The following is a 71,409-nucleotide window of genomic DNA, read 5'->3' on the forward strand; positions in this document are numbered from 1 at the left end:
ACCCACATATAAAGAAATTATAACACCTTTTTCATTTTGAAATTTACTATAAACACACATGTCAGATTCATTTAATTTGTATCAAGTGGCAAGCACAACTTTGTCAAATTTTTTGTGTCATTGTTTGGGTGCTTGTTTTAACCCAAATAAAGACTTATTCAATTTACACACTTTGTGTTGTTGTTCTTTGACAACAAACCCTTCAGGTTGTTTCATGTACACCTCTTCATCTAATTCTCCATTGAGAAAAACAATTTTAACATTCATTTGATGAATTACTAACTTATAGATGGAAGCTAATGCTAAAAGCACTCTAATGGATGCAATTCATGCAACAGGTGCGTAGGTATCAAAGTAGGCAATACCTTCTTTTTGTGTAAATCCTCTTGCAACAAGTCTAGCCTTAAATTTATCAATGGTACAATGAACTTTCATTTTCTTCTTAAAGATCCATTTACAACCTATTGGTTCGGATCCTAGTGGAAGATCAACTAGTTCCAAGTTTTATTTCTCATAATTGAGTCTATTTCATATTGGATAGCTTCTTTCCAAAAGGCATAATCTTGAGACTTTATTGCCTCATCATATGTTTATGGATCACTTTCTAAATTATAGCAAATTGGTTCATAACTATTGATGGAATTGTTTGTTCCTTCAACGAGGAACATAAAGAAGTCTGATCCATAATTTTTCTCTTTTCAGATCCTTTTACTTCTTCTAGTTGTTGAACTTTCCAAATTATCTTTATTGGATACATTTTTTTCTAGACTTTTCATATTATAATGAATAATGTTTTTGGGATTTTGAATTGAGGTAAATCTATTTTCTTGAAAAATTGCATCTCTTGACTCAATCATTGTGTTAATAGGATATGAGTCATTCGATTCAATAACCATGAATCTATATGCTTTGCTATTTTCAGCGTAGCTCAGAAATATACATTCAATTCCTCTTTCACCCAATTTCTTTCTTTTTGGTTCAAAAACTTTTACAATTGCTCTACAACCCCAAACTTTTAAATAGTTTAGATTGGGATTTCTTTTCATCTAGAGTTCATATGGGATTACCTTGTTCCTTTTATTATGAACTCTATTTAATATATAACATGCAGTTAACATGGTTTCACCCCAATAACCTTTTGACAAACTAGAATAGGATAACATGGCATTTACCATTTCTTCTAATACTATATTTTTCCTTTCTGCTATTCCATTCTATTGTGTGGATTATGGTGCAGATGTTTGATACACAATACTAGTAGACTCAAAATAATTAGGATAATAAAACTCTCCACCCCTATCACTTCTAAAACATTTAATGAAAGTTTCATGTTGAAGTTCTACTTGTGCTTTAAATTTTTTAAATTTATCTAAAACTTCATCCTTAGAGTGCATTAGATAAATATAACATAATCTAGTACAATCATCAATGAATGTAACAAAATATTTTTTGCCACCAATGGTGGGCCAACCATGTAAATCACATACATCAGAATGAATTAAATCTCGCACCTTAGAACTTCTTTCTATTCTTTTAAAAGGTTGTCTTGTGATTTTAGTTAACATGTAAGTTGTGCATGAATTTAAATTTTTGTCTAGAGTAGGGATTAATTTTGATTTCATCATATCATCCAATTTTCTAAAATTAACATGTCCTAGTCGCATATGCCATAAATCAGAAGACTCAACAATATAAGCAGATATCATATCATCATTTTATTAACAACATTACACTTGAATTTATTCTCACAAAAATTACTCTTCCTTTTCTTTCTTTTGTTGTCATTATCATTGAGATTATCATGAGACTTATTAAAATCTCGTTTTCTTTTCCTGGAAATTTTACTTGAGCTTCCTTCCTCCATCACATGGACCTTTTCATGAACATTTTGAATTTTAGTATTATCTTGTTTTTGATACTCTTCTTCTAAACGAAGGTGATTACCCAATTGCTCAAGAGATATGTCTTCTTTCTTATGCTTCATGGCTCTTTTGAAATCATTCCAAGAATAAGGGAGTTTGTCTATTATGGAGGATACAATAAAGATTTCATCCATATGCATGTTATGTTGTTTATAGTTATTAAGAATACGTTCAATTTCATACATTTGTTCCATAACAGATCTATTGTCTACCATTTTATAACTATTGAAATGAGAAATAAGAAACTTCTTACTTGTTGTGTCATCTTGCATGTATCTTGATTCTAATTTCTCCCATAGATCTTTTGCAGAATGACAACTTTGATAAATATCGAACAAGGAGTCTGACATACCGTTGAGGATGTGGCCCATGCATATATAGTCATCATTGTCCCATTTTTGTCTCTCTCTTGTTTCTACAATTGTTTCATCTTCCTTCTCTAATGGTCTGGTGGTGTTAAGAACATATACCACTTTTAAAGTAGTAAGAATGAATTTCATCTTCTTTTGCCAGCGGATAAAATTGTCTCCATCATATTTTTCCAATTTCACAAAATCAGAAGTCATTTCTTTGAGTGATACAACCATTAATAAAAAATGAACCTAAAGATTGTGAGAAAAACTTGATTGATGGGAAGATGTTGCATCACTTGAACAAAGAAATGGTTGATGGATATGCACGTAAAATATCCAAAGCGTGTGTTACTATACTAACCTTTAGGTTCGATTCGCCCCCACCAATTTATGTATATTGTATGCAAATGGGATGAACAGCAAATCTCCTTCCGTATACTTTGGAAAAGCTTGATATGTTTTGCACAAACACAACAAGCGTATCTTTCAATAATAGTTTACAAACTTATGTTTCCTACACTTCTCTCATGCATTAGAGAAATGAAAGATTATTTCTTAGGTATGAAAAATCGGATGATCGATTATGCATTCAAGTGTCTCTCTATTTATAGAGAATTTCATATCACTTGGTGGAAAGACACTTTTTGGGATTCTGCAGTAATGTACGAATAACTATATACTAAAATGTTTCATATTTAATTTGAAGATGTGCTGAAAGCCTAGCGGTAGGCACACTCTGGCAAGTGGCTATTCCTCGGTTTGAGTCCCAACAAATGCATTCCTTCATTTTTATTTCTACGCATTAAATAAAAACGTGAACTAAAAATGTCCACACGTGGGATCAACCCCACAACCAGGAATTTAAAGCCCAGACATGACCATTATGCCAAACATCTTTAATAAATCATCTACGATATGTATATACCTATTGGTGATTTCAAATATTTTGGAAATATCTTTCACACTAAATAGATATTTTAATTTTTTTGTCCCTAAATACTTCTCCTTTTTACTTAATATGATGGCACTTTATTGTAAATAAAAAGATTTTAAGTAATGAAGAAGTTGACTTATTAGTGTAAGACTCATTCGATTCACATATACTATACCAGGTTAAATGTTTATATTATATTTAGAGTAATACTTGTTAAGAATGTTATAATGATAAACATACATTTTAAAATGGTGTAAATTTTTATTGCAAAATGATGTTTTATTGGAGTAAAAAACTTGGTGGAAAGTGGAAAAATGTGATTCATATAAATTTTTTAGCATAAACTTACTTTTTTTTATAGCAAAACTGAAAAAAATTGGTTACTACTTATGAATGGGCATATGATAAGATAGTGCAATTTCCCCTCATACCCTCACCTCAAATCATCATTATTGCCACCAAACACTATCATTATGTTTTATGTCTTATTATGTTCTTATCATATCATGACTTCTAATTAAACACTCCTTAATTGACTAAAATGCCAAGCTTATGTAGCTAAATATCACTACTAGTATGTATACTACATTTCTTTTACCGTGGACTTGAAACTTCTGTAAACAAAATATTAACTTGGTTTTTTTAAAAATGTCATTACAAGTTTATATTGATAAATCCCATTTTGAAAGTTCACATTCCTACATCTCATTTGCATGTTCACATATTTGTTTCTCATTAATGAATAAATGGAAAATAAGAGAAAAAACAACGGTGGTTAAATATAAAAAGTAGAGTATCAAATAAAAAAACACCACCAAAATATTTAAATAATGTCGTATAGTGTGGACCATGGAATAAATTCGATTTTTGACATGAGATGCGATCTGATCATTTTTTTTCTCTCAATTGGGTCAATAACGTACATTTGTGGATTATAATCACCGTGACTTAAGCTCATAATCATGATTCTTTCTTCATAAAGATAGGCATGTCATTAGAACAACCATTAAAAATCTTGAAGTTAGTTATTCTAAGTGAAATTAGTTATTTTTTTGTTGAAGTTAGTTATCTTGAAAAAACCAAGAAAACTATGGGGAAATGAGATGATAAAGAAATAACAACTCAATGTTTTGTCAATGCTTATGATAGAGCATTATGACATTGTTCGATCTATGTAATCAACCTTAACTAACGAGATAAATGTTTGATTATTATTGTTAGTTGTTTCAAATTTTGAAAATAATATTTTCTATTTTCCAAATAGTGAAATGATTTTTTTTACTGAATCAGCTAAACTTAGAAGGTAGTTATTGACTTTAAGATGAAACTTTAATAATTGTGCATGGAGTGAAATCTGAATAAATCACTAGTGATAATAATTTGCACGTGAAGTCATTCAAATTCATGCTTAAGAAAGGCAACAAAAAAGTTAGACAATATCTATGTTCACGATATGAAGATCCTTCAAAATAGAGAAACCCAAAGATCACTAATGTGGAACTCCAAGGATCTTAACTTTGATGTCAATACTTCTAACCCCATCAATAACCAAAGAGAATCTTAAATAGTAGAAACTCAAATGTTCAATCTTGATATTGAAGTTTAGTGTAAAAGTTGAGTGATTATTGTAATTTAATAACCAAATGGTGTTAGGTAATCTCAAAGACAACCATAATAAGTGAGAAGTGATACGACTCAACTCGGATATAGCCGGAGAATGCAATGAAAACCAAGTCTTTAGTTCTAATGTTTTCCAGTACTAAAGGGAAGACGAAAAATGAAATGAAAAAATGAAAAGGACTACATTTATTAACTTTGCCAATGTTCATGACTTATTTGGAAAAAAAGAAGTTACAAGACTTACTTGAAAGTCAAAAACAGCTTAAAGGATCAATCTAGTTTTGCGTGTAATACAAGTAAGAAATATAAATTAGCTTTTCCCTATTATCTACAATGTTGAATAGGATCAGAAAATACTAAAGAAGTAACAGAAAAATAATCAATCTATGTAATGTAATTAACTATCAACATAGCTATGATCCTTATCCAAATCTGCACCAGAATGTTCCATGGAATCGTACTGTGATGTTTCAGTTAAGGGCTTAGTTGGTATTGATTCATCATCTCCACATTCAGAAGTAGAACTAGCAGCATCCATCTTTTCAGGACATTCAATTTGAACACATTCAGCAACTTCATTGTTGTAATTTTCCAAATCATGACTCCTATGTGAAGTTGTTAAATCTTCTCTTTTCACAACATTAAAGACAATCCCATTATGGATCCTTTCGGGTTGCAAAAGATCACCTTCAGTTATCAGTATGCTAGATCCATTCACAACGTTGTTGCCCATTTGATCCGATTCTGTTTCTGAGTTCCTATCTTGTGCTGTGAGCCTGGGACTGTGATACTGAAAATCATAAGCCACTATACTTCTATTTAGTTCAGTATCGCCGTCTAGATTTTGGAGAAAGTCGATGAACATGTTAGCTGAAGCAGTTCTCATCAATGGTCCACCAGATCTGGTCCAAGTATTCAAATCAACACTTTCGGATTCACTGTCACTTCCATCGTGTATGCTGCGGTGGCTTTTCCAACTTTTACCGTTGGCTGCAATGGAACCAGTAACAACTTGGTGCAACGAGGAATTGACATCGTTAAGGTCTTCAAGGGATCCTGTCGAATTCTCTCGCGCTATGCAATTCCACGAAGGAATTCTTCTTGAAGCATTGAATCTGACAGCAGTGGACAAACCGTGAGAAGCAGAAGCAGCTCTCTCAGCACTTCTTCTGAGTCTTCTCATATGATTGAGAATTGCAACACACTCATCAAGTGCAAGCTCAATGCCGCAATTTGCTTTTATGGCTGAAAGCTTCTCCCAGGTGCATCTTCTCCCTTGGTTTGCTGCCTTTTGAAGCTCCCCATAAGAAGGGTTCTGTATAATTTTTGAGTACTGGAGGATGACATGGACAATACAAATGAGTTAATCACTAATCCTCGTATCATCCCTCGTAAAAGGTAAAAGGCAGCACAGTGCACCAGGCTCCCACTTAGTGGGGTCCGGGAAGGATGGATATACGCAACCTTATCCCACAAGCAGAGAGGTTGTTTCAAAAAAACGGTATATAAATAAATTCCTCACCCTTTTGAAGAAATGAAAGAATATGGAACATTCATCACAATGTTCTATTATGTTCACACATTGAAATTTCAACAAGTTTTGTAATCAAAAGCTTAATGTTTACCACTAGAACTTTTTCATTGAGTTAATATCTAATTGAAGTTATTCTTCCCCCTCAAAATAAATACTGAGCTATATTAAAACGTTCTCCGGACATACCTGAGCAAGGGTTGCAGGCATAACAACGGTTACATCACCTTCCCAGTCTTGAGCAAACAGCTTGGCAAGTCCACCTAATGGAAACCCAAGTTCCAGTATTTGATTACACCTATGTTTCACCTCCATCTCCACAAGATGAGCAAGCTACAAAATCAAACACCACGTTAGATGCAATTATTTGTACGAAAAGAGCATGCTGCAGTTTCAATAGTTTATTTGAAAAATGATCAATAGCCACAGTCAAAGGATACACTTGATAATAAGCAAATTAAGGCTGAATTGTGTGACTAAGCAGTTCACAAATGGTTTCTACATATTGGTGCCAGCATTGATTACAACGATAGAATACTAATTACAATGATATATCGTAAAACAACTCTTGAGATTGCTCCTAACTGAAACTACCATATAGTAAGGGGTAATATTCTGGTATGATAACAGGGTGCATGATAGTTCAGAGACACGGGCAGATAGAGAAAACACACTCAATTGCATTCATCAGTGAAGCACTAAAAAGCTAAAAGCATAGATACAACATATAAGAACATGTATATATGAAGGTACGTAAGACTATGAACTAAATTAGTTAGTCAAACGGTGAGGAACAATTTTACACATCGACTTACAATTCGGGAATGAAAAGGAGCACTATATGAGGTAAGATAAATTGTGTAAGCAAAAATTCATTTAAGAAAAAATTATATGCAATGACAATAAACAGAAACCTGCATATGAATGCATTGTGCATGAATTGAACAAAGGCCAAAGTCCATGAATGCATACCTTGGCAGCAAAATTGCCTCCATAGGTTCGTACAAATTCTTTCAATCTCAATAATGGTGCAATATGAGGGTTGGCCTGACTCACTATAAAATGATTGACATTGAACAGCTCTTTCAATTGCATCATAGGTAAATCAATCTCCAAGCTGCCATCCCTCCAACGGCGAACCGGTGTGGAGCCCTCCTCGGGACCCAAATTAAAAGGGGGATGGTAAGGAACAATCTCTCCACTTCTATCCTTTGCCATCAATTCCTGAGCCTCAAAAAGTCCGGGAAAGGCACAAGAGGCGGTGACTGCACTCCATATAACAACATGTGGCGAAGTCAGGTAGTTAAGACATCTAGGGGGTTCATGCTTCCTTGGGGAGCAAACTGTGATACCAAGAACCCTACCTGTCATGTCATAAGCTTCTTGAAATGTCAGGTTGCTTGTTAAATGCCTCAGCATCATTTGCAAATGTCCGATCTCATGAACAGCACCAAGTGTCGTGACCCTCTTCACAACTGTAAAAATCCCACCCATTTGATCGAAAAATTGTAACGAATGCCAAGAATCCTCGAAAAAACTTTGAAGCTCGGGCCAAGATCTAGTGGCAACAACAGCACACATAATCGACCCCACACTTGAACCAGCAATTATCCTAGGCAAGAGTTTATGTTCTACCAGTGTTTTAACTACACCGACATGAGAAGCTCCAAGAGAAGCACCCCCACTTAACAGTAACGCTGTCCTCCCGAAAGCGTGTCTAGTTTCATGCATAAAAGCAAGCTTTTCTTCCAATGATAGCTCCTCCGAAACAGAGTCACAGACCATTCTCAACTGGGTGGATACCTCATCGATATACTCCTTGATTAATTTAGGCACCTGGAGCCTACCTTTGTGAAGTTCAGGGTTACACATATTACCTAGATTTCTAACAAGATCGGCACGCATCCAAAATATTATATCTCTAAGAGACCCCTCTTGCCGACGGTGGCGAAGCTCTTGAAGCTTGTTCCTCACCAATTCCACATCATAAAAGTCCGATTCATTCAATCTCGGCGACTCTTTATCAAGCATCTTAGCTGCATGAGCCCACTCCTCATAGGTCAATGCAGTTCTCATCATGTTCCTCCAAAATTTCCTCCTATAAGCCATTTCGGCCCTAACCTTCACACTCGAGTATCGCTTTAACATGAATGCAACTATTGTCATCATTACCAATATCCCCTGAGGGTTTTTTGGGTGCAATGATGATATAATGGACCCCAAAATACCCTTAAACCTAAAGATGAGATTTAACAACAAATGAAACATTTGGTGCCTAAAATGTGACATAGATTTGCAGAAAAGAACCCTAAAAGCAACTACCCTACCAATAATACCAGAAGGGCCAATTGGAAAACGGTCCACACTAGCCTCATTGCTAATATGATCCATTCTACTTAGATAATAAAAAATTCAAACCTAAACCTAATACCCTCTCAAAATAAGAGATTAAATTAACCTATAAGATAATTGGTAATAGCAAGAACTATATACAATTTTCAATTGTTGTAATCAAAGTGTATACACAATATATGCTAAGCAAATGAGAGCAAAGAAAATGATTTACAATGAAATCTCATAAAATGAATACACTAGTGTGTGTAATTCAAAAGCTTATAATATAATTTCCCAACTAAAACTAAATTAAAACAACTAAACTTAAAAAAGATTATTATGGATCAGAAACAGTACAAGGGTTCATATGGAGAACTATGAACTCAACTCCAAATCAAATGCACATGAACTCTAAAAAAAGTAACAAAAGGAAAGATTTTTAACCAACCCCAGAAATCAAATCGTTAGAAAAAATCAAACTTTTTTGGAAAAGATGAAAGGAAATTTTTTTTGGTGTGAGTGAGAATGAAAATGGTAATGGGTTATTGGGATCTGGGAAGAGAAGATAATGTAACCGAGATGGTGACGCGGATTCTAATCACAACAATGATGACTTGGATTCATTGTAGATAAATGCGTCTATTTCATCATTAGTTGAATATAATGATTAACATTAATTAAAGTTTATCCGACAAAAAATAAACAATTATTTCGTTACTAGATTGAAGTTCAAAATATTAAATTTGTTATTTTTCTATACTAATTTGCTATTTTAGTTTATTCACACAATAAAGTTAATAATATTTATTAGCATTCTCATTTTTATATAACCAATCAGACGTTGGTCTAGTGGTGTAAGGCTGTACTGAATCTCCAAGTCAAATGTTCGATTTTTGTAAGCGACACTTATTGAGAGAGATAATCACGGACCTCAAAATGGATTAGTCCTTACCCAAAAAAGTGAGGGGATACATTTAATAGTACCAAAAAAATCTTATATTTATATATTAACAAAGCGTTAGTCTAGTGGTATAAGGCACTACAATCCACAGGATGACTAAGTTAATGATTCAATTCTTGAAGAGATATTTGTTGGGAATGACAACCATGCATCCTAAAAGAGATTAATAGGAGATACATTTGTTAGTATAAAAAATATTCTCCTATTTATATACAAATTTTACTTTCTTTTTGTTTGCTTAAATAACAATTATTTTTTATGGAAATGATTATTGGAGACTTAAATTCAAAATTCTTAATTAAACTAAGATAACCCTCACCCAAATCAATTTACATATTTGGTGGTACAAAATTGTTTTTTACTCCTTATAAAACGAAAATATATTAAAATTAAACTCCATTATTCCACTAGAATTCTCCTCATACTGAAATAACATTACATTTAGAGAAACGAAAAATTCTCTTATCCACATACAAAAATGTCATATAAATTGATTATTTTTTATTAACAATTTGCTTATAAGTGATACCATAAAAATAGGTATCCACATACTAATTTGTTGGGACTATCATTATTGACTTAGTGTTATTCTTATCCTTAGATAGCATTATAGTGAGTTAGATGAATGTGTCAAATGAAAATAAGAAGAAGAAGGTGAGAGGCACAAACTACCATAGAAATGCTATTTTGATTTGTTGTTGCAACTTGCAAGTCTAAATTGGAACTTTCAAATAAAGATAAGAATGGTTTTGAAGGCATGACAAAGATTGAAGATAAGGATAAAAAACGTGAGGGAAATGATTTTAGTTTTCATCTAAGCAATGTGTGGAAAAGGAACACACAACTCAGAACAAGTCTAATGGGCCTAAAGTCCATATTTCTAACCATTTGATTGTTAATCGGCCTAAACTTTATGGGCCCATGAATATTAGCTATTATTGGCTCATCATTTCATGAAGAGTATAATATCTATATAATGTTAGTGTAAAGATTTATACTCAATCAGTATATTATATTCATTGTATTACATTTTTGAAGAGTCAATAATGATTAAAAATAATCTTGGAATGATAAACTTTGTTTGGTACTACCAATGATATCATATTATCTTTTGGATAAAGAACCAATGATATCACATTTTCCCTTTTTGCTCTCAGGAATTGAACTTTTAACCTTTTGGTCATCCTAAAAAACTAGCGAGGCCTTACACCTTGTCGAACACCTTTTTGGTAGTAATGATAAATTAATTATAGATAAAACTTTTATATTGCCAATACATATATTTTTTTCTTGGACAAAAATAATGTAGAAATGAGAGAAACAATACTTTAATAAACTCAACTCCCAACTTCCAAGGCTCATAAATATCAAAAAAAAATTGGTACATCAGTGTGAAATTTATTTTCTGTGGATTCATTGCTTATCAATTGAGTGAAACTGATATTGATATTTTCCTTTTAATTCAGTGTGTAAGTACATTTGTCTTCTTTAGTCTAAATATTGTCATTGACATTTATACTTGTCCATTGTTCTATTATTTTTAATTTTATTAGCTTAGCATTTAACTTCTTCCATCAAAACATTCTTGCAAAGGCATGAAAACAATATTACAAATCTATTTCAATTTTGTAATTAAAAGATAATGACTGAACATTAAATATCAAGCTGAAACTTTTGTTGTTGATGGCATCTAAACTCAATTTTGAATCTACCCTTAGTCAAGTTTAATAGTAGTAGTAAATTAAATTTAGTTAAGTGTGTAAAGATTTATTTATACGGTGAATATATTACTACTATTCATTTTTATTAGTTATATTTAACAATAATAATTAAATATAAATGACAAATTATACATACAAAATATAAATCTCTTATATGGTAAGTATCTATATTTTTTCTTTTATTATTATGTGTATAATATTTATGCACTGTTAGTATTAAAATTTATATATAATAAATATATTATTTATTATTCATTTATATTTTTTTTAAAGTCAATAATAACTTATTTATGGTGATGTAGAAGTATATAAAACTATACATTTTTCATCTATTATTATGTGGAAACAATGTAGGATGGTTCCAAATTCCCATTGATTCCATGACGGTGGTTTTTACTTTAGCTAAGCCCAATTATTGAAGAAGATCTAGAACTCAATTATGAGATGCAAAGTGTTTAGTAATTGAGAAAAAATGTATGCACCTATAGTATATGAGTTTTATACATTATTATGTATCATCTATCATTGATACTTAATTATTGTTGACTTTTCAAAAAAAGGTTTAAAATTTGTGCTCTGACAATGTAAAGTTTTTTAGTGAGTGAGAATGAAAATGGTAATGGGTTATTGGGATCTGGGAAGAGAAGATAATGTAACCGAGATGGTGACGCGGATTCTAATCACAACAATGATGACTTGGATTCATTGTAGATAAATGCGTCTATTTCATCATTAGTTGAATATAATGATTAACATTAATTAAAGTTTATCCGACAAAAAATAAACAATTATTTCGTTACTAGATTGAAGTTCAAAATATTAAATTTGTTATTTTTCTATACTAATTTGCTATTTTAGTTTATTCACACAATAAAGTTAATAATATTTATTAGCATTCTCATTTTTATATAACCAATCAGACGTTGGTCTAGTGGTGTAAGGCTGTACTGAATCTCCAAGTCAAATGTTCGATTTTTGTAAGCGACACTTATTGAGAGAGATAATCACGGACCTCAAAATGGATTAGTCCTTACCCAAAAAAGTGAGGGGATACATTTAATAGTACCAAAAAAATCTTATATTTATATATTAACAAAGCGTTAGTCTAGTGGTATAAGGCACTACAATCCACAGGATGACTAAGTTAATGATTCAATTCTTGAAGAGATATTTGTTGGGAATGACAACCATGCATCCTAAAAGAGATTAATAGGAGATACATTTGTTAGTATAAAAAATATTCTCCTATTTATATACAAATTTTACTTTCTTTTTGTTTGCTTAAATAACAATTATTTTTTATGGAAATGATTATTGGAGACTTAAATTCAAAATTCTTAATTAAACTAAGATAACCCTCACCCAAATCAATTTACATATTTGGTGGTACAAAATTGTTTTTTACTCCTTATAAAACGAAAATATATTAAAATTAAACTCCATTATTCCACTAGAATTCTCCTCATACTGAAATAACATTACATTTAGAGAAACGAAAAATTCTCTTATCCACATACAAAAATGTCATATAAATTGATTATTTTTTATTAACAATTTGCTTATAAGTGATACCATAAAAATAGGTATCCACATACTAATTTGTTGGGACTATCATTATTGACTTAGTGTTATTCTTATCCTTAGATAGCATTATAGTGAGTTAGATGAATGTGTCAAATGAAAATAAGAAGAAGAAGGTGAGAGGCACAAACTACCATAGAAATGCTATTTTGATTTGTTGTTGCAACTTGCAAGTCTAAATTGGAACTTTCAAATAAAGATAAGAATGGTTTTGAAGGCATGACAAAGATTGAAGATAAGGATAAAAAACGTGAGGGAAATGATTTTAGTTTTCATCTAAGCAATGTGTGGAAAAGGAACACACAACTCAGAACAAGTCTAATGGGCCTAAAGTCCATATTTCTAACCATTTGATTGTTAATCGGCCTAAACTTTATGGGCCCATGAATATTAGCTATTATTGGCTCATCATTTCATGAAGAGTATAATATCTATATAATGTTAGTGTAAAGATTTATACTCAATCAGTATATTATATTCATTGTATTACATTTTTGAAGAGTCAATAATGATTAAAAATAATCTTGGAATGATAAACTTTGTTTGGTACTACCAATGATATCATATTATCTTTTGGATAAAGAACCAATGATATCACATTTTCCCTTTTTGCTCTCAGGAATTGAACTTTTAACCTTTTGGTCATCCTAAAAAACTAGCGAGGCCTTACACCTTGTCGAACACCTTTTTGGTAGTAATGATAAATTAATTATAGATAAAACTTTTATATTGCCAATACATATATTTTTTTCTTGGACAAAAATAATGTAGAAATGAGAGAAACAATACTTTAATAAACTCAACTCCCAACTTCCAAGGCTCATAAATATCAAAAAAAAATTGGTACATCAGTGTGAAATTTATTTTCTGTGGATTCATTGCTTATCAATTGAGTGAAACTGATATTGATATTTTCCTTTTAATTCAGTGTGTAAGTACATTTGTCTTCTTTAGTCTAAATATTGTCATTGACATTTATACTTGTCCATTGTTCTATTATTTTTAATTTTATTAGCTTAGCATTTAACTTCTTCCATCAAAACATTCTTGCAAAGGCATGAAAACAATATTACAAATCTATTTCAATTTTGTAATTAAAAGATAATGACTGAACATTAAATATCAAGCTGAAACTTTTGTTGTTGATGGCATCTAAACTCAATTTTGAATCTACCCTTAGTCAAGTTTAATAGTAGTAGTAAATTAAATTTAGTTAAGTGTGTAAAGATTTATTTATACGGTGAATATATTACTACTATTCATTTTTATTAGTTATATTTAACAATAATAATTAAATATAAATGACAAATTATACATACAAAATATAAATCTCTTATATGGTAAGTATCTATATTTTTTCTTTTATTATTATGTGTATAATATTTATGCACTGTTAGTATTAAAATTTATATATAATAAATATATTATTTATTATTCATTTATATTTTTTTTAAAGTCAATAATAACTTATTTATGGTGATGTAGAAGTATATAAAACTATACATTTTTCATCTATTATTATGTGGAAACAATGTAGGATGGTTCCAAATTCCCATTGATTCCATGACGGTGGTTTTTACTTTAGCTAAGCCCAATTATTGAAGAAGATCTAGAACTCAATTATGAGATGCAAAGTGTTTAGTAATTGAGAAAAAATGTATGCACCTATAGTATATGAGTTTTATACATTATTATGTATCATCTATCATTGATACTTAATTATTGTTGACTTTTCAAAAAAAGGTTTAAAATTTGTGCTCTGACAATGTAAAGTTTTTTAACACTTTCAGCATATCATCCACCATTGATTTGTATTACTTTTGTTTGAGAGTCACCATTGATTTGTATTACTTTTGTTTGAGAGTCAGTGGTAGTTAATAAATCAATGGTGGATGGTTGACTGACAGTGTAAAAACATTTATATTGTCAGTGTATACATATTAAATCCTTTCAAAAAAGTAATCAAAATGAATGATAGATGTTAGAGTGCATGTGCATAAATCTCTACCTTAGTGTATAGATTTTACACTTTTTTAAATGCATTAAATTATGCCTTAGATTGGAGAGACTTTAATGTGAAACGCGTTATGTTTCCTATCACACCATTCACTGCCAAGTGTTAACCATGTCTTACCATATCTCAATTCTCAACTCAAATTGAAAAAGAAAAAAATCAACACTATTTGTTTGGTTAATACTACTTAGTAGACTTTATATATTTTCGTTAGAAGTAATAATTAATAAATAATTTAGGTTGAAAATATATATTTCATAACATATCAATTGTACTAGAAAAGCTTAAAAAGAAAATATACCGGTCCTAAAATTAATTTCAAAAAATAATAAAATAAAATATAAGTGTATAATATCTTTAAAAAGACTATCTTTACATTTCAAGTAATTAAAAAAATTACTAAATACTATTTTTTACCCCTAATAGGCGCCTTTAAGAAACATATTAACAAAAAAACCAAAAAAGAAACGTAGAAGTGAAGGCATACAAAAGACCAAATCAAACTGAATTGTTGTCACGTTGAGTCTACTGACCAAAGGCCAAGTCAATTCAACAATACCTCCCTCTCTTACTTGTCAAACACACTGCAAATCTTCTCTCCCATATTTTATGTCCGTGCCAAATATTATAATCGGTTAAAAAAAATACTTTTAAACTACAAATTTAATTATTAAGTATTTTTTTAATCAATCATATTTCATGATGCATAAAATAATACAATATTGTGGGACAAAAGATGTGATCCTTCTTTTATTTCCTGACAATTTCAAACTTTCAATTCTAAAACAAAAAATAAAAAAAATGTTTAGAAGAATAAGTTATTAAATATTTAAAATTTTAAACATCATTAATAAATATAAAAGTACTCATTTCAATCCTTAAAATGGTCCCAAAATTTTTAACTATGTCAAATTAACTTTTATTAAGTATTGTATAAAATGTTAAAAATGATAAATTTAATGGACATTTAAAACTTTTGGGAACCATTTTTTATTTTCAATTTTTGAGATACTAAAAAAAATATGAGAAACCAAAATAGTAAGATATTTACCTGAATATAAACATATAAAAAATGTGATTAATGTTAAGCAAAGAACAATTTAATCAATGATTACTAGTCAACAATCTCTTATATCAGGAGTTCTAGACACATGAAAAAAGAGATAACTATATCACTCTGCAAACTTTCCCAACTGTGGAATCTCTGTCCTGTATTTTCCAGTTGGCAACAAAAGCAATAATTCTTTTTTCTTTCTTTCCAGAAGGAACACTTATTTTATTCACATCAAACTAAGAGAAGAAGAAAGAAAGAAGAGATAAAATATCATAATTCATAATAAGGTGCCACTCTTTTTTTTCTAACTTCATTTGTTTTCCTTGATAAGCTAACACAATTTGTTGCACTAAATAATCCTGAAATTTGATTCTATGTATTAAACAGATTCTGCAGAATGATAAATCAGAAAGTTGTACTTGAAACTGAAGCCAACTTCAGCAATAATGATGCTAAATCTGAGAATGTAAAAGGCAAGAAGAAACTGAAGAAAATGAGATCAATAAGGCTTGTAAAGTGTTCAAGCATGAAATCATCCATTAGAGAAAAAAAATCACCTAATTACATGAAGGGTACTAGTAGTTCTCATGCAAAGGAGAGTTTGCAGGTAAATTTTGAAGCTTTTGAAAATTGTGATTTTGATTATATGATTTTAGTTTAAAGTTTAAGTTTTTGGATTAGAAAGATTAAGAAAATCATAGATTAATTCTTATGGGCAGATTACACAAACACTTTCCACAAAGAAGAGTTTAACAAGAGTGTATACTTTGAAACTAAAGAAAAATGTGACTAGAAAGAGTGAAATGAAGAAGAAACTAAAGTCTTCAAGATCAATGAAGTTTGCAACTTTCAAAAGCCAAAAATCAACAAGTAAGAAATCTGAATCTGAATCTGAATCTACTAGTAGTGATATACAGCTACAATCAACATATGTTGGTAACAAATCTCAAAGAGTTATTACTAGAAAATTGAGCTTGAAGCCTGTGAGGTTCTTAGCGAAAATGCCAACTTTTAAATCGAAGAATGATTCGGTTTTGCATAAAGCTACATGCTCTTCAACTCTCAAGGATTTTCATTTCCCTGATCACATTGACCTTCCACAAGAGGAAAGTGGTTCTCAAGGAGTACCAGCTATAAGGGTTTGTCCATATACTTATTGTTCTCTTCATGGTCGCCGCCATGGTGATTTGCCTCCACTGAAGCGATTTGTTTCGATGAGGAGGCGTCAGTTGAGGACACAAAAGAGTACCAAAATGGATGATTATGATAGATCTGTTAATAGATTGAAGCAGATAGGTAATTCAAGGAAAGCCACTCAGCAAAGTCGATCTGTCCAGAATGTAAAAAAGCTAGCCAGCGACTCGGGTATTAGGCCTCGTGACACTCCAAAGACTGCAGTTACTGAAGGTGGCACTTCTGGGGGAGAGGGTGAGGAAATGCACAAGTTCAGATGTGATACCGAGGTGTTTCCGAATATGACTAACATTGAGCAGGATCTCGGTAATTCTCTGGCTGTAAAAGGCTCCATTTCGCCTTCTATCAAAGACACAAATATGAGAAGTTGCTGCATCGCCACTGTAAAAGATACATCCGATTCCGAGGTCACTAAGTCAGCAAATGACAAGAATATAGCTGCCAGCAAGAAAAACGATGAAAGTGCTATTGTGGAATCGACATCAATTGATCTTCTCAAGTCTTCTGCTTCTGATATTGAGATATTGGAGGAAGAGGCAACTACCAAAGTCTATGAAGTAACGCAGACGAGTTCTGCACCGAAAGAGCCTGAGCCTGTTTGCGATACTGATGTGACATACAAGACACAGGAACGAGATCAGAAATATATAAAGAAGTGGCACTTGATGTATAAGCATGCAATATTAAGTATCACAGGGAAAGAAAATCACAAGCTTCCTTTTAATGGAAGGGACAAGGAAGGAAGAGGGCGAGATTCTCACACACTTAATGTAGGAAACAGATCTTCATGTCAGGATTGTTGTGAAACAGGTCAGGATGTGGATGATGAAAATGAGAATGTAATTGATCAGATGCAGAAAGCATTTGATGAAATTCTTCTCCAAGAACCCGAAGACCTCTTTTATGATGATGATTCCAAATCTAGAGGCATCGGTTCGGATGAGGTATTCTTAGAAAAGAGTGAAGGTGATGGAGGGAAACTATACAACTCAGCATCCAGAAAATCTCCTAAAGAAGAAACATGGCCAGAAGTTGACAATTTCGGAAGTCGTGTTGAAGAAATAACAGCACAGAAGATAGGAGCCAAAGCTGAGCAAAAAACACCAAAAAGATGGAGCAATCTGAAAAAGTTAATCCTGTTGAGAAGGTTTGTAAAGGCATTAGAGAAGGTTAGAAACTTCAACCTACAAAGACCAAGGCATTTGCCTTCGGACGCTAACTTCGAAGCAGAAAAAGTATTTCTCAAGCACCAAACAGCAGAGGAGAAAAAGAACGCTGAGGAATGGATGCTTGACTATGCACTTCGAACGGTTATTTCTAGACTTGAACCTGCTCAAAGACGAAAAGTGGCACTTCTAGCAGAAGCTTTTGAAACAATTCTGCCATTTCAAGATGCTGCAAATGGCCTGCAGTCTTTGGCAACAAAGGAAAATCGAGCAAATCCATCTCAATCGTTGGACGATTCCTCATATGATAGCAAGGAAGAAACCGACAAAGGAAAGGATTGTGGCTATTCTTCTAATATATTGCTTGGAAAAGCATTATCTTCTCATAATAGTGTTACGGGATTTGCGGATAATGCTAGTGATGATCCCATGCCTGAACTGCATGATGCTATGGTGTTTGAAGAAAGATGTGTTGACAATCCCGAGGCCAAGATGGTCAAGGATATGCCTGTATCTGGAGCTATTGATGAAGATTTCATTGGAAAGCAAAGTTTAACCAGAAATTATGACAATGAGGAGAAGATCTCAAGTGACAATGATAACATTCATCTTGAAGAGATCAAAGATTCCCGGTCGTGGTCCTTAAGTGAACTGCCTGAAATTGTAGGCAACTGCAATGAGGAGGCTACAACCAGTGAAATAGTCAATGAAGTCGCAGACGATTCGGAATCAACTTCGAATACAGAAATTCCAAATAGCAAACCTCAATCACCTGGAAGAGAATTTGAAACCAAGAATTTGATTGATGCTGATACGGAACAATTTTCTATGACAAAAAGTTTAATACTAAAAGGTCTTCCCAGATTGCTCGGATCAAATTCCGTTGGTTCAGGAGCACCTTCAGATCAATTAGATGAACCAACATTAGACAGAAAAGAAAGGATTGAAAAGGCTAGGCTGGAAACTGGGACACCAGAAGGGTTAGCTGCACCGGCCCAATCAAGAGCTCCTAAGAGGGCAGATGTTGCCGAACCTGAGACCGATATAGAGAAACACAAGTTGTGGTACTTGGTTTATAAGCACATGGTATCAGATAGTGCTGAAGATGATACCAAGATGCTAGTTGATGGGGCAGAGGAGAAAGAATCCGGGAATGAAGGCGGTAGAATAAGAGGAACTTCTGTCTCTTATGATAGTACACCTGTGATGAATGAAGATTTGCAATCCCAAGGTCATGGTGTAGCTAACCGAGAAGTTGAACTACAGCAGCTTGAAGCCATTAAGATGGTAGAAGATGCGATTGATTCAATCACTTCGGATGTTCAGGACCAGTTACCAGACAGACAGTCACTTGGTGACAACACAATTTCCGATGACTGCTCCAAACAATCCAACAGAACTGAAAGAGTGCACAGCGAAGGCCTGAACCAAAAACAAGAAAAAATGGAATTAGAAAATGAGATAGCCGAAGAACAAGAACAGGCAGCACCAAAGGAGGGAAACAAACCAAACCAACAATTGTCTAAAAGCTGGAGCAATCTTAGAAAAGTGGTCCTGCTAAGGAGATTCATCAAGGCATTGGAAAAGGTAAGGAAATTCAATCCAAGAGGACCAAGATACCTACCAATAGAACCTGATTCGGAAGCTGAAAAAGTTAACTTAAGGCATCAAGACATGTTAGGAAGAAAAGGCACAGAAGAATGGATGCTTGATTACGCACTTCAACGGGTTGTTTCGAGATTAACTCCAGAAAGGAAAAGAAAAGTAGGGCTGCTAGTGGAAGCTTTTGAAACAATCATGCCAACCTTCAAAAACTGAAACTGGCAAAATAACAGAATAGTTTTGTGTCCATACTCCAGAATACATTCAAGCCAAACAAGGTGAAAGGTAAAAAAACATACCCTCTTCAAGTACAAACTTCAATTCTTTTCAATTTACTCTTCTTTTTTCTTCTTTAAAGTGAGGAAAAGTTCTTAACTATGTAAAGCTTGTCAAAGTTTAACCATGTAAAAACAAGAAAATGCTTAGGACAAGGGAAATCATATCCAAGTAGAACAATGTATGAATTTATACAATGTCACCGCGTCAACGGCGTCATCTACCATTCATTCATATTTAATCATCATTGACTCTTTAAAAAAAAGTAATACAATCGGATGGTGAATGATATAGTGACCGTATATCAATCTTTACGATAACAATGTATAGATATTGCAATAATATGGATCAACATTCAAGAGTAAATACATTTATGTATTTTGATTTGCATTTAATGGCACTGTCTTAAGAAATCTAATCCACTGGTTTCATCTATATGTGCAGGTTAACAAGAAGATTTATTTGATCACAATCCTTTAGGAATGAGTTTGCCATTTTTAGTGTGTCACAACATTGCATGGGACCTTGGATTTTTCAATGTCTTTATAGGAAGCAACTTTACAATATAGGGAATGAATGTGATTCAGAAATAATAGAAGCTTGAAGCATGGTACAATTTCCTTTTCATCTTTTTCTTCCTTCTCATTCTTTTGCATTCATATTATGGTGTTAGGAATTGTATGTTTTGTATGAAATTCCTATGTACTACAAATAATGTATGCAATTTTAGATGTATCATGATGTTATATCTTTTATTTGGGTATATATTAGAATTGTCTAATTTGTGTAACATATTTATATTTAGTGTAAGACTCTGCTAAATTTCTACTTCGATCCCTGAGAGCATACTTCCATAGATTATCTCATATACCTTCAAGGGAAAAAATCAGAGCAACAACCAAACTACTCATGCTCTCTCAAACAAACTAAAATAACAAAATTTAATAAATAAATAAATAAATAAAATAAATCCATACCCCATAGAAGAGAACAAGACCTATCAATGGAGAGCATCAAACACAGAGAAAAGAACCAAATTGGTTGAAAATGAAATTAGCATAGTAAAAAACAAAAACACAAATTTAATGCATCAATTGCTATAAACTTGTTTGAAAAATGGTAATAATTGATAGGAATTGTTTGATCTTGTGGTCCAATAATGATAATGTAAAGATTTATATATGTGCATTTCATCGTCCATGTACATTGAAATTACATTTTCTAAAAAGTCAACAATAATTAGAAATCAATGGTGGATAATACAATAATAGTGTAAAAAACTCTTACATTTTAAATGCATATATCTTTTACTCTTTTTTTAATCATTTTAACTCCTTCCATCATTATAGGCATTGATCATTTGTTGCATACTGTTTTTATTATTGATAAATTTAAATAAACTCGTTTAAAAAATATTTGATAGCCATTTGTTTCATTTTCTGGTCCCCATTATAACATATTACATTCTTGTTAAAATTTGGTCCCATTGTGCCTCAGTAAAATTTGGTTATATATATATTTGAATAAAATCTTTGTGCCTCATAGCAAATCTATCAAATTTTCAATGGAAAAAAAATCAAGTATTATGTAGGAATTCATTTGGTCCATCATTGTAAATTAGTACAATTATATTTATATTTAATTGTGTTGTGTTATTTTGCTAACTTTCTCTCTTAATACACATAAAAGCACCTGAGCTGAGTATAAGAGTAATCTCATTCAAATTAGTCAAATTGTTTCTTCTCACAAAAAATATATGCTTTTAACTTTCCAAAACTAAGCACCTCAAGCTTACTCATCAAAACTAATTACACTGAAATTTATTACCTAACTTTTATAAAATTTAAAGTCATTTAGCTTGTCTAATTAATTTAATGTAAATATTATGTTTTAAATTTTAATTTTGTTTTAAATATTTTTGTTAGTGATGATTTAAAGATAAATTTATTTCATGTGAAAGGTGATTATTTTAATCTTTTTTTTCCTTTTCAATGAAGTACAAGAGTCTAATTTTTTAGTCTTACAAAGTTTTTCTATTTTGTTTATCTTTGACCGATTAAATCCCACAATATAGTTGTGGGACTTGCCTTGAATAACCTCCTTTAATAATTGAGAACTTCAGAAATGGAGGATTTAATACTCTATTCCTTTGAAATTTGAATAATAAATATGTGATAACTGGACGATTTGATTACTAATTACACTTGCAAATGACTTTGATTTGTAGTCTTAATTGAGTGAGGGGTTAGACCGTTTTGAATCGGAGAAGTTTCGGTCCAACTATATTAAACCCAATTGAACCACAATAACTCAGGAAGTGAACCGAATGTCAAAAAAAATAGAACACTACTTTGTTTTACTCCGGTCCAAAAAAACGGAAAAATGTTATTTCAATATAACTATTAATTATATACAATTTTGTATTTATATATAACTATATATTTATAGATAAAAATTATAAATTATATATGAAATTATCCGGTCCGACCGGACGGTTTAACCGTTTAAACCGGCTAAACCTAAAACAAGACATCTTCCGATTTGATGTCCTGCTTAAGTTTCACAACATTGATAAATATAGATTACCTCTCCTATTTTTGTGTCTATATAGTATACCAATTCAATTAAAAAGTGTTATATAATTTAAAAAAATAATAAATAACTTTTTTATATTAGTTAGAGGAATGTGATTAGTTTGAGATAAAAAAAATTATGGAAAATGTGATCCTTATCATTAAATGAGAATAATACTTTACATCTCTAAGAATCTTCAATATCAAAAACCTTTGGACTTGTTAGTAATCAAGGAGTAGACATTACATGATTTACAACATTGGACCACAAATATAAAAAATTAAGGGGATTGAAATTCAAGAACACAAATAAATCAACAACCAACTACTCCAATAATCCAACTTATTATACATAAACAATAGCAACTTGGGATTATATATATTTAAGCCAAGAACAATTCCTTCACATTACTACTGTAGGCTTCAGATTCCACAATAGGCTTCAATTCTAGAATTATGATCTTTGATTTTCTCTTTGTCATAGAAACTAATGTATTCATCATGGTTGAATATTGGTTTATAACGCAAGGGATGTTGTTCATTAACTAGCTCTTCTGGTATATGCACCATGTTATCAATAAAAGAAAATAGTCCCATAGAGTATCTAATCTTCTTTGCATTCATTATGACCCTATGTTCGCATGACCGTATCCTTCTATTACTCCACACCTATGCCATCAAAATAATGCATCCATATTAAACCTAATTACTAATTAAATATGATAGTTATTTGACGAATGGGGATCTCCTGTCTCCAACCATGTCATCAACCACGTCTATGACTAATCACAATGAAGCAAAATTGATAAAGTTATGAATATTTAATTTTTTTTAACTGACGTAGCATAATAGAATTGGTCTGGGACAGAATTTGGACATGGTTTAGGACAACAGATCCTTGTCCGTTATTTGACTATCATTAGTTACAATGTCCTAGCTCATTTGTTTGAGTTGTGGAACATTATATGTCATTACACCAAAATTGGAAAACAACACTAATTTAAAATTGTCATTCAATAGCACTTTCATTCGTCTGTGTAAATACAGAAGAATATAGGTTAGATTTAATAGTGCTTCAAAAGTGTTGTAGAAGGTAGACATTTAATTGTAATGAGTGTTGTTGAATATCAACTTTTTACAGCTTTCGTACATTCAATAATAGGCACTGAAGCAAGCGTTGTTGAATGTATATCTGTCTATCAGAAAATTTACATGGATAGTGTAGTTTGACTGTCAAACTACACTATCACATGTTTGGTATATGTTTCAAAATATTTACGGAAGTAGTGTATTTTTTAGGGAAGTCGTGGATGGGATCCACGATTTTGGGGGAAAGTCGTGGATCTCATCCACGACTTTCCTGATATATTCTCTCTCCATGGAAGTCGTGTACCCTAAACACGACTTCCATTGTATATTAACAATAAAAGAGTTATGTAGCCTAGTGGTTCTTGGTTTATATGGGAACCTAGAGGTCCATGGTTCAACACCCACTTATTGCTAAATATATAATGCAATTTAACCATAATGTATCCTTCCGCCTATTGTCTATCACATTTGACAGCGTTTACTTCATCAGGCACTCTCGATATCCTTCCGCCTGTTATTTAAAAGAACGTTCTACACATAGATGTGTTTTGTTAAATGTGAATTCTGGCGTAGTGCGATTCAAACCCCGACAACTACCCAAGTTTTGTATGGCATAACATATGATTAGGTACATAGATACTCACCTGTAATGCATCACCGGCCATGACCACAAACAAGTTTGGTGAGGCATCAACACCACACCATTCCCCCTCCATAATTTTGATTTCCAAGCCATTTAGATTATTCAGTTGATGCACTATTGATATGGTGCTCAAATCTGTGTGACAATGCATTCCTAACTCATTTTCATTCATCTTCACTGTTCTATATTGCATACAACGAAGCACATAATTGCTCGATTCTATGAAAGAATCACATCTTTTCATGTCCACACCATAGCTCTCAAAAACCATTCTCTTGGCCATATGATCTAACTCTCCTAACAGCTTAGCATAATCATTTATGCTTTCACTACATAGAAAATGATACCTTTTATATTAGGAATAGTTCATTCATCACAATATATTAAAAACAAAGAAGTAATGTTACATGGCCAGAAAAGGTTTAATGGAATTCGGTCATAATTTGACAAGATTAAACAGTGGTTGTTGGATTTATGAAAGTGATAATTAGAGTTTACCTATCTAGAGCTGAAGTGAATTTAAGCTGATACCTATAAAAATTTGAGAAAAATATATGTGAACCCATAATATATAAGTTTTATACATTGTTACTGTATTATCTATCATTTTTTTTTATCATTATTGATTCTTCAAAAAAAAAAAATTATACTGATAAATAATAAATGATACATTAACTGCATATAAATCTTTGTGTTGATAGTACATGAATATTACACTATAAAAACTAATAACATTAGAAATTTCTTCAATCATTAGCTATCTGAAATATTAACAAGATTATGAGAAAAAGTTTCGTTCCTCTAAGATCATTATTACTTTGATAAAATATGAAAATATTTTTTGATATCATATGTATAAGTAGATGGGTTTTCATCCAATTTAATTAAGACGAAAAATATGTACGTATTGACATTATAATATTTTTTTATATTGTTATTATCATTATTCATATTTAATTATTATTGAAAGGATACTCACCAGAAACGATTATTCCCTTGTGGCCACATAATGTGTGCAAATTTTTGACATCCATCCATAGTCAATGGATTATCAACCCCCAAAGATTCATACAAAGGAAGCCATGTGATTTGTCCTAAGTAGCCACGGAAAAGCTTCTCACTAGTCTTTTGTACTTTTGTTTCAATTGGGAGAGCAAACAGGTGTTCCATCGCGCACACAACAGAGTCGCAAAGCTCTTTGCCGACTCTATTGTAGTGCGCGATGAAACAACCATGATCCTCAAGTGCAGTCCTCACAACATTGCAGGCTGAAAACCATGCACCAGTGCCAGGCTTCATGTTTTCATCAGTGAAGTCAACAACGTGAAGAGGAGACTGTGATTGGGATCCCATGCTGTTCACTCTCAAGACAATATATCATTGGCTCTTAATGTGTTTATATGAAGCAATATTCATTATTTATGTTTTCTGGGGCAAAATTTTAACATTATTATTTGTCTATACTTCTTGTCAAAGAATGGTAAATACTAAGAAAGAGTGTCAAATTTTGAGGTACCAATAACATTACTCAATATAAAATTGAATCTTATATATATATATAGAGGAACTACACGGTTTTCAATTTAGTTAACTAGTTGAATATTTCTTGAATAACTACATTGATTTGTTTGGTAGTGTGGACCCATTTGTATGTTGAGGACCACAATGTTGATGTCACACGAAGTGGCTTTTTGTATAGGGGGAGAATACTTGCAAATTGCAATTATGTTCACAAAACTGTACCATATTATTAGAATAAATGGAATGAAACATCACCATAAATTTAAAATAGTATTAATACATGTAAAATTAAACATTACCCAATAAAAAATATATGATGGGTAGATATTTTAGGTGGTTTAAGTGTTGAATAATTTCAGCTAAGTGGTATCTGCTTAAAAATTATTCTTTTGGTATCTGCTTAACAAATAATTGCACTCATGATGATTATAGTTGCAAGATCTTAAGCATGCAACAAACATATTACGCCAATAAGCTGGTATTGTTTTTCCTAATTCAGTGAATTTTTTTCCCTTTTACCTAAAAGTTTACATACTCAATTATGATAAGCTGGTATTTGTATTTGAATGCTGAAAATTTGAACTATCATTTATGAATATGAGATATACATTTCCTTTTGTAAAAAAAAAAAAAACAAGTATGAAGACACATACAGTACATTACATTTAGAAACAAGAGTTTTTATATTTTTTTGTGTTATCGTTTATAACTAAATTTTAATTAACATTTAATTTTTAATGTGTTAATAAGATTTTATTGATTGTCTCCACACAAGTTTTTTTCTTTTCTTTTACCCCATAAGATGAGATTCTCGTGCATTTGAGAATATGTATATTAGATATTATTGTGAATAAAGTGGAAGTTGAGGCCGTTAGAGGCTTAGGTATATGTGATTGATGTTGAGAAATTCTTAGAAGCCACGAAACTATTAGTCTGTTATATCCTCCACTATGTCATTGTGAGTGATTGTTATTCATACTATGGGAACTATTGATAATTTGGTAATTCAGTTTTATAAACTTTATGTGTTGAAGAAATAGAGAATTCTTACCATAGTTTGCTATGAAAAACAAGTAAGTGTCTACGTATCTTGGTGAACTAAATAAAGAAAAAGATGTAACTAATTGAAGTTGAGATTGGATCTTTGGAGCTACTATTGTTGTAGATATTGATGGGAATTCAATCATGTGGGGTTAAAGAGTTTTCATATTAGTAGTGAACAAAAAAGAGTTTAATGGGCATCATGTATATAACTTGTATTTACAAAAATAAAAAAAGAATTCAAGTATATTAAAGACCTAAGATATGCGTGAATGTAAAAAAATTATTTTATAGTATTAGTGTGCATGTATTTAATTTCATTTTCTTGTGTTTTGAGCTTCTTCCTTCCTAACAACTACTAGGTGGTATGAGTCAATTTGGTTTGGACGATCATTGCCTTGGATGGTGATGTTTAATAGAATGTCCAAAGTCTATTTGCGAGTTAGGTTACAAAAAGAAATGAATGAAAATATAAGATTTGAGAGTCATTAAATACAATTGTGAGAGTGATCCAAAGTTTTTTATCGTTATTTATTCTCCTCTAAAACTGAATTCACAAAACTATTGCAAACACTTGACGACACTGGTAGAAATGGAAGGTTGTGTTTCATGCTTCCTCATAATCATTTGATAAATTATTTCAATCAAAATATTGGGAAGGAGCCATAGTTCTTTGTCTAGTTCTTGAATTGATCGGAATGAAAACGAAATGATGATTTATTTTGTCATCCCTGCCAATAAATTCAAAATAATAGGATTTAGAAAAATAAATTGATCCGTACATATAATTTCATTAAATCCGGAATGATTAGAACTAAAGAAATTGTGTCTTACTTCATCATTAGTCAGTAAAAGATTTGAATTATATCTTTTTATAGAGAGATAATCAATATTCATTGGCCTAACTCTCTAAAAATTATCCTTGGTGGTAAGGGTGAGCAGACGGGTTAAGTATTGTCTCTTACTCAACCTTGAATATTGGTTGAGTCATTTTTTGAATTTGGATCTGGCCCTAGATCTGAAGTTAACTTCATCCTAAATATCAACTAAGTCAGCCTTTAAATTCGAACTCGATCATATACCCAATTAAATATAATGCATACTTATTTTATATAAATTCTACTCAATATTATTTATTATTATAAATATGTAATTTGACATATAAAATAATATATGTATATATATTATTAATCATGTATATATGATAAAAAAACTAGAGAATCAATGATATTTTCGACCAAAAAGATGTTAATATTTTGTACATAATTAAATAGAGACACATACAAACATGATGAGTGATTGATCATGAGACGGATCAGGTCGGGTTATGCTTGGTCCCTACACAATCCTAAATATCAATTGAGTCTAATTTTTGAAGTCGATCATGGCCCTAGACTTGATGAGACTCGACCATATTTAGGCACGATCATGATCAGACCATATTGAGTAAGATGATAGGGTCGGGTCCTGCTCACCCCTACTTGGTTGAATCGCAACTTCACAAGCCTATTTCTCATTGCTAATTGGGAAAAGGGATAAAAATGTTTCCATCCTCTTAAAAAAATGGAGTTGACATTATATTTTTGTGAGCATAATACAATAAACATCATTTTTATCTAATCTTGGAAAGTGTTAGTCGGTGTGATAGATTTTTATAGCTCAGGAAACGATTATGAATTAGAGAATGTATTTGTATACTACGTCTGTTCTAAGATAATTACATAGACTCATACCCTAAACTTTTATTTATTTATTTTATTATCTTACAAAAGGACAAAATCTATTATTATTATTTTTATATTTGACAAGAATTTGTTTTGTTCCTATCGATCTCTATATGTAATAGAGAAATCAAAACTACTTAATTGCTTTGACAAAAAAAATGTTCAATTGGTTGAGTTTATTTTAATCAGAAGGGTTAGGACAAAAGAAGCCAATGGTAGACCATTCTTCTTATTTCGAGAGATGAAAGAAGTATTTACTAATGATTGGGGCATTTGCGGTCGGTATGGACTGGTTTTCAGACCAAAAAACATATGACCTTAATACATAAATAACTTGTAGAATGATTGATTAGTCTTAATATAATTAATTATAATAAATATTAATTACTGATTTGATTGTGATTTATTACTAAATACTCATGCTAAAATAAAGAATTTTCTTGATTATAAGTGAATGTTTCTTAATTCATCATTAGTGAAATATTTTTTTATTAATTAGCTGATTTCTTATTAATTATTCCTTACATAAAAATTAATTTGATAATTTCTTATTAATAGTCATTATTGAAAATATTGTTATTAATTGATAGTGATTAAGAAGAAAGGTTGTGAGAAATGAATCATCATTTGTTCCAAACTGTATTCCGTATTCTAAGAAGTGAAAAAAACAATATTATTGACTCATATAAGGTCTCTACTCTAATGAAAAAGGAAAATATGAAGCTAGTTATTATCGTCCTCTTAACCTCTCAAAGGAAACACATATCTATAGACCATTATTTTAATTATTGAAGAATTATTATATTATATATTTATAAAGCAAATAATATTTAGAATAAAATATAAGAAACACCAATTCACTCTCTCTCTCATCTCTATATTTATAAGTTATTAAATAAATGAAATAAAAAAATGGTACCGCAACATGGAAAGTAAGGAAGAAGAGACATGTAACAACACAACGGTCGCTAAGAGTGTTAGCATATTGAGAGTGCATTAGCTATGGACACAAATATAGAAATGTTATGCACTTGTAAAAATACCACAATACTTTTTATAAATCTGCAAAAATTCCTATAATAACACTAATTAGGTACAAATAATAAATGACCTTATAAAATCATAAAAAATATCATATTATCATTCTCATTCTTTTTTATATTTAGGTCAGACAAAAATAGGTATTCACATTCAGCCTTGTCTAGTTTTCACCCAAAGTGGTCATACCTCGATCAACAACTAGGTTTAACATTGTACATATGTTGTATGGTTGATTCTCAACCTAATTGAAGCCAGATATAATTCAACCCATTTAATATTAGCTTCAACCAGATTTAACTTAACATAGAGTTTTCATTGCCACATCACTCCATAATATAATAATTAAAATTCACAAAAATTACATTAACCTCTTCTCATTGTCCAACCAACTCTATTCACCAGCGATCAAAACATTAATTATAGTGTAGTCATAAACCAATATAAAATTATTGTGTAGTCCTAAATAAATGATTTGAAATTCACTCACATCATTAATTATACAATATTAATTTTATTGTATATTTATGAAAACATAGATATTTTCCCAGACCATAGGTCTCAGACTTGATAATAATTCCTCATCTATTTCTCTCTATAAATACAACAAACAACAAAGTTAATGGTTGTAAAAAAAAGTTAGATACTCTTATTCCCTTCAAGATCTCTCTATTTTGTGATCATTATTTTCATGGCTGGCCTTCAACAATACAACTTTTTTCCCACTGATTTCTTCTACCCTAAACCACAACCTTCTTCAAATCCCATAGTAGTGCTTCCTATGCATAACCCTAATACTGAAGATAAGAATCAACAACCACTATCTAGGAGCATGGTCAAAGCCACTACCCCTTCTACTTCTCCTATTATTTATACTCAATCTCTTAGTAGGGTTGATAAAAGGGTATCCAAATTCTCCACATAACCACTTTCTTAGGGTTGATAAAAAGCTTTTTGAATTGTTATGCTGCCTCAAAGGAATGAATAACCTTTTCATGATTAATCAAATATAATTTGTAAAATATGTAAGGGACCCATCCCTTTTATTTTATTTTCCATCATTAGAATTGTAGAATGTCTTTTTTTTTATCAATATTTGTGTAGCTTATAAAGTGAAAGGTCGTGTAAGATGAAAATCAATAAAATTTGAATGAAGGTTGTCTTATTCTTCAATATTTTCTATGTCTGCTTATAAGTTTGGTTTGTTTTCTCTGCTTGCAATTTAAGTGGACATAAGGGACTTGATGAATATAAATGGACTTTGCATAGCATAAATTAGGTAATGACGTTCTCATCAACAAAATCGGTTACAAGACTTAAGAAAAATTTCAATTCTATGCTTTGTTTGGTAGTTTTATTTGTGTGCATTAGAAAACCTAGTATCACAAATATGAATATTTTTTGTTGTTGATATTACCAAGAGTATTATTCACCTTTTGGTAATGAATTAATTCATTCTGGGATATGTGGTTGTCCCTCTGACAAATGTCGCTTCTTGGAATCTAATCCTTGACCTTTTGGTTATTCTGGGATCTAGCGGGCCTTACAGCACTAGACAAACGTTTTGTTGTTAAGTGAATCTAGTTTAAACTACGAAACAATTGACATGAACTAAACTGAACCAAAAAATATGGTTCGGTTCTTCTTTGAATGCACCATTTAAAATCGATTTGGTTTGCAGTTCTAGAGTTTCAAAAACTGCTTGAACTGACCCGAACCACATATTTAAAAAATATCTTTCATATTTTAGATAAGGTAAATGAATAAAAAAATATCATATTGGTTAAAATAGTTTTTAGATTTGGAGTTTGACTCTTTTGAATATATTGATTTTATTATTGATACAATTTTTATATATTTTTAGGTAGTTTTGTTGTTGTCTTGCCATTATAAAAACTGAATTTATTTTCACAATTATAATTGCATGTGGCTCCTCAGTTTTTTATTTTGTTCTAGTGAGAAGTTAAAAAAATTCATTTTTCTATAATAAATATGTTGATGAGTTTTCTTACTTCCTAAAGAAGTGGGCATGATTTAATGTGTTACATATTTAAGTTCCTATAACACAAGAAATATTAGTATTCTTTACTCTTTATTTGATTTGAAATTCTCATATTGGAAAACATAATAAAAATATTTAATATGCTTAGAATTGGTATATACACATATTATAAAGCATAATAGTCAATTATATTAATAATTAGTGTATCTCACAATTATATATTAATAATTGAAGGTTGTATTTTATTAGCCTGAAATCTTGATGATTTTTCTAAAAGAAATTCAACTATGAATATTTTATATTAATTCTTTAACATTTGTTAGTTTCTTTTTTAAGGAATTTTGGATCACACATGTAATATTTAAATGTGTCTATGGTCATTATTTTAAGTGACCAAATAAAGTGATATACTTCAAGTAAGATATATGGCTATAGCTAGACATAATTGTTATGAAAATTATTGTGTAGATGCCAAAAGTCTTATTTCTATTTTATGATGGGCAAAATTGGAATAAGAGAATAAAGTAATATCACCTGCGAAAGATTATGCACTTCTTATAAATAAGGGCTATGGTCCCTAATTGTAGACCAAACCACAGCAACACAAAATAATAAGAATAACAACATAAGTTATTCTCTTCATCCCATTAGAGGAGAAACTAAGGCTAAATGTGGTCTACAATTGGAAGGCCAAAGAACCTATATGTTCTACTATAAACATGTATTTGCATAGAATGACATAGAACATGAAATTGATAGATATATTGATGAAGGATAATATAAATTAAGTTCATTCACCATATTCTCTATGAATATATTAAGGTACGCTTCCGCTCTAGTATTTTAGGTTTATTCTTGATGATTCGACATGAAAGATCTTGACAATATATGATAATAATATTCATCATCTTTATTATGTATCTTTAAATATATAAAGTCTCCCACCCATTAAAGTCCATCGATTAAAGATATTTTTTCCTAAATCTTTCCAAGACAAATATTTATCCTCATAAAATATCTTATATTACACTTGATATGTTATATAAGTAGTCTATCATTTTTATTTTTAGACAATTTAAGAAGCAAAAACATATTTCTAACGAGATGATATTATTATGATAATCAAACATATAATAATACCTTGTTAGCATTTTAATATTATTTCGTCATTTTTATTGTACTAGTTTTTTTGTCAAATTTCTCGATATGATTTGTTTTGATTTGTATTATACAATTATAGATATAAATTATGTTTTAAATTTTGGAGTATGTAAATTAGTTTCTTAGCTAAAATAATACTTGAATTAGACAAATGATTCATTATGGAATATAATTTGAAATAGTACACAATTTTTAAATAAAACACCAGCAAATCGTGTAAGTGAACTATTAATAATCGGTTTTTTGGTTCTTAACGTAACTTCAATATTAATGGAGCTAAATCAAATCATGTTCTTCTATTCAATTCACTTCATAAATTGACTCAAAATCAAACTAAACTAAATTTTTACATGGAGTAGAAATAAAGAAAGTAGGAGAATATATTTAACTGTCTTTGATTTGATCGAATAATAAGGGAATGAAAGAAATAATCTTCATTTTTTCTTTTTCTTTCTTTGGTTAAAAAGAGGAAGAAGGAAACATGGGAAAGTAAAAATGAAATAGGAGAGTAAATAATTGTGGAATTATGATAAGAATCCACCTCATCCCTCCTTCCCCCACTAACCAAACAAAAAATCTCATATTTGGGAGTAAATAATTTTGTAAATTCTCGACGTAGAAAAAAAAAATGGAGTGATTATGTGAACTTGGTTTTTTGTTTTATTGAACTTGGTGTAGGTCAAGATGCTCACTAAAGCATGATTTTTGTCCATGAATGCAAATACTTTTTGGATTCATCTTCATCTAGAGGTATATTTGTAAACATGTCAAGTGGTCTAAAATCATTTGACACATAATGTTTAAAGAATATTTTCTAATGTGCTTTTATATCTTTTTACACATTTTTAAGAAAATGTGTTGTAAGGTAGTATTTTACTTATTAATAATTAGTTTATATATAATAGGGTGACTTTTTATGTGTACATGGGGATTTATAAAAAAAATTACAGAATAATATATTATTGCTATTTTAAGAGCTGATCCCTAAGACTAGTAATATAATTTCTTTCAATGGGAGTCGTTTATTTTTTTCACCAAATTTTATGAACAAGGGTAATCTATTGTGGTAGTTTCTACTTTCATCTTATTTTTTGTTTAGTCAATGGTGGTGATGTTGTCTTGTGGTATTTTTTGGTGCATGGTTTATTTTCTCATGTTGTCTTGGTCTTTGTTTTGATTTGCATGCCAACTTGAATGAGTTATTCTTAAGCTCCTCCAATTTTGAATAAATTAATCTTTTAGTTTTCTTATAAAAAAGAAAAGTAAAATAAATATTGTTAAATACAAATGTTTTCTCTACGAAAAAAACTCAACCCATTTTTTTTATGAATTGCCCATGGACCACAATTTAGGAATATAATGAAATAGCTAGATTTATCTCAAAATTTAATAAAAAGGATTAATAATTGAACCACATATAGAATTTTAATTTTTTTTTGTACTACCAAAGGTATCTCGTAACCTTTTGGCAATGAACTAATCTCTTCCGGGATATGTGATTATTCATCATAACAAATGTTGTTCTTAAGAGTTGAACTTTCAATATTTTAGTTATTATGATAATAGACCAACATTTTTTTAATCATTCTAATTTAAGATAGTGGTAAGTGGGTGTTTTCATTATTAATTAATATTGAATTTTGGTGATGGTGAGAGTGATAATGTGGATTATGATGTATATTATTTATGCTTGACAGGCTAGTAGTGCACTAGTGGGATAGAAGTGTTTTTCAGCTTTTGCATATTCTCTAACTACTCTTTAATTTGGCCACCCTACCAACAAGCCATGTGCACTAAACATAGTTATGAGGAGATTTTGAATGGGTGCTCCACATAATCTCGAGTACATCTTTTGTCATAAAACATGTATTATTTCATATATTTTTTATTTGTAATTGGTTAGAAAAAATATATTTAAATTAAAAAATTAATAATTAAATATTTTTCTAACTAATAACACGTAGTGAAATGTAAAATAACACACTTTGGTACAAAATATGTCATCTCCACATAATCAGACATGTAATTAAGTATGTTTGGCATCAAATAATCCATGTTCTTGAACAAGGCAAAAGGACAACTAAAAGTGCTTATAATTGATTATCAAGCATATTTCGCATATTTATTTAATTTTTTGCTTTGATGAGAGGATTTTAAATCTTACGAATCACTATAGTACCACAAAATATATAGTACTTATGTTAATACTATTATTTCCACTCTAACTTTATTCATTGTCCTTTACTTCTTCATTTTTTGTATCCTAGATTACTAGTTTAGGGTCAATTTGGATGAAAGAGTTGGAGTTACAATATACTTTACAAGTTTCACCAAATTAGATATTTTATGATGTAACTATATTTTATTTTAAGTGTAATATCTATAAATTATTAGTGTAAGAGATCATACATTATTTAAAAATTAATGATGATTAAATATGAATGATAAACAATATAATGATAGTGTAAAAAATTCTTATATTGTCAATACATGCATTTTTTTCCTTCTTGATTTTTCCCATTTAAACGTTTTTTTTGTCAAGTTTGTCTTCTAATTTTAAAAATGTTGGCATTTCCTATTGATTTGAGAATGTTCCAAGGAGGTAATGTTCATTTTCATTTGATGGTTGTCAAAGAAGACAAGAGTATATAGTTTCATGGCTAAAATTATAACTTATGTTCATTACATTTTTCTTTCAAATATGAGCTATAAATACCCAACTTGAATCTTACAATTCGCTCCATTCATATCTTGCTCATGTTTATGGGAAAATGTCACCTGTGTTTAAGGTATGATAATTTTTTTGGTACTACTAAGAATATTTTCTAATTCTTTTAGGTAATAAATTAATCTCTTTTGGGTTCATGATTATCTCTCCCAACAAATATCTCTCACTAGAATTCAACATTTAACATTTTGGTCATTCTATAGATCTAACAAAACATTATAGCATTAAATCAACACATCGTTCATAAATTGTGATGATTAGTCAAAAGAATAAAATTTATTAAATTTTCAATTTATTTTATATTATTTACACCAATCATCACAATTTGACATATAAAGTGTCATAAGAGTACAATTTAAAACTTGGATGTGGTGTAATTGCTGTTGCTAAAATACATGATCCATTTGCCACGCAAAAATGTGCAATGCATCTTAAGCACTTCACTACTTTCTACGTCTCATAATAATTGTTGGTATTTAAATTAGAAACGAGGTAATACTTAATAAACGCACATTACAATGAATCTATAAATCCCTACAATTTTGTGGTGAGATTTTGAATGGTTGAGTTAACTTGGAAAAACATAAGGAAATTAATAATAACCATAAATAAAGAAGAAAGATGAAATGAAAGAGTATAAAAGCAAAAGGTGAAGAAACAACAGCACCCACCAAGAAGTTGATTTTATCCGAACCTAACTCCTTGGGATCCACCCTTACTCCCGAACCAGGACAGGCTCGGATAATTATCCCCTTTATAAATACACATTCCTCTCTCTCTCTCTCTTATTCTTTTCCATTTCTTCTTCATTCCAACCATATTGTTCAGGTTTATGTTTTTCCTTTATCTTATTATTATAAGCATAAATGAGAACAATGTTTTGAGAATTTTGTTAACAATGGTAGTTAATGATTTCTGTGTTGATGATTTATGCATAGATAAAGAACAAATATCAGATTCTAACTCAGCAAGATGGCATTAGTCTCGGGAGGAAGATCAACACTAAACCCTAATGCCCCTATTTACATCCCGGCTGCATTTCGCCAAGTCGACGATTTTTCTCCTGAATGGTGGCAGCTCGTGACAACACTCACATGGTACCATGATTTCTGGCTCAACCAGCAACATGGTGATGGAAGTTTCTATGTTCAGGATGGATTTGACAGCAATGATGCGGTTGATTTGCTGCCCGATGCATTTGATCTCGATATCGGCGATGATGTTTCTGTGATGGAAGCTCAGTTTGAAGAGTTTATTCTATCTTCTGAAACTCAAGGTAAAGAGTTTTAGGATTGAGTAAGTTGAGTTTAGATTCAGTAGTGTTATCTAAATGATAATATTCATAGTACTTAAATTTGGATTTCGGGAGCACATCTTTTATCTCACCAACTGTGTACAATTGATGTCACATGTAGTGACACAAATTATGGAACAAAAGATGTGTTTTTTCATTAGATCTCATTCGTCAATGAGGGGTTTCAATTGATCAGGAAAAAATGGATCCAACACTTGTGTGGAACCTGGAGAGAGTGGAAGAATAACTGCATGAGACAATGGTGGAGCTTACAATGCATCTAGCTATTGTATTATGTTATCTGTAGCTCTTTTAACTTTCTTTAACTTCATGTATAGGGCAAGGTTTCTATTTTCCATATAACATTCTCTGGTGTTACCAAAATCTCTGGTAATTTGGGATGGAAATGAAAATTTGTGAAAAGATATTTCATGTACTGATGATGTAAGAACTACTGCATGTATTCAAATTACAAAATTGAAAAAAAAAATAGTTTTTTCTCTATTAGAACCTGATGTAACCCTCTGTTCGAAATTTGAAACTAATTTAGTTTGGCTTTCTGATTAAATTAAATGTTTCTTGGTTTCAAGACTATTAACCATAGAATTCTACAATATTAAAAGAGTAAAAATGTTTTGTTGCAATGCTATTGGTGTGTAGAATTCTGTTACAAGTGTAGTGAGTAATTAAGAATGATGCATGGACCAAGAATAAGTGTTTTTTGACTTTTCATTTCTCTTGAAGATAATCTAATTTTTCTGGTTTGAGCAAAACATACAATGTCAAAAAATACCTGCAAAATTGCTGACATTACAACCATTACATATGTACATTACTTATCTCTAAAGAAAAAGAAGTACATAATCTCAGACTGTGACATTTAAACAACAAGGCATGTATTATATTCTCTACAAGTTGGAGAGAACTATCAAACCAACTATCAGAGGCAAGTTATTGCCTCTGCAACAAGCAAGTTTAGTTATACCTTATATTCTCATCATTGCTTAAAGCCAATGGCAATGCAATTCCTTTATATTCAAGTAGATAGTTCTGCCCCTGCCCCCACATATTCTTCATCCTCATCTTCAAGTTTTTTCCTTCTTTGAGCTTCAAGTTTAGTTTGGTTGCCAATAGCTTCAGAAATGGCTTTCGGTAGCAGAAAACCCGGTTTCTCGAGGGACGGGGCCCGGTCAAGGACCAAAGGTTCTCTCAAAGTCATTTCAACACCATCAAATGTCCATAGTTTCATGGTTGCTTCACCTTTGAGACCTACAGAGAACCAACCTAAACCAGCTATTGCTATGTCTATGCTGTTGACATCCCAACTAGATCCGGAAACTTCTATTTCCCTTTCTTGCCATGTTCCTAATTCAGCAGCTCGGTCATTACCAACGGGAGGCTGGAATGAAGTGAAATGAAATTAGAGAAAACATAGAAACATTGATTTTTTAGAAGAAAGATATGCACACAACACAAATTTGTTTTATACATTACCATACAAGCTACATATATAAACACGAAACCGAGTTGTTTATCATAAAATTACCATTAGCTACATTTCAGCAACTCATTATTGCAATGAATAGTTAAGCAAATACATCACGGCTAATTTACCAGGCAGGACTAAGCTCCTTCGGATTCCAATATCTACAACTACAATGTAATCAGAAAGTGATAGTTTTCTTGTTCTGAGTAATTTTGAAGTGGGGAAAAGAGCAAAAATTAAATAATCAATAATAATTGCTTCATTAAGCAAATACTCTCTTCCCTAGGAGCTTAATTGAACCGATGGAAAGACTATAATGCCTACTTGAAGTTATTAGGATAGACAGGATACTTGGGCATGAGCAAATCAATCCGATGAAATACAAAAGCCCAAGCTCTGGCAAAATGCAGTTTAAACCTCCTCAGCGAAACAAAGTATAACAATGAAGTTACTGAATGAGCCATATTTATTTCAGTAGAAGAGGAAAAGGCTTACCTGAAGCCTGACACCAACATGATTACTCCAAACCTCATCAGCATTTTCTATTTTCCCCATGTGTAAAGAAACGTTTGGAGATGCCCAAACTGTTACATATATTGTTTCAACAGAGGCTTTTGTAAGATCAAGTCTCGCCAAGCCACCAACATGTATAGCCTGCCCTACCTGTTAGTTAAAACGGGTACGTAAGAATCTAAATTCGTCCACACACAAACAAGAGAGACAAACTAGAAATCTCGAAGATGCACAAATCAAACATAAAATCTATGCATAGAAAAACACCCCTGCCATTATACATCCAGGATAGTAAACAGCAATAGAAATAAGTAACTTGCCTTGATCCTATATGTCCTAGGCCGAAGTTCTTTTCGTATTTCAACCATCTTTTGCTCATCCCGGTTCAATCTCATGGACATTAAATACGGATGCAGGAGCCCTGGAGTGTCAAACATCTTAGCCTTTGCTGACAAAATTCCCCCAATTCTTAAGATCCCAAGTGTTGTCCCTGGAATTGCAGCTTCAGTGAGCTTTGTAACTTTGGCTCCTTCTTTCTTCGAGAATGCATTGATTAAAGTAGACTTCCCTGCATTTTGAGCCCCAAGTACCCACACATTCCCACGAGGACCAGCCAAATCCTTTATAAAGGACAACAAATTCCTTACCCCTAAATCCTTACGAGAACTGACAAGATAAACCCCGCTTAACTTCGGCGCTCCACCAGCATTTGCACGGTGTCGAACCCATCTATCTAACCTTGTAGGAGAAATCTGGGACGGAAGGAGGTCAACCTTTGTTGCCACCAGAACAAGCTTAGGCAGTTTCTTGCCCTGCTTCGAGTTCCCCTGAACTCTTTCCAATGCCTTAAACAACATTTTTGCCGCCGTCCTAGGGAAAGAACCGTCAAAATCAACACAATCCACAACCATGACAACAACAGTGGAACTCCCACTGCCAGAAGGATTCATCAGACGGGTTGAAATCAACCTATCAAAATCAAAATCAGGTATCAAATTCTCAACATTTTGGTTCTTCACTTGCCCATAATTCCTCAAGGAATGACATCGAGCACACACAGTAACCTCTTCTCTCACCTTCTCAGCCTCCCTAGCCATCCTCTTCTTCTCGGCTTTCGACACTTTCTTCTTCCTCATCCTCTCCAAAACTTCCTCAGTAATGTTACCATACCCAACCCCCGGAAGCGCAAATCCATTCAAATCCAACTCATCAACCACCTCTTTCCCGAGAAACTTAGCTTCCAACTCCTCTAAATCCCAGTCAACCTCATCTTTTAACCCCCCCTTATCTTCCCCAATGCCATGTTCATCACCATCATCTTCATCTTCTACTATAACTACTTCATCATCATCATCATCATCATCATCTAAAATATCTTCCATTTTCACCTTCTTTTGTTGGTAAAACCCAGGAAGGTTAGGATCATTATCTTGCATGAAAACACCACAACCAGGACAAATGGTTCCACGAGTTTCATCATCATCTCTACCCTCACTCAAAAACGGGTTTCTACCATCCTTCCTATTCGAGTTTTTGCCGAAGCTTTTCTGTGTCGTTTGGACAGTGGAGTTGCCGTTTACCGCAAAAGCAATAAAGGAAGAAACTTTCTTAAACCCATTGCTACTATCTACAATCAAATAATGAAAAAACACCGTTTCATCCAAAAGGGTATCATAAAAAAGTGCGACAAATGAGTGGACTAGAATTGTAAATAAGTATAAATAGAGGGACTTACCTGCAAAACGTTGTAAAGTTGGAAGTGGGTGCTCAAGTTTGGAGCATTTGAGTTTGGTGGTGGAAAAAATAGAAGGAACTACAATTGTGGATAACAAAATAGCCATGTTCTTCGAGAGGAGTGAAGCGAAGAAGGAGATAAAGTGGTTCAGGTTCAGGAACAGAGGAAGGAAGATGAAGAAGCTAGGTGTGTTAGGCCCAACCCGTTTTTTGGGCTTAGGCCTATTGTTAATTAAGTATACAGCTTTTTTAATTAAATTTAACCACTTTTTATACATTTTTAAGAAAAAATTTACCACTTTGATTATAAAAAATACTAACATATATTCTTATTTTTATATTAAACCTACTTATTTGGGTTTTTATATATGCACCAAATTAATTTCTATTTAATTTAAATTACCAATTTGGTTAACACATTTTTTGATGATACTTGTTGGAAGAGCGTCCCGAAAGATTAATTTTTACCTATAATCTATTTTTGGTGTATCATCAAAGTTATTTCCTCATATTTTGAATAACAAGTTAATCTATTTTTTGTGCATGATTATCTCTCTTAATAAATGTTATTTTTAGGAATAAAACTTATCTTTTAATCGTTATGTGTATCTACCGAACCTTACCACCAACACATAGGAATGACAGCAGGCACAGGTAATAGCTACCCACTACCCATTTTGAAATAGGAGACCAATACCCGTACGGGTACCCGCGTGTGGGTTCTTTGTGGGTATTTTGGTGTACGCGCAGGTAAATGGTACCCACGAACTTCCTATATTTTCAATGAATTTCTAATTTCCTACTTCTTTTATATTTTAAATGAGATAAAATTTAATTATTTTTGTGTATGTTGAATGAATATTTGACAAAAATGCTAAATCTATTGAAATTTTGTGTTATGTGATTTGCTATTCTTATTTACTTAACAAAAAATTATATATTTTTCTTTGCAAGATATGTGTATTTTTTACACATGTAATAATATTTGTAGGGTGTTACCAAATTCAATAAAAGATGTAAATAAGGTAAAAAGATGTAAACAAAGAAAAAAGATGTACATAGTTTAATGAAAGTTATCATAGTGTATCTTTTTTAATTAAAAATAATATAGTAATCATATACATAACGGCTACCCGTAGGTACAGGTACTATAATATTCATACCCGTATGCATGTACTACAAGTATTTTTAAAAACTCGTTTTTAAAATCCACGAGTACCGGTTTATAACATGTACCCCGTATGGATTTTACCCACAGGTAAGAGTTTTTGTTTTTGTTTTTTGACTTCCCCAACACACCAATACCATGCACACATAATTACATATAATCTGTTATACAAAAAAATTATCTTAAGTTTCTATAAAAATAAATAAATTAAAAATTCACTATGTTTTCTATATAAAGAGAGTTTCTCAACCTCAAAACCAAACGCGAAAACCGAAAACATGGCGCCAAAACGAAAAACTTCTTTTCCAATTTCCATCGGTGAAGAATCGCAAACCCTACTCTCTCTACAATTCAAACACTTCTATTTTGATGCTTCACTTCTAACTTCGATTTCCACATTCTCATTTTTTTTCAGGTAACTGCGATATTACGGTTGAGGCTAACAATTTCACCTGCAACTCCGATTCAAACGCCACCGTAATTTCCATTACTAGAAGCGGCAAGATCAAAGTATCAGGTATTCAATAATTCTCTCTCTCTTTTTTTATCATGAATCTTAACAAATATAGTTTGGTTTGACTTGAATATTGATTTTTTTCTTCTGTTATTTTGCCATATGTTTTTTTTATCCCTTTTAACAGTGAAATCAGATGTTTCTGAAAACCACAAACATGATTCTGAGGATTTCAGGTCCGAAGATAAAGGTAAAAAATGTTACTTTTGCATGTTATTGTATTATTGATTTTTATGTAAATACGTAATTATTAATAGCAGTAACTAATCATCATTATTGTGATTATAATTTATAAACCCTTGAGAGTTTGATATGTACGTTAATGAGATCGAATATTCTTTTTGAAGGTTTAACTTAATTACACTATGGCTTTATTTCTATTATGTTATTAATTGTAAATATGCCAAACTTGTGTGATTTACCCAAACTTTATTTCTTTCTTGGTTTACTACTTTCCCCTATTTATGTTTTTTTATTATATAGAAGTGCGCTTGTTTGGAACTTGACATCCAACTCCTATCGTTTTTCAAACGAGTTATAACATTTTCTCTTTGGTTTATAAATTCATAGATCACAAGTTCGTGCTTGTTAGTCCTAAAGATGTTGATGGTGCTAGCAAATCCTACCTTCAGGTAAGACTCATTATTGTTACTTTTAATGTGAAATAATTGTATGGTATTGGAATGAATATTTGCAACTATTCAGGTGTTGATCTGTTTGATCTACTGATGTATTTCTCTTGTGACACGCTCTCTCCCTCTCTCCATGTTTATTTAGTACTTATTTTAAAATGAGAGAAGTAAAATGGGAGATGTTTTATGTAACATAGCATTCATGGTTTATTCAATTTTATAAATTTTTATGTTTTTATAAATTTAGAAATAAAAAGTTAACTTCTCATTATTTATTGTCTATTCTCCTCCATCCAAATACACCTAATTGTATCTGTGATGAGTTTGCAGGAAGTATTACAGATGTATATGACAGAGCTACCTGCAATGAATTATGCTGCAAATACTGGGAAGAAATCGAAGTTTCTTGAGAGATGTGTGACTAATGGGTACTAGATACTTTTCATTTTTCTTGCTACTCAAGCATGTTTCTAACTTTTCTATGGTTGCATTGCTGCTTGGTCATAAACCATGCTGTGATTCGAGCAGTATATATATTTACTGGTCTGTTTGTTTTAGTGAACTTCTTATCAGGTTTTACTCTAGGATTGTTTTGTGTCAGTCTTTTTTGGGCACTTGAAAAGTATAAAAAGCACTTGTTGTTTATCCCTGCAGGAAATATCGTACGCTACTCTTGACCTCCAGTTTTGTTGAAAATTCCAGAAAGGTATGCTGGCTAGATGGCTTTACATCTGTCAGTGGAGGGATTGTTTTACCAAGCAGTGAGCCTGACATGCTTGCAATTACTTTCTTTTCAATATCATTTATGATCCTACATTTTTTTGGTCCACTGCTGTGCAGCCATAAGTAACTTATGCTGCACTATCCTATAAATTCAATTTAAATACAATGGTTTTTGGTCATAGTGTATTACAGTAGAAGAACCTGTATGTATTTCTTAAAGAGAGCCCAAAATTTTCAGCCTTATGATTTTTTGGAATCTGTTTGTATGTGTATTAAATTACAGTGTTATAAATCACATTGGTTCTACAAGTGGATTGATATTGTCTCACTCAATTGATAGTTGATAGTCCTGATTGATATCAGCTGATACTTCTTTTTTCGCCTTGGAAACCACAGGTGCATAGAAATATTAAATAAATAATATTTTTAACTATCTTCCAATGTGACTTAGACAACAGTGCTTTGGAGTGGAAAATAGAGAAATATGATACTAACTGTATACTGTCATCTTAGCTTTAGATTAATTTATGTCATTTATTTTACAGGTTATGGCTGCAATTACATATCAAATCATCCCTGCAGATACAGAATATGCAGAGATCCCACTTGCAGCTGTCAGCGCAATCTATCAACGGAAGGTCTGTTCTATTTTTTTTGATTTCGTTCTTTACTCCTGTTTGTCTTTTTTTTATTAAAAATGTCAGATATCGGGTCAGTTTTAACTCTAAAGAAATAAACTTCCAATGATTAATAATTGAAACATTCTTTTGGTTACAAGATTCTGTATAAAGCCACTGCTTTGGTTTGTTGTGGTATGCTTGTTCATCTCTTATAATTAAGTAGATTCCTTCATAAGAATCACCCTTAGTAAACAGAATTAGTTCAATGAACAGGGCGAAAACTTACATGCTCATCTGAGGTTGTTTTGGATCATATCTGAAAATTTCAAGTCATACCAAAATTATGTTTGTTAAAGAAGCCTTATGGCTTACTGTATTTTGTTTCTTCTCACTTATGTGAGCTTTAATTATATTGAGCTGTTGCACCTTACTTGACATGTTAAGCCTTTTCAAAGTTCTCCTACTTATGTTGTTTCTGTGCCTGTGTTTATATGATTATGTGCTCACAGTAAACCACAGTAATATATGGGCTCAACTAAGGTTTCTTTCTCAATTAATTACTAGTTATTATCCTGCAGGGTTTTGGTCATCTATTGTTTCTAGAGTTATGGAAAAGACTTGAAAGTGTTGGCGTTCGGTCTATTCTCTGTTGGGGAGATGAAGAATCTGAAGGATTTTGGATTAAACAGGTGATTTATAAAAGAATTTTGTCTTAAGGTTTGAGTATATGATATTGTCAATATTGATTGTTTATTGAGTATGAATGTTTGCTATTTCATGTTTGATCCTAAAATATTAATGGATACACACACAAACATCATCCAGTATCATTTTATATTTGTTTGCTTGCCACATTTATGTATTTTAGCAACAACAAAAAGTTAGCATTGATACAAAGAGGTCAACTTATATGGCAATATGATATTCCATAGTATCAAATACAAAAAACAGAACTGTAGAGAGAGGGAGAGAAGAAAAGGAGCTTAAACTCATTTTTCAAGAAGAGCCAGATATTTGTAGGGAGGGGAGTAAGCTGGCTAGTAACAGCTTCCTAACCATGGGCTACATTGTGTATCAATACTGCAAGCAAATAACAAGCTTATACAGATATTATACTCCTATCTTTGCAGTTATTCTATATTTGTATTAGAGTTATATCTTTCATTCCTGTAAAAGATCTTTGGTTCTGATGTTACAATGTTTTTATTTTATTTTTTATTGCAATCACAGGGTTTTATACCAATAGCACAGGTGGATCCTAAAGGCAAAGCCCGCAAGTTACCAGTAAAAGCTGATATTCGCAAATCATTATGTTTTCCTGGTGGTTCAACTCTCATGGTTTTCCATACAAGGAACGAGTTATTAGCTAATGCTACTAACTCTATGAAGTGTCTCTCCTCACATCCCAATTCTTTGCCATCTGCCATTGCTGAAAATGAGAAGTCTGGGTTTTCAGGAGGGTTACCAGTTGATTTGAATTTTTCAAATCAATCTTCCCATAGAACAGAAAATACAGATAAAAGTCAACCTGAAGTTTTGTTGAAAGATGGATCTTCAAGAGATTACAACAAACGAAATGGTAGTGCATTGATCTGTCTGTCTCCCATCCCTCTCAATTCTGATATTTGATAAATTATATGGTTCTTTGGAATTATGAAGTAACTAAAATTATAAGGATATTCTCTTTCACTATGAACAGGGTTTGACAGACACAATCTTAAGCATTGCTGCAGTGACATTGTTCCATCTTCTGGAGAAAATGATGATAGACAGGTCACTGCTGCAGAATCTTCACGTAACACTAATGTGAAGTATTGTTCTCAGTCTACAAACAGTGCCAAGCGGGTCTGGGAAGCCACTTTATCCTCATTGAAGTCAAAAAGAGTGAAGGGAGTAAGCCAGTTGGTTAACTGTCAATCAGATTCTAGCTGGGGTTTTATTTCAGAGGCTGGTAGAGCCAATCCCTGTGTTGTGGAAGGTCATCATGTTGATCCTTTGATTAGAAAAGAATCTGAAAAGTTTACACGGGATAATTTGCATTTAGAAGCTTCAATCAATAAAGAACTGCAATCAACTAAAAGAAGCTTTCAAATAATGTTGATGAATATTGCTGATGATGCTAAAAGAACACAGCTTACAAGGGTATGTTTCATTACTAAAGCAATTTATACATGCTTTAATACTAAACTGCTGGGTAGCATTTGCTGTTTTCATAACTGTCCTTTTATGTATAGACCTGGTCAGATCAATATTCTTTCTTTTACGGGTCGGTTTATCACAACTGGCAGACTTTTTTTAAAAGGGCTAATTTGAAGTTTTTTTCCGTTTCCCTAATAATGAGTTAGAACCTGGAAAATAAATCAAATTTTGATGTCTTTATTTTTTTAATTTTTTAACTTCGTGCCACATTTGTTTTGCATACAGGTGATTGAAGACCTTGGTGGAACTGTTTCCTATGATGGAAGCACAACCACACATGTTGTCACTGGAAAAGTGAGAAAAACACTGAATTTTTGCACTGCTCTCTGTTCAGGGTAGGCTCAAACTTATAATTCCAAGAATAATGCTTCGTACACATACACATGGTTTATCTTTAGATCGTGAAACTGCATACAAACTTTACTGTTAAAAAAATTAAGTAACCATATGCACCGTCCATGTAGTTGTCCAGCCATTGAGAAGATAGAGACTACATCCTCATTCATAATGCTATAGGGAAACCATTAAACAAAAAAAAACTAAGATGAAAGTATAGTGATCTTTCAAATTACTGCTGAAGAACAATATTTTACAGTTTGATTCTTATGAAGTTGTTTTTAATTTTTCATTAATATGCCCTTTTACATCCTTAACTGCATTCATCATGTTGATTATTTATAAAGTAGAAATTGCTACCACACAGGGCTTGGGTGGTATCATCAAGTTGGTTGAAAGAAAGTTTCCGTGAAGGCAGATTTGTTGGTAAGCTGTATAAATTATCATGTCTAGATCTATTTATTATTCGGGATGGCTTACACATTTAGTCTTAAATGAATATGCAGATGAATTGCCTCACATACTGGATGATAAGGATTATCTGTTGAAGTACAAATCTGATTTAAAAAGTGCAATTTTCCGAGCAAAAGCTAGTCCCCATGCATTGTTTAAGGGATATAATGTATGTATTGCAGCTCATCTTCAAACTCCGGTTAAAACATTGTCTGCTATAGTCATATCTGCTGGTGGTAATGTAAGTCCTAGTATTTTTACCGAATTTTGCATTTAAGCAACCTTGCTTGTGGTAATGTAGTCCTATAATGTAGATATGCTTAATGTGGTAAACACAGCTGTTTACATTCTGTTTTTCTGAACCTCGCCTGTGATCAAGCTCCACTTCTTTTTTTAGGTTATCCGTGGACTTGAAAATGTAATTGAAGCATCGACAACAATCTTTGTGACATGTGAAGAAGATACAGAAGAAGCAATGATGGCTGCAAAGAAAGGTATACTGACTTTCAGTAGTGAATGGTTTATGAACTGTGTCATGAGACAAGAGCTTGACTTGGAGGCTGCCCAATTTGCAGAATCCTTATAAGTATGTTTGCTTTCTCATTGATCAATATGCTTTGGTATATAAGATTTTCTTTGTATCTAGAGTGAACATGACTAGTTTAGATGTTAACCAATTTTCTAAGGACACTAGTTAAGGTAGTAAGAAAGATAATTGTATCTTGGGAAATCATGTATCTAATATATTGAGAACTAATGGGCTTAATTTTTTGATATCAACTTTCTCTTATTGTTTTCTTTAACTAATGTCTTAGGGCACTTGTAGTCTTTTGTAAAAAATATGATCATCAAGTGTCTTATATGACTTTTGGGAGCGTATAATGTGAAAAGGTACAAGAATTTCACCATTAAATTTATCGACAACTTGTTTAATTCGTATATAGATTAGTTTGTCAAACGGACACGAATAAATGTAGATAATATTTAGTAACTCCAAGAACAAATGAGTTTCCTTCAAATGTTGTATGAGCATGAATCCTTTCTAGTAATGTAAGTGGTTCACCACTAGTTATGACGAACACAAGTGGTGGTCTATACTCAGTAGATTTCCCCTTCTTATTTCAAAGTACCATCAATATATTTTCTTCCACATAGCATTGTATGGAGGCAGCAGTATCTGACATGAACAATGAAATAGGAAGAAAAAACTTTAAAATTCAAACAAAAATCTTCAATATTTTTAGTGTAATTAAACTGCGACCTTAGGTTACAAAAGTTGTTAGCAAAAGCTTTCTAGAAAAAACATACGTAGACAAAGTTGCACGTATGTATGTTATATGCATGAATGTTAGTGTAATTAAACGAACCAAGATCCTCCGTCCCAAAAGTTTCATGTCATTATGTCCCAAGCCAATCATATCTCACCAAATTACATAAAAATGTTATTTTGTGTATTTTTTAATTTTTTTTTTAAGTATATGTCAAATTTTCATTGGACTGGAACACTAAAAAGTGGGATAGCTGATCCTCGTTCGTAATTAAACTTCGACCTTGTGTGTAAAGCTTATGCATGTATGTTATATCTATACTAACTTATAAAGCCAAAACATTTGGTAATTACCTATGGTGTAATTTTAATTTTCCAAATCTACCCTTAAGGCCTTGATTAAAGTTAATATTATACTCTTTTTCAACTTATTAACAAAACATATGTTTAATTGGACATGTTAACTACCCAAAAGATCATAAAAATGAGTAGCAGTTTCTCCTCATAAGGAAAATTGTACATTATCATTCAAAAACAAGAATTGTTATATTTTCTCATCTACCTTATTTCTATTTTCTCTCTTCATCAACCCAACAACATATTTCACAATGTTTTTGATTTTTTGTTCTACTCTTCTGTGACATAGTATTTGTTCTATTGTTAATGGGCATTTCCGGATACTATTGCCGCTCTTCTATTGTTCTATTGTTCAATGGGTACCAATACATTTTTGTTTCCTCAATTTATCATAATCATTTCTTATGCATTCATGTAACATGGAATGGAAGAATGTAGGAAGTGCACCAAACCTGTTTTATGAAATATTTTACTCACTAATTTGGAGATAACACAAGACAATCAAACAAACATGAATCTCCTTCTAAATTCTTATGTCATTTTTATTAAGTAATTCAATTTCAATTTCTATACTGATAATATAAATCTACAACAAATCAATTTTACATGAGATTCTCTCATTACCATTTAGGTCGTTCCTATGAATACCAACTCAACCTAATAACACAGTCATTAATATGAGATATTATAATGCAATACATATCTATATTATATGACAAGTACACTCATTTAGTTTTTATGTTTCATGTTAGAGATTGTTTCTTCAAGAATTTCATCTTATGTGCTTTATAAGAAGGTACTATTGTCCTTTTTCCTTCCTCAGTTTTTTTTTTCATGCTACATGTACAAAGCTTTTATTCTTTTGCTATTTCATTTTTTCGGGTGTGCTGTTATTTTTTATGGATCTGCTATTATATTTATTTGGGTAAGGCTAAACAAGTGTGCCATTTTGGGTAAGGTACAAAGTTTGATTACTAATCAAAGTTGTGATTTTAAATAAAAGTATATAAACCTTTGATATTTTTGGTAAAATATATTTTTTTGTGTTGAAACTATTGTTATTTTTTTGTTAAAATTACGTACAAATTTGAATAATAAATACTATTTTATTTCAAAAAATCATGAATGAGATTGACAATTCAGTGAATTAAAAATTTACCTACCTTTATCAAATAAAAGGAACTTTTTGGGTTGGGTTAACTAAGTCTCTTTTTATCGCTCACTTCCAATTATATAATTCATGGTAGGAAGTGTTATTTTCATGGTTATAATATGTCTTATTTTACTTGATAATAATTTTATGTTTGTTATGTTGACTCACTGTATTTACTGGCAAGTCTCATATAAACACTAAGGATGCATTGATTATGATTTTTAGTTTGTGTTTTTGTTTGAATCATTTGCTATTGTATAATATTATGCAAATCATCGATAATACTTTAAACTCATTTTTCATCAACTTATTCTAACATTATTTTACTGAAAGACAAATAGTAAACTTTTGTTATTTGGATATTTTTCTAACTTTTTTTTGTATACATGATTTTACATTAGCTTTATCTTGGTAACATTTTGCTCAATTCATGTACATTAGGAGTTTCACAAAAGTTCATTTTTTAGCTTCTCTTGAAAAATGAAATCTATATAAATATGTTCTTTTTAGTTGTATGTTTTATGCATTTTTAAGTAGTTCTTTTTGTTATTATATTTTCAATTATTATTCATGTCTTTTAAATCACTCACTCAAATTCTAAAAAGAGAACTATATTTGCTGGAAGCTTTTAAGAACAAAAATTTAAAAACATTGGTATGGTAAAGTCGACCTCTTATCATGCATGGATCAACCTATATTACATGTTTCAACAACATGGTTATTTTGATAAAATAAGGTGTTGAAGAAATAATATGCAATTCCCATTTGGTACCTGAATTAATATGTTTGGTTGGATTAACTATAAACAATGATATCGCCCTACAACTTACTTGATTTGTTGTGTACTCTACTTTTACATGTTATTGTTGTATTTTTTTCTTGATGTATGAATCAATTAGTTTGCATTACTGATTTTCAACTATCCACTTTTCCATCAATGATGGTAAATGCTAATCAAGTGATTAAGTTTCTTTTTTTTTACTTTTCTAACCAAGTGGATAGTTTGTACATATATTAATCCATGTTTTTACTTTGAAGGTAACAAGCAAGAAAAAATGTCATTTTGTGGAGTTATTATAATACAAGAATTCAATCTGAAAGAAAAAGAAGGGACACCTATATAGTCTTCAAAATCTTGGATTCACTAAAAACGTAAATATTTTGACATTGTATAATTTGATATACACTTTGTTAAGATAATGTGTTTCTAAACTAAGTATGTATTACTTATTAACATGCATGTTTTGGATGATATGATATATTTTTTACCAAATGACTTCAATGATATTTTGTAAACAATTTTTTATCTCAATCAAGTTTGTAGTTATTAAATCATGTGAACTACTTTTTGTTTCGAAGTCTTTTATTTTCTTTTGTATGGTTTGCTACTTTGACACTGATATGTTGATATTATATGTGTTGTGTTACTTTTTCTATTAAATGTAGTTAGAGTGGTGAAACCCCCAACTAATTACATCTTAATCTTCATTAGCTTAAATTGAATTAGATCCATTTAAACATGAAAATGTTTCTTTTCATTTAAAAAACTAAGATTAAGGGGATTATTTTCATTGAGTTCTATAATAGCTTAATAATGGCTCTCAAACTTAAGAATATGGATCAATATAATTATCTCAAATGAAACATTGTCTTATACGTTTATTATATTAAAAATTATTCACTTGGTAAAAGCAGACTTATTTGGTTAATTATTTCATATTTCCTATATTATAACTATCAATTATTTCCCAACAAATAGTTAATTTAATTTATTTTGTTCATATTTTTTCTTTGCCCATATTAATTTAATTTCTTTTGTTCCTATTTTTTCTCAATAGAATGTGGAACATTACAAATAATCATCGTAGTATATACTATTTTACTATAAATTATTAAACTAATAATAAAACTATATGTTACAAACGATAGGAAAGCGAGTTGACAAATACGATAGTACTTGTCAACACGCTAGTCTTAATTAAGTGACTTTAAGTTATCGTTTTAAAATCTAAATCATTAAATTTTATAAATGAGTGAAAGTTGCATGACTTTTCTATCTCAAAATCACCATATGAAAACAATGAAGTGGTACTCGATATATCTTTTTAATAATCCTATAGGAACTTGTGTCTCTAGTTTTGATTCTTGATAAGTTGTGTGACTAATTTTTTGAAGTATCCTATTCCTATATTCCTATACCACTTGAAGGTGGTAGTGGTCATATTTGGTTTTTTGAATAAGTGAAAACAAATTAAATGTGAAAAAATCGCTAGAAGGAGGGCTTGAACCTCCGACCTTGTGGTTAACAGCCACACGCTCTAACCAACTGAGCTATTCCAGCTGAACTATTGACAGTTTTACAAATGGCACTACTTAATTGAAGGTCATTAATCTTTTTCACACATTTTTAAGAATCAACTTTATGATCATATACACAACTATTTTATCAATGATCAAGAATTGATTTATTATGTAGGAATATTATTGAAGAAAATTAGTATTAAAAACTGAATCCTATCCTGGTTCCAATAATTTCATTTTTTTTCTTGGCTAACATTTAAGGAATTTTACCTGCAATGTCACAACTAACTCTTATATATGAAGATTTAAAGGTATTTATCTTAGAGGTTCAAATGAAATGTCATAATATTTTTCTGGATAAAAAGTTATATACCATCCATTATACATGATGTTTATTTTAAAATGTCACAAATAAAAGGTGTTTTTATATGTAACACCCTAATCTTTACTTCTGACTTCTCGACTATGCTCTTGAATTTATTAAGTGTATAATCCAAATAGTATAAGAGTTAATAGCATCTATTCATTGTTCTTTGTCCGTTACAAAATAAATTAATAATTTTAAAAAAAATATTATTTAGTTACACAAAAGAGAAGAATGATTCCATAATTAAATTGACAATTGGTCAATTTTCTAACCAGTGTATAATTAATTAATTTTTTGGGTACAATGGAATCAAGAAAAAAACAAAAGAAGAACCTAGCTAAAGAGATGATTGTCCTGGATCATATACATGTGACAGTCGGTAGGAAATGTGCTCCATATCCTAAGTCTATCGGAGGAGCGCGAGCCAATTCTTGTCATGAAATCAGTCACTTGATTAGCCCCACAAACAACAAAATCAACCTCCACTATCCAGTCTCGAGATAATCAAGAACGGACAACTGAGACAACCTTCAATATTTGTTGGCGCCGAATATGAATACCACTAGAAAGAAGATGGACCGCCTTGAGGCAATCACTTTTTATACATACCTTTTTAAAACCCAATTGGCAAGAAAGTTTTAGACCCTAATCCATAGTCAAAAGCTTTGCTAAAATAACTGATCCAACACTAAAGTTAGCTGAAAAACCATAAAACCATTGACCTGCATGGTCCCAAATAGTTCCACCACCCATTACAATAGAACTTCGAATGCAACTCTCATCATTTATTTTAATCGTACCAATATCCGGACACTCCCAACAAATTTATCTCTCATAGATATCCTGCACAGTTTGGTTTCAATCCCAAAAATCCTGATAAACATTACGAGCAATCCAATCAATATTCCAAGTAGAAGTACCTAGAACATCGTTATTTTGCCCCTTCCAAACCCACCATATGCCATCAAGAAAAAGGAGACCATTCATATGCTTGTAATTCTCCAACACCCAAGATCGAAAAGACTGGGTAACCCAGAACAAAATTCTCTTCCATAAATTAGAAGAAGCAGGACAATGCTAAAAGATATGCATTAGGTCCTCCACATCTCCATTACATCTCATACACATGGGATTTGCCATCAAGTTTCTCCTGAAGTGAAGATCATTTGAGGGCAAAGCCTCATGAAAACCCAACCAACACAATATTTTTATTTTCTCAGGAACCCTCATACGCCACACCAACTTCCAATCATTTGACAAATGTTCAACGTCTTCCTCAAGTTTGTTAATTAATTAAGAGTAAATACATCAACACCCCTTAAAGTTTAACTTAATTGTAATTATCATTCATTTTTTGTTTAAAAAGTTACACTCATCTCTATTGTAAGGGTAATTAGTATGATACATATATATAAGTTAGAGATAGTTTATATATATGCAAAAAAAAATCATTTTTTTTTATAATTTGACTAAAACAGAAAACATGTTAATATAATTTACTCTTAATATATTAAATAATACATAAAAATGAATAAGAGGAGTATATGATACTAGCAAAGGAAACTGTCATTTTTATTATCTTCTCCCTCCATCCAAAAAATGGTTAAGATGTAAAAAATAACTAAATTAATGCCACAGAATTACATAAGAAATATTTGGAAATTTATACTATGATTGAATAATTAAGAAATACACATTAAATATATAAAAATTTGAGTATCTTACTACTATTAAATGTCAATGAGAAGGAAAAAACTGTAACAAGGAAACCATTTTTAACGTAATGACACTAAATTCAATGAAACTTTTATCGGATTGTGAATTGAAATTTTAGCAGCAGTTATTTTTGTGTATTAATTATTATCTATACTATATATAAAATCAAATTTTGATTTCCTATATTGCCCTTAACATTATTTAATTTAAAAAAAAAACAATATAATCCTAAGCAACTACAACCAATACATTAATTAATCACATATCTCACCTTAAATTAAACATTATCATAAGCACACAAAAAATATAATATAAAGTACACCGAACACAATAAATATATTTTAATTTAAAAAAATAAAATATATAAAAATTGAATATGTAGTATCACACAATATTCGCTCGCAGATACAAGGTACATGTACACACTATATAATTATAGTGGATATATAGGAAAATGTTTGATTAAGGAGTAGAATGAGAATTGTTATACTGTTTCTCTAATAAAAATGTTGTTCTCTTATTATTCTCACTAGTCAAAAAAGGGTTTTCTTTTTGGGACAGATTAAGTAATTGATCTTATTGTGTATGAAAGAACAAATAAAATTTATGGAAAGAACAATAAAAATAGTAATATATAAATAACTAGTAGAAGCTTGAAAGTGAACGTACTTATTATTTTTTATTGAGATTTTTACAATGCAGTTTTCTCATTGTAGACCAAACAAATTAAGATTTGACTATTGAAAATATTTTCCATTTTTATTGAGTTTTTTCCCAATTAATCATTTATAAAATTTGTGGTTACATGATTTTTTTTCATTTATATTACTATTTTTTATTTTAAAATTGGCCAATAAAGTTTGGAAATGAAAATTACCAAGCTACATAAACTTTATAAGATTTTAGAATTTATGAGACAAATATATTATTTTTTATGCTAAAAGGAAAAAACATAAAATCATAGACATAAACGATCTAAATATAAGGTCCCATAAAATTTCAAGTATAATATAAGATCAAAAATTACTATTTAGACAATAAATATCATCATTATCAAACCTAAAAATAATCACATATCTCGTACTTCACAAAATTTTACTTTCTTGTATAGATTGAAAATTAATGCCATATTCTCATAGTCAACAAAATAAAATGGTTAGAATTAATCAAAATTCAACTCAATCATTACTAAAATACCATATAGAAAAAGAGTATTTTATGAAATTTTGTGCAGAACATATAATTTAAATCTCAACTTCAAATGTTCATAACTAGGGGTGTAAAAATTCGGTTCGGTTCGGCTTTTGGTGCATTTTAGTGACCGAACCGATTACAAACATATGGTTCGGTTCTACTCAATTAACCGCAAATTTAACTATAAGAACCGAACCGAACCGCTCTTGAAAGGTTCGGTTCCACGGTTTTTCCATTTACTTTTTTATAAAAAAATCTTGCATCAAAAATTCAAAAAGTATTACAAGAGATATTGTTTATCTATAAAAGGATAAACATTACTACTATTATTATAAAAATTTATGAATTATATATAACTATACAATTCATGATTAGTAACATATATATCAATTAGTAAAATATATGATAGTTACATTTATAACCTTATATTTCATAATTAGTAACACATATAACAATACATGTATAACAATATATGATATATGTTAGTTTCAAACTCAATATCACATAAGTTGGAAAATATGTTCCAAATCATAAGACATTAGGAAACAAGTAACTAATAACATATATAATATTAACTTAATAACAATTTAGTAATATATATAATCCTACAAATTTAAGCTAGAAAATTAGTTGAAGAATTTAAACAATAATAAAACATTATTCCCTAATCGTATATATTTCTTTAATATGCGGTTCGGTTCGGTTCCAACGGTTCCTAAATTTCTAAAACCATAAACGAACCAAACATAAACGATTCCTTAAAAAAATAACCGAACCGAACCGCGAAACTGAAACGAACCACATTTTGTGGTTTGGTTCGGTTCCATCAGTTTCGCGGTTTAAACCAGAACCGCTTACACCCCTATTCATAACTTCACATTTCTCTTTCCCTCTATTAATATCTTCCTCACCATCCCAACATAAATAAACAAATACTTCTTAAATATATATCCACCATTATTAACCTTATTATTATTTTTTATTATTATTCATGGCGGGTCTACATAGACCCTCTTCAAATTCTTCATCTTCATATTCTCGTATTATACTCCTTTTAACTATCCTCCCCATCACCCTCGCTTCTTTTGCTTTTATCCTCCAATGGTGTGGTGGGGTTACTGATGACTCCATCACCCGCGGGTCACTCGATCATTCTCTATTCCCTGGCATATCTCTTTCTCCTTCGAAACAATCTCATTCTAATTGTTCTTCACCACTCTTTCCTCAATCTCAGTCACTTTCTTTCCCTTTTATTCATCACTCCAAATTTGATCACTCTTCTAATCTCAAACCTAAGGTATGTGTTACTAACGTTACGACGCTGTTTTTGTGTATTATGATTTGGGAAATTTGAAAAATGATGATGTTTGGTTGATTCTATTACGACCCTTTTTTAGTTTTCAGTTTTTGATTCATTGGGTGTTTTCAAGTTTCTGCCTTTTGTCGTGGTTTTGATTTTTTTTATATGATTTGGACTATTGTTGTTTATCTGCATGAGTGCGTGTATTGTTAAACCTTTGGGTTGATTTCATATTTGAACTCATATTTGTGAATTTTTATAAAAAAAAACATGTTTTTGTTTGTTTGTTTGTTTGTTTCATGAATCATGTAAGTGAATTGGGATTGTACCCTGTCTCATTTTACTATTATATATTATATGTTTTTTTCTTTATATTTGTTGTGTTTTGAATTTTGAAATACTTTACCATTGAAAAGTATGTGAGGTGGTTGTTTGATCCATGTAGCCGACTTTGACTTGTGGGGAAAGACTTGTTGTCGTTGTAGTTGTTGTTGAAATTTGAAATGCATCTTGATTACTTTGCCAGGTATGTATTACAACAAGTACTGCAGGTGGTTTGGAGCAGATTCTGCCATGGATCTTCTATCACAAGGTTATTGGAGTTTCAACTTTCCTTCTTTTTGTTGAAGGGAAGGCTGCCTCCGCCGATGTGTCTAGAGTTTTAGAAAGCATTCCGGTAAGTCAAAGCGATCTTCGTTATATTTAAAAAAGGGGTGCACGAGCTCCCACCTGGTGAGGTTTGAGCCCTGACATCTTGCTCTCGAGGTAGCATAACCTTATCATTGCGCCAAGGCTCACACTCTCGTTCTGATTAGTTATCAAACCCTTTTTATTATTTTCACCTAAGTTTTGATCATCCTTTTTAACGCGTATTTTTCAGGGGGTAAAAGTTATATACAGAACAAGAGAATTAGAGGAACAGCAAGCTAAAAGGTATGTGTGTTCTTCACTTTATTAATAGGCCTTTTCCTTTATCAAGACGAGTCGACTATTTACAGTTGTAAATGTACAATCACAGTAATTGAGACTAACTTATAGTCCATGAATAGTGCCCTCTGATTTGAATGGAAATTTTTATTTGACAATATGATACAAACCTATTTGTCTATTTTCTTAAATATACCTGAGTGCTAGCTGTTTCTATGGATTTAAAGTTTGACTGCATTGTAGATCCGGCTTGGTTTACTGTTTTTTCTCGTGTGTGATTTGTTCCTTCCTATAGATTATCCAATAAATAACCATGTTAGCTATATATATTGTTGCCATGATTCTTACATTTTTTTCGGTACAACAGTGCAGTAGATTATTGAACGTCAGCAGATATTGGTTTCACATGGATATAATCGTGTTAAATATTTTATTCATATTGAGATTCTAGATTTTAAAGTGATGTAGCAGATTTTGTGACCTCTCCATAATGTTACTCGGTATTTTGATGGGATGATGCATACACTTATTTGCCCTTTTCTGTTTTCTTTTATGTACCAGTCGTGTATGGAACGAGACTTGGTTGGAGGACTTTTTCTACAAACCATGTAACCATGAGTTGTTTGTGAAGCAATCTCTGAACATGGAAATGGGCATTGTCATGGCAAGGGTACGGATTATGATTTCTATACTTGTATTACTTTATTAAGATATCTATAATGTATATAATGTAATTTCTTTTTAAGATCTTTTACTTTTTTGTTCTTGCAATATTTATATACTCAGGATTCCGGAGCGGATTGGATCATCCATTTGGACACTGATGAACTCATTCATCCAGAAGGAAGTCAAGATTACTCTTTAAGACAGTTGCTGTCTGATGTACCTGGAGATGTAGATATGGTTATCTTTCCAAACTACGTGAGTCGAGGATTTTTACACAGATCCTGAAGTTAACATCATTTTGCATAGTTAGTTGATCAAACTGTATTCTTCTTGCCTCTTTAATATTTTATTAACTTAACGCTGAAATGTTATTTGTTTCAGGAGAGTACTGTTGAGCGAGACGATATTAAGGAGCCTTTCAGTGAGGTATATGCCTAAATAGCTTTGGAAAAGTTAATTCAATTGATGTCGTTTAAGATAACTTAGAAATTAGTTTATGTCTGCAACTTCTTGTTTTTGTGGGTCCTGTTGGCGTCAGCACTCAGCGGTTCATTGTCTTTGTTCTATCACATTTTTGTCCGGAAAACAAATTATTCAATGAAAATGAATTACTAACATTTGTTTAAAATCTTTCTCTTCAAGAAATGAGGGTGCATAGGCAATTTATACCTGAAATTTTTCTGTATGTTTTTAAATATAAACCTTTGGATTATTGTATTGAGTGCAGAAATTAGAACTTTTGGTTAACTAGGATGTATTGTTTAATAATTACACTTCCATCATTACAAGAGCTTTTTAATGATATCTATTGAAGAGAGATGAAGCAGAAGCTAACTCTATAAAATTATGTGACTCAGAATCAAACAGCTTATCAGAATAAAATTTTATACAGATCTTCATTATGCTGATATGAACATAAACCAATTCACTTTACAATTTTGGAAAAAAAATGGAAATGTATTGGTTGCAATATCTATGTTGATGTTGTTTTTCTCCTTCTTGTTCAAAAGAGACAAATATATGCTGGGGTAAAAGCCATTGTTTCAAATCTAGATTTATACCATGTTTTATAAACTAAGTATGCTTGTGGATATTTTTTAACTTGTAATGTTTTCATAGGTTTCAATGTTCAAGAAGAACTACGACCACATTCCAAAGGAAGTATATTATAGATATTACGATGAAGCAACTCGTAGCAATCCAAATTATTTTCTTACTTATGGAAATGGGAAATCAGCTGCTAGGATTCAGGACGATCTCCGTCCAAATGGTGCTCATAGATGGCACAACTATATGAAGGAACCTAAGTATGTTGATTATGCATGTCACCAATTCATGACCACACATATGATAATATGCACTCATATGCATGTATTTTTGTAACACTAGTCTATAGTTATGAGAGAGATTACTACATGTGCATTTATACAACAATAACTAAGCCTTAGTTCCACTAGGTGAGATTGAACGATGCCATAATGCTCTATAATTTATCACGGCTATTGCCATTGACAATGCATTGATCTCTAAATCTCCCCTAATCGTTTTACCTATAGTTTTTCTTGGCCTTCCCTCGCCTCTAGAAATTGGATCTGCTCTCCTTACTGAGTCTTCTAACAGTCTCCTCCACATATATAAAAACCACCTACGGCACAATTCTATCATCTTTTCTACAAAAGGAGCTATCATAACTTTCGCCATAATGCATTCATTCCTAATACTATCTTGTCTAATGTGTTCACTTATCAAACACAACATTCTCATTTATGCTACATTGAGTTTATTCTCTCATTGACATTTTACCACCCAACGACCAATCCCATATAACATTGCCGCTCTTGCTGTTTTGCGTTAAAATTTCCTCTTAAGCTTTAGTGACACCTTTTATCACATATGAAACCCGAAACACTGTCATTTCATCCACCCCACTTGAATCCTATGGTTTACATCTCCCTCAATTTCTCCATCATGTCATATGATTGTTCCAAGATACTTAAATCTAGTGACTTGTGGTATGGTATGATCTCCAATTTTTACCTCTACGACAGGGTTTGTCCGCCTCTCCATTTATATCGAAGTCTAATAATATGCCATCAGGGATTTATGGGTATGAATATCATGGTATGATATCATAAAGTTGCCTTATTCTTGTTTTAAGTTTAGTGTAATCACTTCTATCGTATTGACTGGTCTTTCCAATCTTCAGGCAATTCCTGTTATCCTGACCAGGCCTCCATTATTTCCCATGTGTTGAGTTTTTTCTGGTTTGGTCATTTTTGACATACTTAGTAGCTGACTAGCCGTGTTAATTTACCTGCAATTTTGCCAATCATTTGAATGAAATGTTTAAAGCAAAAATGTTAATAGGGAAGAATGATTGTTTCTGTCCGTAGTTTACACTGATCCGTATCCCAAATCTTTTAACAGCGAGGTCACGTTGGAAGAAGCTGCTGTTCTGCACTTTACATACACCAAATTTTCTGATTTGACTTCAAGACGTGATCGGTGTGGCTGCAAGCCTACAAAAGAAGATGTTAAAAGATGCTTCATGTTGGACTTTGACAGATCTGTGAGTTATAGTTATCTTTTACATGCTCTTGCTTCTACTTCTCAGTAATCAGTATTACTAGTTTCATCTAAAGTTTTAGGGCCACAAGTAAATAAATTATCTGTGAATACATTCATATTTCATAATTATATTCCTGAGATTCTTATATCTCTCAGGGAATCATCATTTTGTTGCTTGTTTAGGTCTTGCACTTTGGTGTCCTGGTAAAACCAGAACAGAAGTGCATGGTTATATGACATTCCCTCGGAATGTTCTTTCATTTCTTGAATTCGTATTTAACTGTTTTCTTGTTTATTAGTTATTCTGAAACACCCTTTTTTATTTTCTTGGTGGCTAGCCTAATGTTAGTGGCGTTCTCGCATTAAATTTATTTTTTATCTTTACTTTATAGCATGTTGGGCTCTGATATTGTGCTTGTTTCCTTTTAAGGAATAGGTGAAATTTTTGGATTGTATCCTTGTTTATGTATTTATTTAATCTGATAACTTATTCTACATCTTTGTAGGCTTTCATAATTGCTTCAACTGCGACTGAGGAAGAAATGCGTCAATGGTAAGTTCATGAATAAAAACCAATAATTTTTCTTTTTACGGAAACTGCTTAACCTCTTTCTGTTTTCGGTGTGTGAAGCACGCTGTTGAAGAATATAGTAATGGACAGTGTTTGCACCATACAGCGACTATGACTGCCATATGAAATTCTTCACATTCTTTCATGAGTGAAGTTCTTATCGTGTGCTGCATGGGGAATGAATCGTAAATCCCCACGTAGGTCCATTTTTTTCCTGTGAATGATTCATGTGATTAACAAAAAATTGTTGGATTAACTAGACAGTACTTTTCACTGAAACGATAATCTGTTTTATTAGTTACTAGATTTGATGTTTAGAAAATGCTACACAAAGCAGTTTATCACTTTCGTGGTTCAAACTTCAGTGGCTGTACTGATTAAAATGGTTATTTTATCTGATTATTATTTTTTATTTTCTTTTATAGTTTTTAACATGAGAGTCTCAGAGTCGCACTCGTCTTTTAGTTTACCAATGCATATTCAGTTTGGCTTCAAATCCTACTTTGTTTTCCTTCTTAAATCGACTCTTCCTTTTCATTTAGGTACCGTGAGCACGTCGTGTGGACTGACAAAAAACTAAACTTGAAACTTTTGAGAAGGGGTATGTTGACCCGCATTTACGCTCCCATGGTAATTTGACATTTCCTGGAATTTGCTATCCGGCTTTTCTCCATTTAACTTATATAGTTATCATCTGCATAGTCAAGACTAGAGATAAAAAAGTTTAAGTTCACCCCCAATTTTTTTTTAATCTTTGCAGGTTATTATTCAAAACTTGAGGGAATCTGGTGTTTTTAGTTCTGTGATTGCAAAAGCTGCCGAAACAACATTATCGAAAGACAATTTTTTGAACTCCGTTGAGAGTAGCAATTCAACTAGTAATTCCAGCTCAAGATTGGTTTCTTCTAGAAAATTTGATGCTGGTGGTTTATCCGAAGCAACTGCAAGAAGAGTCTTGGAAGTTATAGATAGCTCACTCCCATCCGCAATCCCACCATTATCTCCGCCGAGCCCGGATCACTCTGACCTCATTACATCTTTAGCTTGCAACTAACTCCTTGCACTCCAACACTTGAATTGTGGGGAAAATACTAAACATGATAATGATAGAAGCACCTCGGCTGTCACGATCAGCATTCCAGTTTCTTGGATACATGGAGGTTTTCCGGTCGTTACCCAAGCGCTGTGTAAATTTCATGTTTAGATTTTAGGCTTAGTCTAGGAAATTACACAAGAGCAGATTTTGCTGCATGTTCATGATTTTCCCCCATTAAATCTTCTGAGACTTTTGGTTTTGGTTGTAGTGGGAATTAGTGGCCTATTGTATTTTTTTATACACATTCATAGTGAACCAGTTTATGTGCTTATTTTAGATTGTTACTTTGTTGGGCTATTTGTTTATAACATTAAACACTGAATAACAAAACATTCATTCATTTCTTTATTCTGTGTTAAATAGAGATAGATAAATCAAATAGGGATAAATGTGCAATTTCTCTCATACTATTTGTAAAATATAGAAGCTTTGGTAATATTAAACTGAGGCTATTATATAGCCAATTACATAAATTAGAAAGAATGACCATGACCTACCATTTATAAATTGCATTAGTTGGTGAAAATTAAATTAAAATCTATTTTAAAATGTGAATCATTGATATTTTTTGGTGTAGGAATCCTAACCTGTCTTTGATTTCTTTAGTACTATCATGAGTATCTCTTCACTCTTTTGGGTAAGGAATTAATTTATTTCGGAGTCGTGACTGCCTCTCCCAACAAATGTCGTTCACTGGAATCAAATCTTTGACCTTTTGGTTATCCTGAGGATCTAATAGAGCTTTATACCACTAGACTAACATATTGTTGGTTCTCACGTATTAGATTGAGTGAGGAAAGATGAATTTTTTATTTCTAATATTATTTAATTTTAAAACCAATAACAATTTGGACCTTTAATTTTTTTATACCACTTATCAACAGATCTACCCAATACTAAACCTTCAGTATCAGAGAGGATCTCAACCCCTATTTGACAGGTCAATGGTCCAACATTGCTCATAGGCAACTAGATTCATTAAAAATTGTCAATAAAAAATGTACAACATTGTACATTTACTAAGAGCATCCATGCTCCTTCCTTGACAGGGGACATGATAACTTCGCCTTGATTAAATAGCAGGGAAATAAATAATTTGTAATCACAATATATAGATTAATTAAAAAAAAGTTAATGAGACAATGTGTTGTAGTGAAGAAAATATAGAGTTTAATTTCTGAAGTAAACAAATGCTTGTCAGTCTCAGAAGATTTAACCTCAGCAAGGCTTCTCCAAAACGTCATTGTGATCACATGAAATGATGAAATATTGAAAATTACATAAACAAAAGGAGCATCAAAATGACACAAGTACCAACATTTTATATACAAGACTACTTCAAAAGTAAACTAGAACATTTATTTAAGCATTACGCGTAGTTTAAGTAATACATGCTTGATTCCTCATAAGTAAGATTTTAGGTTCGAGTCTTGTGGATGAAAAAATATCCGTTAGGAGAGTTAACCCCACATACCTATAAATATTCTCGGTATGGATAAGATTGTTTCCAATGCAAAGATATCTATAGAAAACAACATTTATATGTATAAACATTAATCTCTCATTACAGTAGGGGTGATTCTTTCAACTACAAACAATATTAGACCATAAAGCTCTCCTATAAAATGCTGTCTTGTCTTCTATACATCTTATATTATATATTACATGTTCCCAAGGCAACAAAACTTGAAGATAAAGCAAAATTGGACCAAGTATAATACATTAAAGATGAAGATAGAAAAGTTTTGGTGAATGAAAAAAATATTAAAGAAATATTTTTAAAACTTTTGTAATGATGGAAATGATTTCTTATTTTTTATTACACTAAACATGAAAGAAGCGAATTAAAAAGTATACATTTTATCGTACAATTAAGGAGGGTTGGAGGTACAAGGAACTCTGAAAAGATGGAGAATAACAAAATAGTTCTACCATATAATATACCTACTGAGGCCTAGAAAGTTCTAGGAAAGTAGGACATTAAATGATTCAAAAAGTTGTTTAATAAGATCATGAAGTTTAAGAAAATGCTAGATGTGTGGAGAAGCATTTTAATTCCAATTTATAAGAACAAGAGCAACATATAAAATTGTGCAAATTATAGTGAAATTAAGCTCACTAGTCACTATAAAGCTATTAGAGAATATTATTGAGCAGAGATTGAGACAAGGGATGCATATAACTGAAAATCAACTTGGTTTTTTGTCGAGAAAGTATATCATGTAGGCTATATACTTGCTAGGACGATTGATGAAGAGATACAAAATGAACTAAAGAGATTTGCACTTGGTTTTCATTGACTTAGAGAATGTGTATGATAAGGTGCCTAGAGAGACATTGTGGAAAACTTTAGAGAAAAAAATGTTCCAATTATCATATTTCGAGTAATCAAGGATATGCATGATGAGATCAAAACCAATGTGATAACACAATACGTGGTCTGAGAATATTTTACTATTGACATAAGACTACGTCGAGACTCAAAAGAGAAATTAAATGAGAAGTTAGAAATATTGATACAAGCTTTAGAAGCATATGACTTTTGTATAAGACAAAATATATGGAATGAAAGTTTAGCAAGAGGCAAACAAACCTATTATTAAGATATCAATACTTTGTTAATGAACAAGTACATAATTTATGATACATCATTATGAAGTCATTCAATTTATATAGTTGATCCCACTAATAAGATTAAAGCTTCATTATTATTATTCTTATAAGAGAAGTGTGGAGAAAACTAATTTGGAGAAAAGTAACTCCAAAATAGAACATGGTTATTTTTAACCCCACTCAAATTCAACTTCGAATCATTAGGGGACCTGATAAAACTAATGAACATGCAAAACATCAATAGCCAGAAATTACACCCTACTAAGGAAAGAAATGACATTATTTCAGAATCAAAGCTCTTCCCTTATTATTGAGGAGTAAAGGACAATTTAGTCCTCCAAGATATAAAGGTCACCAAATTTAAAGTTAATCCTCCAAACGAAATGACCACAAAAAAATCCAAATAAATGTTGAAAGATTAGAATGATCGTTACATTAGTCCTTTTAGAATTTATTTGATAGCCATCTGAATATTCTAAGGACTAAAATCTACACTACATGCTGACCATTTTTTTATCTTTTAGAAACTTAAAATGGTGACCATTTTTTGGAACACCAACTCACTGTCAATTATATATTTGGAAGATGAATACAATGTAACTCTTATTAAACCTTGTGAAAGAGATCTCCAAAATATCCGAATTCCCAAATGAATATATACATATTATGTATGGTTTGTGAAAGAAGATATTGTTTGGCATTGTGGTTGTATATTTGGGCTTTGAATTCATAGTTGTGGGTTCAATCTTTTGTTTGGTCATCGAATGAACAAAACAATGCGCTTGCTGCTGGGCTATTGGTACATTTAAAATTAAATCTGAAACGTTTAAGTATATTTTCGTTCCTGAATTAGTGCAGAATTCTAAAAGTGTTTTTCCCACAAGTGATATGATTTTTTAAATAAATAGAGATACTTGAAGGCATAATCAAAATTTTTTTTTCATATATAAGAAATCATCCTTCATTTCTCTAATGCATGAGAGAAGTGGAAGAAACATAAGTTTGTAAACTATTATTGAAAGATACATTTATTATTTGTGCAAAATATATCAAGGTTTTCCAAAGTATCGTGAAGGAGATGAATTCACTATTCATCCCATTTGCATCTAATATACTTATGTTGGTGTGGGCGAATCGAACCTAAAAGTTAGTGTGGTAACACACGTTTTGGAGGGTTTTTATGTACATATCCATCAATCATTTCTTTGTTCAAATGTTGTGGTATCTTCTCATTAATGAAGATATATAACAAACCTAATGGATACTTTTGGTGGCAAGGAAATGGAACCTAATCCCTCCATCATATCCCCACCTTGTCATTACCATTTGGGTCACTTAGAACAATGGTGGCAAGTGGATGGATATGGATGAATTTGGATTTGCATCCTAATAAATAAATGAAAAAGTATCCATCAATTCATATAAATTGATTTAAATCATATTTTAAATTATCCAATTTATCCCCATCCAAATTTAATTGATGAATTTCAATCCATTTATGATTCCATTTTCAGGGATTTAGATGGATGAATATTCATTCTATTTTGATTTTTCTAATTGAATTTGAAGACATTTTTGAAGAAAATCATTATTTTAAAAACTACTATTTCAACAAAATATGTTTTAAAATCACATTTTTATGCAAATCACTTTTAGAAACCATTTTATTTTATTTTTTTTGCAAAAGTGTATTTAACTTTGTACAAAAAGTGCTTTTTTGCAATATTTTATTAGCATGTTACATTTAAGGTTTCATGTAAAAAATTTAATATTAACCACATTCACACGTCCTATAATTGATGTCAATTTAATAAAAAATTCAAAGTGAGAGTGAGAAGCACTATAAATAATAGTTGAGATAATGAATGAAAATGAAAAAACAAAGAACAACATTTTTAAACGTTTGTTTTTATATGGATATATTTATGAATATCCATTTGATATAATGGATGTATTCAAATTCATCCATTACTAAAGTTATTTATTGAATTATATCCATTTAAATTTATTAGCTCTAATGAATGAATTTGGATGAATTTAATTTTATTGGATTTAGATGAATTATAGATTGTAGGTAATTTTGTCATCTCTAAATCTCTCGGCCTCACTCAGGTCACAAAAGATGTAGGGTTTTTATTATGAGACCAACAAACAAAAACCAAAAAATAATAAATATTTTTTTAATTGACATAACATCTTTTTATTGTTTCGAGACATGATTTGTGACAACATACACTTATCCCTAAGTGCCTAGATCCAAAAGTTGATCTAGAAAAAAAGTAATATGATTTAGAAAGAAGTAAAGAGTTTACTTTTCTTCTTTCTTTTAGTAGGAGATATTAATAAGGATTTATTTCACATTTAATTTAATTCATTCAATACCAATAAATGCTTAGCAATAAAAAAATTGACTTGTATTACCTTCTTAATTCATATTAAGCTTTCTTTGTAGAGAAAAAAAGTATTTTTTATAGGGTTATTAGCAAAAAAAACCATATTTTCAATGATGATTTGTATGTCAGACTAACTGAATTTTTTATGGTTCAAGATCTCCTTTTTTTTTCTTCCTATTATAGGAAAAGAAGATCCAGTATTAACTTTTTATGTTTGTAAGATTGATGACATAAATCGTGGTCAACAAAGATGTCACTTTTTATATTAAAAATAGAAAAGATGTAAAACTGATATTCTTGTTTTTAATTGAAAATTTGATATTCATTTGTCATAACAGAAGAGGATCATGATCCCTTATTGGCAATGTTTAAAGTGAACATTTTCTGAATTAGATGCTAGGTTGTTTGGACGCTTTGGCAAGTTGCTGAATTAAAAAATGGATTGTGAACCTTATAATTATTATATTTAATAATTATTAACTTTAATATAAGTAATATACGTAAATGATAAATAATATATTGATTATATATAAATTTTTACCCTCAATCGAAAATAAGATCAATGCATAAATTTTATTATTACAAACTATTATTCACACAGTACTTCTCTAACTCTTTCCCTTTCCCATATGTTACCCTTGTGTAAGTCACCATAGATTATGCCTCCTTTATTATGAATTGTCTAATTAATTGGTGCTGCTTCTTTGCAAGAAAACCATCTACTATATCACAGATTCATAAAATATAATTTAAGGGTGAATGTTAATGCTGAGGATAATAAATTACATAAAATATAACGGATCATACTATAAAATATTAATAGATCTTTTAATAGTTAAATTTTATTGATGCAAATAGTAATACAACTTTAATTTGTGGTTCATATTTTGATGGAAATAAAGAGCTTTTCACCCTACTAGCCTCATGTAAATAATTATATATGAAAGCTTTATTTGGAACCCTTATTTCTTACCACACCTAGCTATTTGCCTCTACTAATTCAGATTAATTGGGTATTTAGCTTGTTTATTTGGAAGGAATAGCCCCCAAAATTTCTCATACTCAGGAGTCTTCTCATTCTCATCAAAAGTGGCAAACACATAAGTTTCAATGGGTTTATTAGGCCTTTTTGGAGTCCCTAGCTTCACATGCTTAACCAAGTTTGTGTTATAAGTTTTTGCATTATCAAGTGTAGTTGCTGTGCCACCAGATGAAGGCCAACCCGTCTCTGATACAACTATTCTTAGTGATTTTGCACCAATTTTCTCCAATGCAGAATAAATAGCATCCACAGAAGCATAAAAAAGGTTCGTATAACCAAGTGAACCATCTCTCACTACCACATATTTAGATTTGAAAAGAGCATAGTCAAGACTAATATCCTTAGGGTTGGCAACATAACTGAAGTAAGGGTACACATTAGCAAGTAATGGGGAATCATTATTCACTAGAAACTTTATGACACCACCAAGATATGCTTCAAGATAATCTGATCTGAATGTGCCATTTGATGGTGGGAAAGATGATCCCAAGGCACCAGATTCAATGGTAGTGGAAACTTTGATTTGTTTCCCTAGTTTAGCTTCAGAAATGGCTGTTTGAATGTTTTGCATGGCAGCCAATAAAGATTTTGCAAATGGGTCATCAGGCTTTACTTCATTTCCCACAACAATGTATCTGAATTTGACATTGGCATAGGTTTTGACATTGTCTTGGACCCACTTATTTGCATTTTCTTGGCTAGTAGATATGTTTTGTCACCTTGTCTTCCATAACATACACCTGTTTGTGCACCTGCATTCATATGGTACATAGAGTTATAAACCAAATCACATATTTCTACATTTTCATAGTATAGGAAACATAAACTTAGCATCAACTCATTACTTAACAAATTAATCAAATCATGTGTTAGTGAATTGATAGAGACATACTACAATCTCATTATTTTTTTAATGTTATTTATTAAGGATTAAAATTATATTTTTTATATGTCTAACAAGACTTATCTTGATTATATGTATCCTTGTATCCAATAAGGAATCAAGACTTACATGGTTATTTAGTAAAAATGTTTTGTTGATTGTGATGATTTTTATTAAGAGAGAAGAAATATTGTTAATCATAGTTCATCATTCTTACCTCACAAGAGAGTGAAATAACAACTCATTATTCGCTACAACATCTCAACTAAACAATAGACAAAGTACTATATTAATTGTGTTGACTTTAATTTTTTAATCTTTAAAGATTTTTATTATAAAGTTAAAGGAAAATTCAATATTTATTATCACTCATACACTCACTTCAAAAGAGAGAATTAGCATCCATATGTATGTTACAGTGGTTAAGAATTATTTATTCATTTAAATGAATAAATCATATTGGTTGTTAAGAGTTATTTATTGATTTAAATGAATAAATCCAACTAGTTGTTTTTAACATACAAATTGGCCAATAAAAATATCATCGGGTGTTACAAACAATTATGAAATTAAAAGATCTTCGAATCTACATGGATTTGCTTGATACCAACCTTTAAAGCAAAGTTTGTTATTCTAAGTTGATTTCAACTCGGTTGGTTTGTTTAATTATACTAATAACTAAAAGTTGATTTAATTAAACTAGTGAAATAAAGATGTTGTGATTAAACTTTACTACTCACTATCCATGCAAAAGATGTTGTCAATCTCTAAAGAAACAATATGCAAAAATAAATAACTCATAAGAATCAAAACATAATAACTAAGCATAAATCTGAATCAAAGTATCAAGTGAGTATTACATCCAATCCTAACAAGGGATAAGTTTAGTTAAACATTTTCATGATAACTAGAATAAAGATAAAAAGAGAAAAATACAACTCATAAGAGAATGGATTATTTACTCAATGAGCATAAATTGACATAGTTAACCTTTCCCCATTGCTTTTACATCTCATTTTCAACTAGAATTATCCTAGAAACTAACAGAAATCGAATACATATTCTGTATGTTTGAATGACAACTTAAGAACCCCTAAAAGTTATTTTCAATTCCTTTTTAACATTTCTAATATTTGCACGTTTCACTGGGTGTATGTATATTTGTTGGGCGCAACTTTTCACTTGACCTCGACTTTTCAGCTAGCCAAGCTGTACTTAGCACAACTTCCGCACTGAGCACAAATGCATTGGGCGCAACACCTTCACTGGGTGGAGGTACCTTGAGGTGAGCTTAACTGTTTTTCAGCTGTATTTCATGAGTTTGTGCTCATTTATACTCTTTTAGTCCTGAAATTAAATGACATAGAAACTAATGTGATAGGATTTGTATGGTAATTCAATTAAATGGAATATATGAATAACATGTCTTTAAATTTTAGAGTAAAAAAATATTCAATTATCCTTACGGTTTAAGGTCATTTTCACACCAAACAATTGTTAGGAGTTACGTATTGATTTAAAACTGAATGAATCTTATTAG

The 71,409-nt window shown here is 31.2% G+C and overlaps 8 protein-coding genes and 1 non-coding gene across 17 annotated transcripts; 4 read left to right on the forward strand and 5 right to left on the reverse strand.

Annotated features, from left to right (window-relative positions):
* On the reverse strand, positions 5,015-9,291 carry LOC109348192 (triacylglycerol lipase SDP1-like). Its single transcript, XM_019588469.1, has 3 exons — positions 7,333-9,291; positions 6,550-6,693; positions 5,015-6,162 (listed from the first exon to the last, which is right to left on the reverse strand). The coding sequence occupies exons 1-3, from the start codon at positions 8,749-8,751 to the stop codon at positions 5,227-5,229; spliced, it is 2,499 nt and encodes an 832-aa protein (XP_019444014.1). The 5' UTR covers positions 8,752-9,291; the 3' UTR covers positions 5,015-5,226.
* Positions 16,137-21,028, forward strand: LOC109348193. Of its 6 annotated transcripts, none has more exons than XM_019588471.1 (4): positions 16,137-16,312; positions 16,413-16,632; positions 16,745-20,272; positions 20,708-21,028. In XM_019588471.1, the coding sequence occupies exons 2-3, from the start codon at positions 16,423-16,425 to the stop codon at positions 20,201-20,203; spliced, it is 3,669 nt and encodes a 1,222-aa protein (XP_019444016.1). In that variant the 5' UTR covers positions 16,137-16,312; positions 16,413-16,422; the 3' UTR covers positions 20,204-20,272; positions 20,708-21,028. The 6 variants fall into 6 exon arrangements, with proteins under 6 accessions (XP_019444016.1, XP_019444020.1, XP_019444019.1 ...); XM_019588475.1 differs by lacking the exon at positions 16,137-16,312 and having other exon boundaries at positions 16,319-16,632; positions 16,745-19,186; positions 19,295-20,272; XM_019588474.1 differs by lacking the exon at positions 16,137-16,312 and having other exon boundaries at positions 16,319-16,632; positions 16,745-19,003; positions 19,067-20,272.
* LOC109348194 (2-oxoglutarate-dependent dioxygenase AOP2-like) lies at positions 23,063-25,986 on the reverse strand. The gene is made up of 3 exons (XM_019588477.1): positions 25,548-25,986; positions 24,570-24,897; positions 23,063-23,505 (listed from the first exon to the last, which is right to left on the reverse strand). The coding sequence occupies exons 1-3, from the start codon at positions 25,919-25,921 to the stop codon at positions 23,260-23,262; spliced, it is 948 nt and encodes a 315-aa protein (XP_019444022.1). The 5' UTR covers positions 25,922-25,986; the 3' UTR covers positions 23,063-23,259.
* On the reverse strand, positions 31,969-41,008 carry LOC109348195 (GTP-binding protein BRASSINAZOLE INSENSITIVE PALE GREEN 2, chloroplastic). Of its 2 annotated transcripts, XR_002107709.1 has the most exons (5): positions 40,812-41,008; positions 39,397-40,703; positions 39,059-39,226; positions 38,012-38,476; positions 31,969-31,982 (listed from the first exon to the last, which is right to left on the reverse strand). XR_002107709.1 is itself a non-coding variant. In XM_019588478.1 (4 exons), exons 1-4 carry the CDS (start codon positions 40,915-40,917, stop codon positions 38,114-38,116), a joined length of 1,944 nt encoding a protein of 647 aa, XP_019444023.1. In that variant the 5' UTR covers positions 40,918-41,008; the 3' UTR covers positions 37,814-38,113. The 2 variants fall into 2 exon arrangements, 1 of the variants encoding a protein (XP_019444023.1); XM_019588478.1 differs by lacking the exon at positions 31,969-31,982 and having other exon boundaries at positions 37,814-38,476.
* Positions 36,463-37,581, forward strand: LOC109348196 (protein EARLY RESPONSIVE TO DEHYDRATION 15-like). The gene is made up of 3 exons (XM_019588479.1): positions 36,463-36,611; positions 36,722-37,059; positions 37,274-37,581. Exons 2-3 carry the CDS (start codon positions 36,756-36,758, stop codon positions 37,330-37,332), a joined length of 363 nt encoding a protein of 120 aa, XP_019444024.1. The 5' UTR covers positions 36,463-36,611; positions 36,722-36,755; the 3' UTR covers positions 37,333-37,581.
* On the forward strand, positions 42,242-48,261 carry LOC109348197. Of its 2 annotated transcripts, XM_019588480.1 has the most exons (14): positions 42,242-42,296; positions 42,394-42,495; positions 42,620-42,682; positions 43,063-43,124; positions 43,455-43,552; positions 43,779-43,830; positions 44,393-44,485; positions 45,046-45,156; positions 45,698-46,046; positions 46,167-46,609; positions 46,892-47,001; positions 47,370-47,428; positions 47,509-47,696; positions 47,853-48,261. In XM_019588480.1, the coding sequence occupies exons 1-14, from the start codon at positions 42,257-42,259 to the stop codon at positions 48,039-48,041; spliced, it is 1,959 nt and encodes a 652-aa protein (XP_019444025.1). In that variant the 5' UTR covers positions 42,242-42,256; the 3' UTR covers positions 48,042-48,261. The 2 variants fall into 2 exon arrangements, with proteins under 2 accessions (XP_019444025.1, XP_019444026.1); XM_019588481.1 differs by lacking the exon at positions 42,620-42,682 and having other exon boundaries at positions 47,853-48,258.
* On the reverse strand, positions 52,500-52,573 carry TRNAN-GUU. Its single transcript has one exon. It is a non-coding gene; the product is annotated as a tRNA-Asn (tRNA).
* LOC109348198 (glycosyltransferase-like At2g41451) lies at positions 56,802-63,227 on the forward strand. 2 transcript variants are annotated; one of them, XM_019588483.1, is made up of 12 exons: positions 56,802-57,107; positions 57,637-57,786; positions 57,991-58,043; positions 58,599-58,707; positions 58,824-58,958; positions 59,085-59,129; positions 59,823-60,010; positions 61,131-61,272; positions 61,778-61,824; positions 62,385-62,472; positions 62,603-62,908; positions 62,974-63,227. In XM_019588483.1, exons 1-11 carry the CDS (start codon positions 56,802-56,804, stop codon positions 62,894-62,896), a joined length of 1,557 nt encoding a protein of 518 aa, XP_019444028.1. In that variant the 3' UTR covers positions 62,897-62,908; positions 62,974-63,227. The 2 variants fall into 2 exon arrangements, with proteins under 2 accessions (XP_019444028.1, XP_019444027.1); XM_019588482.1 differs by having other exon boundaries at positions 62,603-63,221.
* Positions 68,940-69,695, reverse strand: LOC109347215 (glucan endo-1,3-beta-glucosidase-like; the record flags this gene model as incomplete). The annotated part of the gene is made up of 1 exon (XM_019586921.1): positions 68,940-69,695. A coding segment is annotated over one exon (756 nt), but the record flags the coding sequence as incomplete, so codon positions are not given.

The sequence above is a fragment of the Lupinus angustifolius genome, chromosome LG05 (assembly GCF_001865875.1).
Source record: "Lupinus angustifolius cultivar Tanjil chromosome LG05, LupAngTanjil_v1.0, whole genome shotgun sequence".
Lineage (NCBI taxonomy): Eukaryota > Viridiplantae > Streptophyta > Magnoliopsida > Fabales > Fabaceae > Lupinus > Lupinus angustifolius.

What these genes read in the sequence shown, in the direction of transcription:
- LOC109348198 (XM_019588483.1), top strand. Translation starts at nt 56,802, where the DNA reads ATGGCGGGTCTACATAGACCCTCTTCAAATTCTTCATCTTCATATTCT. An exon ending in TTAAGGAGCCTTTCAGTGAG is followed by an intron (nt 59,130 to 59,822) that starts GTATATGCCTAA and finishes ATGTTTTCATAG; the next exon opens with GTTTCAATGTTCAAGAAGAA. An exon ending in AACTATATGAAGGAACCTAA is followed by an intron (nt 60,011 to 61,130) that starts GTATGTTGATTA and finishes ATCTTTTAACAG; the next exon opens with CGAGGTCACGTTGGAAGAAG.
- LOC109348195 (XM_019588478.1), bottom strand. Translation starts at nt 40,917, where the DNA reads ATGGCTATTTTGTTATCCACAATTGTAGTTCCTTCTATTTTTTCCACC. An exon ending in AACTTTACAACGTTTTGCAG is followed by an intron (nt 40,704 to 40,811) that starts GTAAGTCCCTCT and finishes ATTTGATTGTAG; the next exon opens with ATAGTAGCAATGGGTTTAAG. An exon ending in CTAGGACATATAGGATCAAG is followed by an intron (nt 39,227 to 39,396) that starts GCAAGTTACTTA and finishes TTTAACTAACAG; the next exon opens with GTAGGGCAGGCTATACATGT.
- LOC109348193 (XM_019588471.1), top strand. Translation starts at nt 16,423, where the DNA reads ATGATAAATCAGAAAGTTGTACTTGAAACTGAAGCCAACTTCAGCAAT. An exon ending in ATGCAAAGGAGAGTTTGCAG is followed by an intron (nt 16,633 to 16,744) that starts GTAAATTTTGAA and finishes TCTTATGGGCAG; the next exon opens with ATTACACAAACACTTTCCAC.
- LOC109348192 (XM_019588469.1), bottom strand. Translation starts at nt 8,751, where the DNA reads ATGGATCATATTAGCAATGAGGCTAGTGTGGACCGTTTTCCAATTGGC. An exon ending in GAGGCAATTTTGCTGCCAAG is followed by an intron (nt 6,694 to 7,332) that starts GTATGCATTCAT and finishes TTGATTTTGTAG; the next exon opens with CTTGCTCATCTTGTGGAGAT. An exon ending in TGCCTGCAACCCTTGCTCAG is followed by an intron (nt 6,163 to 6,549) that starts GTATGTCCGGAG and finishes GTCATCCTCCAG; the next exon opens with TACTCAAAAATTATACAGAA.
- LOC109348197 (XM_019588480.1), top strand. Translation starts at nt 42,257, where the DNA reads ATGGCGCCAAAACGAAAAACTTCTTTTCCAATTTCCATCG. An exon ending in AAAGAACACAGCTTACAAGG is followed by an intron (nt 46,610 to 46,891) that starts GTATGTTTCATT and finishes TTTTGCATACAG; the next exon opens with GTGATTGAAGACCTTGGTGG. An exon ending in CCGTGAAGGCAGATTTGTTG is followed by an intron (nt 47,429 to 47,508) that starts GTAAGCTGTATA and finishes ATGAATATGCAG; the next exon opens with ATGAATTGCCTCACATACTG.
- LOC109348194 (XM_019588477.1), bottom strand. Translation starts at nt 25,921, where the DNA reads ATGGGATCCCAATCACAGTCTCCTCTTCACGTTGTTGACTTCACTGAT. An exon ending in CAAGGGAATAATCGTTTCTG is followed by an intron (nt 24,898 to 25,547) that starts GTGAGTATCCTT and finishes TTTTCTATGTAG; the next exon opens with TGAAAGCATAAATGATTATG. An exon ending in TGGCCGGTGATGCATTACAG is followed by an intron (nt 23,506 to 24,569) that starts GTGAGTATCTAT and finishes TTGATGGCATAG; the next exon opens with GTGTGGAGTAATAGAAGGAT.
- LOC109348196 (XM_019588479.1), top strand. Translation starts at nt 36,756, where the DNA reads ATGGCATTAGTCTCGGGAGGAAGATCAACACTAAACCCTAATGCCCCT. An exon ending in TCTATCTTCTGAAACTCAAG is followed by an intron (nt 37,060 to 37,273) that starts GTAAAGAGTTTT and finishes TCAATTGATCAG; the next exon opens with GAAAAAATGGATCCAACACT.